This window comes from Rosa chinensis, chromosome 2, assembly GCF_002994745.2.
Source record: "Rosa chinensis cultivar Old Blush chromosome 2, RchiOBHm-V2, whole genome shotgun sequence".
NCBI lineage: Eukaryota > Viridiplantae > Streptophyta > Magnoliopsida > Rosales > Rosaceae > Rosa > Rosa chinensis.
The window spans coordinates 9,164,800-9,225,747 of record NC_037089.1 but is presented as its reverse complement, the minus strand read 5'-3'; the positions used below and the strand labels follow the sequence as shown (position 1 = coordinate 9,225,747).

At 37.8% G+C, this 60,948-nt stretch overlaps 5 protein-coding genes, 1 long non-coding RNA gene and 1 pseudogene across 10 annotated transcripts; 5 read left to right on the top strand and 2 right to left on the bottom strand.

Moving 5' to 3' along the window:
* Nucleotides 1–526: 526 nt before the first annotated feature.
* Nucleotides 527–3,482, top strand: LOC112189365 (pectinesterase/pectinesterase inhibitor PPE8B). Its single transcript, XM_024328685.2, has 3 exons — nucleotides 527–975; nucleotides 1,445–1,966; nucleotides 2,541–3,482. Exons 1-3 carry the CDS (start codon nucleotides 666–668, stop codon nucleotides 3,242–3,244), a joined length of 1,536 nt encoding a protein of 511 aa, XP_024184453.1. The 5' UTR covers nucleotides 527–665; the 3' UTR covers nucleotides 3,245–3,482.
* Nucleotides 3,483–3,724: 242 nt separating this feature from the next.
* LOC112183637 lies at nucleotides 3,725–13,588 on the top strand (annotated as a pseudogene).
* A 925-nt stretch (nucleotides 13,589–14,513) lies between these two features.
* Nucleotides 14,514–22,185, bottom strand: LOC121051164. Its single transcript, XM_040513234.1, has 12 exons — nucleotides 22,086–22,185; nucleotides 17,742–18,203; nucleotides 17,439–17,651; nucleotides 17,248–17,340; nucleotides 17,048–17,161; nucleotides 16,376–16,930; nucleotides 15,969–16,250; nucleotides 15,601–15,887; nucleotides 15,317–15,490; nucleotides 15,095–15,202; nucleotides 14,909–14,978; nucleotides 14,514–14,606 (listed from the first exon to the last, which is right to left on the bottom strand). Exons 2-12 carry the CDS (start codon nucleotides 18,198–18,200, stop codon nucleotides 14,514–14,516), a joined length of 2,448 nt encoding a protein of 815 aa, XP_040369168.1. The 5' UTR covers nucleotides 18,201–18,203; nucleotides 22,086–22,185.
* Nucleotides 22,186–25,012: 2,827 nt separating this feature from the next.
* Nucleotides 25,013–27,412, top strand: LOC112187745 (probable pectinesterase/pectinesterase inhibitor 12). Of its 2 annotated transcripts, XM_024326657.2 has the most exons (3): nucleotides 25,013–25,201; nucleotides 25,235–26,109; nucleotides 26,443–27,412. In XM_024326657.2, the coding sequence occupies exons 1-3, from the start codon at nucleotides 25,119–25,121 to the stop codon at nucleotides 27,138–27,140; spliced, it is 1,656 nt and encodes a 551-aa protein (XP_024182425.1). In that variant the 5' UTR covers nucleotides 25,013–25,118; the 3' UTR covers nucleotides 27,141–27,412. The 2 variants fall into 2 exon arrangements, with proteins under 2 accessions (XP_024182425.1, XP_024182424.1); XM_024326656.2 differs by having other exon boundaries at nucleotides 25,013–26,109.
* Nucleotides 27,413–28,006: 594 nt separating this feature from the next.
* On the top strand, nucleotides 28,007–30,103 carry LOC112187744 (putative pectinesterase/pectinesterase inhibitor 45). The gene is made up of 3 exons (XM_024326655.2): nucleotides 28,007–28,938; nucleotides 29,031–29,191; nucleotides 29,329–30,103. The coding sequence occupies exons 1-3, from the start codon at nucleotides 28,007–28,009 to the stop codon at nucleotides 30,027–30,029; spliced, it is 1,794 nt and encodes a 597-aa protein (XP_024182423.1). The 3' UTR covers nucleotides 30,030–30,103.
* Nucleotides 30,104–40,559: 10,456 nt separating this feature from the next.
* Nucleotides 40,560–47,210, bottom strand: LOC112189346. Of its 4 annotated transcripts, XR_002931839.2 has the most exons (9): nucleotides 46,964–47,210; nucleotides 45,667–45,745; nucleotides 44,701–44,786; nucleotides 44,548–44,611; nucleotides 44,296–44,423; nucleotides 43,262–43,410; nucleotides 42,933–43,069; nucleotides 41,055–42,101; nucleotides 40,560–40,974 (listed from the first exon to the last, which is right to left on the bottom strand). It is a non-coding gene; the product is annotated as an uncharacterized LOC112189346 (long non-coding RNA). The 4 variants fall into 4 exon arrangements; XR_002931838.2 differs by lacking the exon at nucleotides 40,560–40,974 and having other exon boundaries at nucleotides 41,780–42,101; nucleotides 42,933–43,095; nucleotides 46,964–47,196; XR_005806682.1 differs by lacking the exon at nucleotides 40,560–40,974 and having other exon boundaries at nucleotides 41,780–42,101; nucleotides 42,933–43,063; nucleotides 46,964–47,196.
* Nucleotides 47,211–53,372: 6,162 nt separating this feature from the next.
* LOC112189404 (pectinesterase) lies at nucleotides 53,373–57,179 on the top strand. Its single transcript, XM_024328740.2, has 3 exons — nucleotides 53,373–53,729; nucleotides 54,953–55,558; nucleotides 56,110–57,179. Exons 1-3 carry the CDS (start codon nucleotides 53,420–53,422, stop codon nucleotides 56,799–56,801), a joined length of 1,608 nt encoding a protein of 535 aa, XP_024184508.1. The 5' UTR covers nucleotides 53,373–53,419; the 3' UTR covers nucleotides 56,802–57,179.
* The last annotated feature ends 3,769 nt before the right edge of the window (nucleotides 57,180–60,948 follow it).

The window sequence follows — 60,948 nt, the reverse complement described above, 5'->3', positions numbered from 1 at the left end:
AAACCATGCAAAATTATTATTCGTTTTCTTCCATTTTGGTCAATACCACTTATATATGTTGCTTAGAAATTGGCAAGTAATTAATCGAGACCTCTTTGGAATCTCTGAGTTAGAAATGACTCAAATTTGAGTCCGCAAATTTGAGATATACCATGTTAGCATGATTACTACTGGTCTTGGAAAAGCAATGCATGGCTTCCCAGTCTCACTGTCTAAGGCACACAGAAACTTGACATATGTGTCACTCTTGGGCCCCCAAGTAGTAAAAACCAATGGCAAATCCACTTAAAAGTATATCAAAATTTCAAAAAGAAGATAACCAGAGCTAGCTTAATCAGTACTCAATTCCAGATATAAGTACTATAGATATATGGTGATGTGATGATGATGATGATCACACTCATATTCAAAAAAAAAAAAAAACACCCTCTTTGCCTTTGCATGTGAAATTTGAACACTTTCCTCGAATCTGAGCTGCACAGCCGACACTTGGATTTATATATAAATAGACCAATCGATTCTTCCCGGCCAGGCCCGCATTTGGCAACCATGACTCCACCATCCTCTTAAATTCCCTCACCTGCCGACCTAACTCATCTCTTTTGCCTTAAATACCTTGTTTCTCCTCCCAAATCCTTATCACTTCCTCGGTCATATCTTTGTTCATGGCTTCCGATCCATTGTGGATGGGAAAGTTTCTACTAGTGTTAGTACTCTTGTCGTTCCCATTTATTCACTGTGAAAATATCACAAACACGATACAGTCCGAGTGTTTGAAGGTTTCCAACTCGGAGTTTGCGGGGTCGATTGTGAACACCATTGATGTTATGCAGCAGGTGGTGTCTATTCTTTCCAGCATTGCTAAGGGTTTCGGGGATTTCCGGCTTTCGAATGCCATCGACGATTGTCTGGATTTGATGGATAGCTCGGCTGATGAGTTGAGCTGGACTCTCTCTGCTACCCAGAATCAGAATAGTGAGTACTGGACTACTGGCAGATTTAGCAAATCTCTCACTTCATTAAAGAATAATTACTTGATTTGCAGTGTTATAATTTAGTTTGTTATATGACACTTTACTCTGGGTGTCGAGAGTAATATTGCTTGTTTTGGCAACGTTGAATTCTGGTTCATGAGGTCACAGAGTGGACTAAAATTAAACTGCGGCAGCTATATTTTCTTTGTTTTTTTTCTTTTTGTTTTTGTTTTTTTGTTTCGAGGTTGATGTTTAGCTTGATGGGTGCGACAATTCTTGATTTCCAAATGTTATTTTCGAATTCCTGGATCTGGAATCACTTGTTACGTGCAAATAAATCAATGTAATGAATTCACTTCAATTTTCAGATCCCAACACACACAATTCCCTATAAGCTAGAGTGAGTCCATTTTCAGTTGCACAAGAAGTTAACTGCTGTAATTGACAATCACATTTTGAATCATTTGCAGGCAAACATAACAGCACTGGGAATTTGAGTTCTGACCTGAGAACATGGCTGAGTGCTACACTGTTTAACCAGGACACATGCAGTGATGGATTTGATGGCACCAACGGCATTGTCAAAGACTTGGTGTCCGGTAGCCTTAACCAAATAACTTCCTTGGTCCTAGAACTACTCGGCCAAGTGCACCCAGTTTCGGATCAGCACGAGTCAAATGGCCAAACCCCAGCATGGTTTAGATCCGAGGACCGCAAACTGCTACAAGCAAATGGAATGCCTGTAGACGTTGTGGTAGCTCAGGATGGAACCGGGAACTTCACAAATATCACCTCCGCGATTTTATCAGTACCGGATTACAGCTTGAAGCGCTACGTGATTTACGTCAAGAGAGGGGTGTACAAGGAGTATGTGGAGATCAAGAAGAAGAAATGGAACATAATGATGATCGGAGATGGCATGGATGCTACTGTAATCAGTGGGAATCATAATTATGTGGATGGTTGGACCACATTTCGCTCTGCAACTTTTGGTAACACTCTTTGCATCATGTTCGTCATTAGACTCTTCTATTTTGTTTCCTTAATGAACAAACACGGGAAATTTGGAGATCTCTTCAAGTTTTGCTGTTCTTAGTCCTTTTGTATTTTTCACTGTGTGTTTGGGACCCAGACTAAATGGATATATTGTACTAGTGAGATATCAATAGTGACGTCCCAACCACTTTAGTTATGGTAACGTCATTAAAATGGCAGATGAGACTTTAATTTTAAGGTCTAAGGTCCCAATATATGTAAGTTGCAAGTCTAGTGTCACATGGAGAGACTCATTATTTAGTTGGGGTAGGGAGATCAAGCATACACAATTGTGTAGGGTTTAGGGTCTAGGGTTTAACATAAAAAACAAGACACTTAAGCTCGTGAGATTAATGTCACATGCAAAGTAAAAGGTCGACTTAAGGATATATGTATGGTCCCATTATGTGTTTAAGATGAGCAAAGTCTCGTGAGATTAATGTCATATGCAAAGTGAAAGCTCGACTTTGATATGTTCGATATTTGTATTCGACATCACTCATAATAAATATGTTTATGTGTATTTATCAGCTGTTAGTGGAAGAGGATTCATAGCGCGCGACATCACATTCGAGAACACAGCAGGACCCGAGAAACACATGGCAGTGGCACTACGATCCGACTCAGACCTCTCGGTCTTTTACCGGTGTGAGTTTCGGGGATACCAGGACACACTATACACACACTCTATGCGTCAATTCTATCGAGACTGCAAAATCAGCGGCACTGTTGATTTCATCTTCGGTGACGGCACTGTTGTGTTCCAGAACTGCCAAATCCTAGCCAGACAAGCCTTGCCAAACCAAAAGAACAGCATCACAGCCCACGGCCGAAAGTACATAGATGAGCCGACAGGCTATTCGATCCAATTCTGCAACATATCTGCACATCCAGACTTGTTAGCCACCCCGGTTAACTCTAGCACACCTACATACCTTGGTAGACCATGGAAACAATTTTCAAGAACTATAATCATGCAGTCCTTCATGAGCAATATCATAAAGCCAGAAGGGTGGCTAGAGTGGAATGGTAGCATGTTTTTGGATTCATTGTTCTATGGAGAGTACATGAATTACGGGCCTGGAGCGGGCCTCGGGAGCCGGGTTACCTGGCCGGGATATCAAAAGTTTAACGAGTCCGGGCAGGCCAAGAACTATACAGTGTCCGAGTTTATTGAAGGAAACTTGTGGTTGCCCTCTACTGGTGTCAAATATACTGCAGGCTTTGGGGTTTAACGAGGGTTTAAGCAGTTGATATGAAATTTCACTCTTGTACCTGATCAATTGTCCTTGAACCAATTTTTGTTTTTTTTGTTTTTTCCTTTAGAGCAGTAATAAGTAATTAAGTACCATATATAGGTTTTTGTTATGTTGGCATCATCATGTTTTGGGTGAATTGTTTGTCTACCGTGCAGCTTATGCCTAAACTATGCCGGTGGTGTTGTTTGAAATTAAAGTCCACAGTTTGCAAATATTTTTCATGTTTTTTTTTTTTGGGTCAAATTAATAGTTCATTCATTAATAGAAACATACAGATACAGTACTACAAATATAGATGTGCATAAGAAAGCAAAAGTCCTAGGTCCAAAAGCCCAATAGACAAAAACTTAATTAACCTACATCTAACACATAAAAAACCTACGCCCAAAAGCCCAACAACAACCAAAACAAACCCTAGATCTAGAACCATGTAGAACTGCAGAGAGAGGAGCCGCCATGGCTGCTGATTGCCGAACTGCAGAGAGGATAACGTCGACCAAGGCTTCACTTCCTGATGCCAGAGGTTTATCCACCATCATTCTCCATACCCGAATAGCCTGCACAAGAAGGAAAAATGTACCAAAGGACATAAAAACGGCAGTCGTGGTGGTGGAGACCACCAAGCAACACAACGCCACTGGTCTGGCGACATCCACAATCATCGGTGGAGTGCCGATTCGGCAGCTATTCTTGAATGTAGAGTTAGGTGTGTAGACCCAGGTCGAGAACCGCTGTGATTGTAGGATTGTGAAAGAAGAAAACGATGGGATAGAAGATGAAAAACGAAGTTGTAAGAGGATGGGAGAAAGGATAGTAGATCTGGTCGTTTGGATAGGAATTAGGATGGAAGAAACAGAATAATAAAGAAACTGAGGCATGAAGCCTTAGATCTGAGACAAGCTCAAGTAAAACACACCACAAAGGGTGGAGACACACCACAGAGGGTGGAGGAGACGCTGTCGACTCTCAAAACTGCAGACGCTGTTGATGGGGAGAGAAAAGTGGTCAAATATTTTTCATGTTAAAATGAAAGAAAACAAAACATATTCAAACATAAAAAATAAAAAAAATAAATAACAATATGATGGAATGTATCTTACAATGTCACCATATTCTAGCCATAGTGTTCGTAACGCTACTAGCTAGCGGCATGTCACTTTGCATGTGACACTAGTGTGTTATGTGAAACTAGCTAGCCATGGACTGCAAAAAGATGTACTAGCCGGCCTCTATAGTGTTATTGAATAATATCTAATAATCGATAACGAAAAAAGATTAAACTTAACACCATATTGTCACATTAGATTAAGACCTATAATTATTAGATTAAGAGCATCTTTAGCAATGCTAGCCATTTTTGAGTCAAATTTTATCTAAAGTGGCTAAAATCATTTGGCTGGCCACTTTAGAAATACGTATGTATCAGTGCTCTCTATTTTAGCTAATTTTGAATTTACATTATTTTTTAAAGGAATATTAAATAGTTTAAATGTATTTATAAATTACATAAAATAACTCAAAATGAATGTTTTAAATTATAAAGAGCCTCCTCTCGCTCTCTATATTTAGGAGCGAGATAGTTAGAAGTTATAATAGAGAGTCACTTAGGAGTCTGGTGCAGCTGCTAAAATAGATAAAAAAACTAAACATGCTCTCTAAATAGAGAATCGGCTAAAGATGCTCTAAGACCCTGCAATTATTATTTTCCGTCTAGTATTTTAGAAGAGAAATTAATGCATTCGATCATAGCATATCAACAATTAGTGCATGGATAACAACGTGCATGTGGGATGATAATGCCGACTGATTAATGCATGTAATAAGATGAATGGCTTTTAATTTGTAATAAATTCAAGCACTGAATGCAACAAATCCAAAAGCTCATATAATTAAACGCGTTTGTTTCTGGTGATTGATATGGACTGGTTTAGTTTCTTGCCATTGAAGCACTACTCCAAGCTTTCAAGTCCAAAAGAAGCTTGCAACCGGTACAAACGCACTTTCACTTAAAGCCATGGCCAGCTCCTTCTTTCCTGAAAGCCATGAGCCACTCTTTAGAAAAGGACCCTGATGCTTCCACCTTTTACCTTATACGTGGGTATTATTCCTTTGCTTTAATTCAGAAAATGACATCCTTTCGTCCCCAAATCCCAACATATGTGTATATTTGCTTCCTCCAGTTTGTGTTTTTATTAAATACGTGATTCCAGATCTATGTTGGTTTATATTCTCATCCAGATTAGTCATTGCCCAGAATATATCAAAGACATACTTACAATTAACATGCATGTATGTGATGAACTGAATTTTCTTTATTTAATTCCTATAATTAATAATAGATCAATTGTACGAATTATGGGTGTTATGCTTTGCTCGTATGTTATTTGGGAAGTGAATTTATTTTCGTACGCATAATTATTCGAATTTCACAGTTTTAGGGGGTATACGAAGTTTGACTTTTTATACGTTGGGTTTCTCCAAAAACTTCATTCACGAAAGTCGTAGAGCACGTCGATACGAGTTCGTGGATAGTGGAACGCAAAAATGGGAGTTCGTATGTGAAAGTTATGGTCTGCGGAAGTTTCAGATATTTTTGGAAATTACTATAAATAGATTTTTTGTTTTGGGAAAATCATAATTTGCTTTTTTGGAAAACTTCCAAAAATAGAAATCAGAAAGCTGTCTTCTCTCTCCTCAACGCCGACCAACCTGACCCGTATTCGGGTTTCTGACCTGGCCGACATTTTGTTTTTCCGGCAATCTCTAGCGTTGAGATCGACCAACCCAGATCATTTCGTCTCCTTTGTGCGGTCCTCCCTATGGTGGTCTCTAGCGGCGATTCTCACCCACGGCAGCGCAGCAAGGTGGCGGAGGCGAGGGCTGTCGGACCCGACTGGTTCTCCGGATTTCGACGACGACGGAGCTTCAAACCAACATTGTTGAGCTCGCAAAGGCCTCCTCCTTCGATCCTTGGTGGTGGTTTTGATCAAATCCTAGTGTAGAGTTGCAACTCGAGGTGAACAGTGTGTTTGAGCTTGCGGCGGCGATCTAGGCCGAGTTGGGCTTTGTTCCAGGTATTAAAGTTGCTCTACTTGATATTCTTGACATTTGGACGGTTTGATTGTTGTAGTTTTGAGTTTGGCCGGTGGCGATATGCCATTGCCTGTGGCGGTGCTTGGCGGCATTTTCGGCCATGTCAGGGGCAGTTTCTAGTATTATATATCATCTACTTGTCGATACGAATGTTTTGATATATAATACGTATTTTTTGGAGATCGTATGAATTTGTTAGGGTTTTTACCGTTTTCGATTGTCTCAGTTTTCGATCCGTGAGGATCCAGCCATTCGATCGACTTGTAGATTTGACATATCGATCATAGGAGTGTTCCAGAGACTTTGGGTGGTCTCGGATGAAGTTTTGCCTCGATTGGCGTTACTTATGGATTTTAGTTCAAATAGGGATTCGAACTTTAATCGTTTTGTAATTCGTGTATTGATTTGAGACCCGTACTTTCCTTAGGTGCTTGACAGAGTGCGTTCTATAAGTAACTAGTTGTGTGAAGACGCAGCAGGAATATCGAGGTGAGTAATCTCACAATTGTTCATTTATGAACAGAGTTACCTTATTTGTTTTGAGAGTTATTTATTTAACTGCAAACCATAGTTAGTATTAGTGGCACTCTTGAGCGAATGACTACGCGCGCGCGCGCGTGTGTATATATATTCATGTGAGTGTTATGTATGGTGAAACAATATGCATGATTGTGTTCATTTTATTGTTTGAAGGCGACTTTTCGGGAAACAATATAGTGGAAAAAGATGTTTTCTATTGTTTGAAAAGTGTTGAGTTTGATGCTACATTTTTTAGTCAAGCGTGACTTTTTGTAAATGTATTGGTCTTGTACCAAGAGTCACAGATGATGAGCAGGAATGGGGAAATATTCTATTAGATTTATGTAACATTTTTAGGTCGGGTGCGACTTATTTAAATGTTTGATTCGAAGACTAGATGGGTCTGAAAATCATATGTCACAGATGGTGACAAAAGCATGTAATCGGGAACCACACCTTTGGCGGGCGAGTGGTTACGATCAGTTAGAACTCTAGTCTGTCTACCATTATAGCTTATGGGGGTAACGGTCGAGGTTGCTGGAGACTCATAAGTGTGTAGTTTAAAAGAGAGTCTCGAGAGTAATTCTTTCTTTTATTGTCCATGTGGGACTTGAATGTTCATATTGATTTGTTGAGTTATTAATTAATATGTTTTTGTCACGGCGGTGACTTGTGTTGTTCATTATGAGAAAAGGACTGACAGTGTTGGAAGAAATCATGGTTGAGTTGTTTTCCTTAAGTTGATCGGTGTGAGTTGCTTGATTGATGTATTTGAGTTACTCATACAAGCTTTCATAAGTTTACGGGGTTTGTTGTGTGGCAACTCGATACACTATTCGATGGTGTAGGGGTTAATCCTGTAGGTCAGGATAATTGTGGCTGAAACCGAGGTAGCTTATTAGCAGCAGTACGGGTAAGAAGCAAATTTTGTTGGCTTTGCCATTATTATGACTTCTGCTTTGTAGTGGGCTATGAGAAGTATTTACGTTTATTTTTGTTGTGACAATTTAATTCGTAAGCTTCTGTAATATATGACTCTGCGGAGCGAGTATATATTGACATTGTGGGTTCAGGGCATCAGTATGTACTTGGTTTAAAAGAGTAAAATTTTTCAGGTATTTTGTATTGATATATGGCTGAAGTGCTGAACCATCATCAAGTATAATTATGAGATTATATTGATTTTTAATTTTGTTTAAAAATCGAGGCGTGACAATGCATGGCCCAATGACCTAATTGTTCTTCTACATATGTGGCAATTCATCAGTCTTAATTTATTTCCTAATTTTTTTTAGATTAAATTTATTTCCTAACTAACTTTACGTAGTTGTCAAAATTGTGATGACATTTATCTCTATCTAGTATATTGGAATGTAATGTATGCATGGCCTCTTCAGTTTTAGTCTGGGCAATGATATAGGGCCTCAATGAGGCCTAAGATTTGTGGCCTCAATCCTAGGTGTCAAGCCATGTCACCTATACACCTCACTAATTTGTCAAATTATGTCATGTCATTCTTGAATAAAAAGACTATCTTATCATTTCAAAATCTAATGGCTCTAAATTATTTTAGCTTTCTTCTAGAAAAGATACATTATTTTATTTTTTCTTTTTCTTTTTTTATTATATATATATATATAATTCGTCTAAAAAAATTTTATATTTATATATTTTTGTGAATATATATATATTTATCTATAATTCGTCAAAATATATATATATATATATATATATATATGTTGTTGAATATATAACGGCTCTAAATTATTTTGACTTTCTTCTCAAAAAAATATTGTTTGGCTTTTTTTCCTTTCTTTCTTTTTCATTATTTTGGATTTTTTTTTTCATTATACATATTCAAAAAAAATATGGGTGTGTGTGTGTGTGTGTATATATATATATATAATTCGTCCAAAAAATTTATATATTTTGGATGGAGAATTAATGTGGTGTGTGTGTATATATATATATATATATTAATATCGTAATTATAATCCATGAAATCTGGTAAATTGAAGTAATATTTAAAGCTTTTAATAAATAAATTTAATAAAATTAATGGAAGATTAGTTACCTTACATTAACAAGTTAATTTGAAAAGTCAAAAATTAAATTGGATTCACAAAAATGGAAAGAAAATGTATTTAAATCGTAATTTTAACTCATAAAATTTGGTGATTGAAAACCTAGATATCTAAATTGATTGGGAAGTTGATATCTGAAAAGAAATTGCTTAATATGGAATACAATATATTGCACATGAGGAAATTAATTTTTGAAAGTATACTTGTTTTGTTGATCCCAAATTTTTCAATAGAAAATAATGATTTTTAAATGTGAATGATAACTTCTATTTTAGTGTAAATATGTCATTAGAAAAAAGTTCCCAGTGGAACTCTACTTGTTCATTATTAGCTACTTGTACTTTTTTGTTCATATAAGACATGTTAGTACTTAGCTGACTTTCAATTTCAACGTGAATGATATATGGCTTCAATTTTAGTGTGAATATGTTATTAGGGAAAGATTCCCCATTGAACTTTACTATTGGCTACTTAGTACTTACTTGTTCGTGCAAGACACACTAGCTTATTTTAAGTTTCAATGGATGATGGCTTCTATTTTAGTGTGAATATGCCATTCGGGAAAGGTCTTCAGTAAACTTTACTGGCTCATTATTAGCTACTTAGTACTTATTATTCGTGTAAGACATGCTAGCTAACTTTAAATTTCAGTATGGATGATGACTTCTATTTTAGTGTAATTATGTCATTAGGAAAAAGTCCCCAGTGAACTTTACTAGCTCATTATTGGCTACTTAGTACTTATTTGTTACTGTAAGACAATGTGGATGATGACTTCTATTTTAGTGTAATTATGCCATTAGAAAAAGATCCTCAGTAAACCTGACAAGTTCATCATTGGCTACTTAATACTTACTTGTTCGTGCAAGACATGTTAGCTCTTTCAGTTTCAGTAGATGATGGCTTCTATTTAAGTGTGAATATGCCATTAGGTAAAGGTCTCTAGTGAACTCTACTAGCTCATCATTGGCTACTTAATACTTACTTGTTCGTGCAAGACATGTTAGTTCTTTCAGTTTCAGTAGATGATGGCTTCTATTTAAGTGTGAATATGCCATTAGGTAAAGGTCTCTAGTGAACTCTACTAGCTCATCATTGGCTACTTAATACTTACTTGTTCGTGCAAGACATGTTAGTTCTTTCAGTTTCAGTAGATGATGGCTTCTATTTAAGTGTGAATATGCCATTAGGTAAAGGTCTCCAGTGAACTCTACTGGCTCGTCATTGGATACTTAGTACTTATTTGTTACTGTAAGACATGTTAGCTGACTTTAAATTTTAGTGTGGATGATGATTTCTATTTCAGTGTAAATATGTCATTAGGGAAAAGTCCCCAGTAAACTTTACTGGCTCATTATTAGCTACTTATCACTTATTTGTTCGTGTAAGACATGTTAGCTGACTTTAATGTTAATGTGGACGATGACTTCTATTTTACACCTTCCTTAATTGCACTTTTTCTTTGATTATTGCTGTGTTATACACTTATTGTTCATTGAATTTCTACATAGTATTAATAACATTATGATTGTTTTTTCATGTAAAAATAAACGAACAGTTGTATTAATGAAGTCTCACTTGACCTTTAAGGAACACTTCCTAATGTTGAGTTTGGATGCGACAATATTAAATTATCGAGAAATTTTGAAATGATGGAATCTAGAATTTTATCAATTCAATTTATTAATGATATTTTCTTACCTCTTCAATTACCAGATTTCAATACATTTTCTTTCCATTTTTGTGGATCCAATTTAATTTTTGACTTTTCTAATTAACTTGTTAGTGTAAGGTAAACTAATCTTCCATTAATTTTATTAAATTCATTTATTAAAAGAGTTGAATATTACTTCAATTTACCAAATTTGATGGGTTATAATTAAGATATTAATATATTTTCTTTCCATTTGTGTGGAATCAATTTTAAATTTGATTTTTTTTTTTAATCAATTTTTTTTTTTAAAATTTTGTGGGTTAGAAATATGACATTAATATATATATATATATATATATATACCATATTAATTCTACATCGAATATACATATATAAATTTCTGTACGAATTATATATATATATATATATATATATATAGACACACACACACAAACACATATTTGTATATAATTTTTTTTGTGACGAATTATAAATATATATATATATATATTCACAAACATATATATATATATATAATTATATATAACGAAAAAAATAAAAATAAAAAAACCAAAATAATATATTTTATTTTTAGATGAAAACCAAAATAATTTAGAGCCATTAGATTTTGGAAGGATAAGTTAGTCTTTTTACTCAAGAATTACATGGCATGATTTGACAAATTGGTGATGTGTGTAGGTGACATGACATGACACCTAAGATTGAGGCCACAAATCTTAGGCCTCATTGAGGCCACAAATCTTTTTCCTTTTAGTCTTCACTGATTGGTGCGGTGGTGCCATTGTTCTATAGAAGCTTATTGAATTGATTCTACCTAATCCCAAAGACATCCCCTTCAATTTAACTGAGTATATTCAATTTCAAAAGTACTATATATTGATGAACAGTGATGATAAATTAATATTTCATATATGTATGTAAGATGACACGCAGCGTCGCAGCCAACAAAACGAACCAGTCTTTGCTTTCAAGTTCCGCATGCAATTTGAATACTAAATGTCAGTTACTGAGACTGAAATCAGAGCTCACAATAGTGACGCCGGTCGAGACTTAAGTGTGTGGATAATATATAGACCATTGTCATCTCTTATTGTGGCAATCATACATTCCCTCACATTCCATCTAACTAAAACCAATTCAGATCTTTCAAAAATGTTAATCTTGGCTAATGGGAAGCTTCTTCTGCCGGTGTGGAAATAGGGGATACCAAGTTGAGAATATATATATCCCACATGGGAAAAATGGGACCTTGCCTATGAGTTTATAAGGGTTTGGGCCACTCCATCCATTGCCAATTAGTTTTGGATGTGAACCCCAGATTACTTTATCATGGTATCAGAGAGGGTAACCCACGTGTGCATGCCTAACGGCCACACGGGCTCCACGTCACCCAAAAATTGTCCACGTGTATGGCTTGAAAATTCGCTACACGTGCGGGGGCGTGTTGAGAATATATATATCCCACATGGGAAAAATGGGACCTTGCCTATGGGTTTATAAGGGTTTGGGCCACTCCATCCATTGCCAATTGGTTTTGGATGTGAACCCCAGATTACTTTATCAGACTCCCTCTACACACACTCCAACCGCCAATTCTACCGTGACTGCAAGATCAGTGGCACAGTCGATTTCATATTTGGTGACGCCACAGCTGCGTTCCAAAACTGCCAATTCCTAGCCAGACCTCGCCAAAGCAAATAAACACCACGACGGCCCATAGCCGCAAGTACTCAAACTCGTCCACCAGCTTCTCATTCCAATTCTGCAACATATCAGCTGACTCGGACCTGTTGGCTGCGGCCGCTGTTAACTCTAGCACACCTACGTACCTTGGTAGACCACTGAGCTATATTCAAGAACCATTATCATGCAGTCTTTCTTGAGCAATGTTGTACAGCCTGAAGGGTGGCTAAAGTGGAAAGGTTCCCCCTTCTTTAGGGATACATTGTTCTACGGGGAGTACACGAACTCCGGGCCAGGAGCGAGCAGCCTGAGCAGGGTAAAGTGGCCGGGGTATCAAGTGTTTAAGAAGTCGGGTCAGGTGAAGAACTTCTTTTTTTTTTTTTTTTTTGGGTACAAGGTCAGGTGAAGAACTTTACAGTAGGGGTGTAGGGCAGTTTATTATAGGAAACTTACGGTTGCCCTCTACTGGTGTCAAATATACGGATGGATTTGGGGATTAGCAATAGCCAATAGGGTTGAAGCACATCATCTGCATTTCACAATTGTACGTATCTGATCATTGATTCTTCTAGCTAGAAGCCATTATTCTTTTCCTAAACACATTTAGACTGCGCAGGAAGAGGATCCAATAAGTACCTTTATATATATATGTTGGCATCTGGTTCTTCACTTGTCTGCTATATGAGTATATATATTATGCATTGAAATCTATTAAAAATAGATTAGACAACTTAACTATCCATGCAATGTGTAAACTATCTTCTAAAAAATAATTTTAAAGTAAGAAGTACCATTACTAATAAGTTTTATCAAAAAGTTGTACCCTTTCAGCAAAAGCAGAATGAGTTCGATTAAAAAAGATCTCTTGCAAAGGACGAAGACCTAAATCAAAGATTTAACTGCACTGAAGACGTCTTATTCTGAATTTGGTTCGACCGCCGATGCTAAAGCTGCAACATACATTTTTGTTATGTTTGGCATATAAAGATCTTTGCTTTTGAGTCGCTTGCATTTTGTGTGCCTTACTGATCACGTAGTTTCAATGTATATATGCAGTTTGCAAACTGCTTTCATCTTCGCATTAAATCTTGGAAACAATCACTACGTCAATAATGGCATCAGACGACAGTTTTGGACTGTCATCTGATCAGTCTGGGCGCTGTTGTTAAAGCCTGTGCCGTCTGATGGGGTGGTCAGACAACAGCACAGAACTGTCGTGTGAAGAAAGATAGTACAAGAGCAGATGTCTACATACCTGTTGTCTGAATACCAGAAAAGACAATTGTAGATTACTAATGCTGTTGTGGGATGTAAATTAAGTCAGCAGAAGATGAAGATCGGTAACTTGTGAGAACAAGTCAGACAACATTGCTTTTAGAACATGTGTTGTCTCTATGACTCTTCAACATCTAGGGGTAGGTTTTATCTGTTGAGTGGATTAGATTGACACAACCTATTTTTGGTAAAGTTGTTGTCTGTTAATGTATTACAATTCATCATTTTCGAATATAACTATTGTCTGGTTAGTAGTGGAACAATAGCTTATTAGCCCTTTTACTCCTTAAAGTGTGTTTCCAACAATGCTATTTATGAAAAGATGTAGTGGTTAATGAAGTCAGACAATAACTTGGTTACAACTTTGTTCTATTCTTTATTGTCTTCCTTTACTTCAGACAACAGAATATGTAACTTTGTAGTTGTGTTTCTTAAAGTTGGACAACTGAACTTAGTTGAGTGATATTGTAGTTAGGTTTTACACACAACAGTTTTTTCATTTCAATTTTATTACGTCCAGTCATTAGACAATAGTTTTTTTTTTTTTTTTCTTAGAATTGAATTGTCTGAGATAGCCTCATAAGACATGCATTATGGACATTCCATCTAACAAGAAAAACCAATTGATCAAAACATCCACAAACACATCCAACATTGGATTCCAAAAGCTAGCTTTCCATTGATTCTAAAACATACAAATTCCTTCAGCTGTATTCATATCCCAATAGTAACACAGCACCTTGCCTATATATACCTTAAGGCTAAAAACATAAAGGCCATGATCATGAACTTGTCCATATATGTGTCCAATGTGCGCACATTAACCATATTTGCCTAAAGGCCAAAAAACATGATCTACCTAGGGTACTGCAGTCAAAATACCAAAACATTATCCCTCCATTTACCAACCATATAGCTATGCATGATACTTCAAGACAAACTTTGCCCACTCTGACCTCACATCATCAAGATCCTTTTGGGTGTAAACCAATTCCGATCGCCGCTGCCACTGAAACAAATAGAATAGCAGAATCTCAACATCACAACCATTCATGCAGCAAGAAGAAAATGGAGTTACAATGCAGGCCAGGCTAAAATTTCAGGCTTCAGCTTTGATGCAAATTCTAGATTCTTATCCGCAACTATTTCCTTCATGTACCGCATGATGAATATGCCACAATCCTTGTCACCTTGCTACACCGGAATTCCCTAAAAACATAACGTTACAACAACTTAGTTTGTGCTAACCATCATATGTATATATACCAAGTACAAATTCTGAATCTACAATTGAATACTAGCTAGACATACCCCCATGTTATGCCACACTATAGATTTCTGGCCACATCTATCCATCTGAGCATTGTAAATTTTGATTCCACTTCAACAATAAAACAAAAGACAACAACAAGCTTTAATCAATCGATGGCAAACAAATTAACAACCACATATATCATCATTCCATCATTTTATCAAAATCAGACACTCTAAACTTACTTCTCCACAACTGTCTGCCATTCTCCACCAACTAGTCGACGCCTTAGTGGATCCATGAAGTAGATTGTTTCTTCCTCTGGGTTGACAACAGTCAACATCCAATGCTTACTTAAAAATTTAAACCAAAAAATTATGTCAAATCCAGTTTTTGTATTATATATAGACATACTACATTTAAAAGACCATTCAAGTAAGTAGATAAGTTAAAGATAACTCACTCACCCTGCATTATACGGCAACATAAAAATCTGGCATTTCTTTGCATTTTTGAACCTATTTGCCAGTTGACGCGATCTTTCTGTTGCACTTCCACACGCAAGTGCTCCAATTTGTGCAGGGTCTACAAAGCCAACCATGTCTGCCATCTTTGATTTCTTCAAGACTTCATGCAAGTAGCTGTAGAAGCACACATCGTTAATATATATTTGCAATTGAGTAGAGTACAATACAATTATAAACTAATAATATGTTATGAATGGCTAATTATTATTTTTTTATCAACTTACAGAATATACATGGAGATCACTCTACCAGATAGTTCAGACATGGTACACAATGCATAAATGTCTCCCTTAAACAAATAATGCTTCCTGTTGATGCCAAAAACTTTATCTTCCATCTGAAAGGACATTGTCCTCCCATTTGCCAAATTGTCTCTAGCCCACAACCACAAGCATTTCAACGGTGCAGGGTAATCTTTTGGCAGTTTCTTCAAGTCGAGATCCTCATCTTCATCCTCCTCTACTGGCCTTTTCCTTTTCTTCAGACCCTTAACAGACTTAGGCCGTTGTTTCTACATGAAAGTAGTTTCAATTATTACTAAATACCATATACTTTAACATGCATGCTTCAATTCCAAATCTAGTTACTTCACCTTCTCTGTATGGGGAGGGGGTTGAACTATGAGGTCTCTTGGCCAAGCAATGTAAGTTCCAACAGCATCCTTAACAGTAACTATCTCATCAGCGATTGGGAATGGAAGCTTAGCTTCGGGATCAAGTGGACGCAAAATCGACACTCGCACATTCCCTTCTCCCAAAGGAGCACCATGAATTGTCTGGTTGGCGCACGCAGCGTCGACTTCAACAATGGTTGCAATGGCAACAATATTGTTGATGTCACCTACAGCCAATTTGCACTCTAAGTCCTTGAGTTCCTATTTTATGAAAAAACACATTTTCCAATACAAATCAAGAAATCAACAGATCAGATTTACGGCAAAAATCATATGCATGAAAAATAAGTGATTTACATCTTCATACTCTAATAGTGCTTATATACCTGTTGTGTGACTTCCACCAACTGAATAGCCTTTTCTTCAACCTCTATAGCCACTGGTTCTTCCACCGGCAGCTTCACAATATTTTCTTCTTGTACTTCCTCCTGAACTTCAACCTCTAACTCCAAACGCTTCTTTGCGCTGACAACAAGGTCTTCAGCCTTTTGAAGAGGACACTTCTCCCGCAAATTGGAGCAGCTACCTTGTCCAGAACCAAGGTCCTTGGTAACATGGCCCGCCGGAGGCGACTCAATGGGAAGGGCTCTCCCATCTAATTTTGCTTCCAATCTCATTATCGTGTCAGCCCAATGTGCTCTTTCTCGTGCCACAATTTTCTCTGCCTCCTCTTCTATAAGTTTCTTGCAGCCTTCCTTAATCCTCTCTTCAACAGTCTTCCTTTTGTTCCTAGGCAGTTTGAAATACGTAGTAGGCTTGACATAACCTCCCACACCACGTACTCTGCCATGGTGCTCAGCATTTCCTAGAGCCTTTGTCAATACATCATCGGTGCCACATGTTGTCACCTCACCGTCACTCACTTGCTTCCTCAACTTGTCCTAAATCAAAAAATAATTTTCAATATAAATCTGTGACGTTTTGACCTTTGTATATTTAGTAATATAGTTGTAAAAGATGGCTTCAATAAACTAAAACAAGTATACCAGTTTACTTACTATTGCTGCAACCTTTTGCTCTAGCTCACCATCTTTGAAGTTTCCATGTTTATCCTGTCGTGCCTTTATCCACATTGTTGCACTGTCCAGCTCTGAATCTTCTAGAGACTCAGACTAGAATATCGCATCAATATAAGTAACCAAAATAACCATAAAACAATTTAGCATGTAAGACAAATAGAGCATCAATCTCTGCTCACCAGTTCAACCTCCAGATTTGCATATCCCTTGCGCGACATGCGATGAGGGTACTTGTTCTTAGCCCTCTTTTTCTTCTGAACCTCGTGCAATATCTATAAACCGCAGAAATAAGAACATTCATCAATGTCTTTGGTTCCAACATGAGTAGTAATAATTTAACCAAGTGCCAGAAAATATTAAAATACACGACCTGAAACTCTTCAGACAAGCGATCAGCAACAAATATGTCCCAATGAGCCTTCTCAATGAAGTTGTAGTCAGCTGGGGGATACTCTAACAGTTCAGGTTCATCCTTATGTGGGATGATGTACTGTGTACTCAGCTTGCTCTTGAATTCTCTCCACTTCTGTGAAGCTGAAGCTAGGACCATTCTCCTTGCCTCCGGGGGTATCTCAAATGCCATCTAAAGAAATGATATTATTCAAATTAAAACCATATATGAACATGAAGTTGTATTTACATTAATAAACAAAAGAAAGGAGAATTTGAATACCTCAACACACTGCCAAATTTTATTTTTACGATCTTTTGGCACTTGCTTCCAACTAGGTCTCCAAATAGGTGCCTTGGTACGTGCTAGTACCCCGATATATGACTGCATCTCCTTGGCTGCAGCACCATAAGCCGCCCCCTTCTGGTTAAACAAGACTTTCTGCTTAATTCCAAGAATTTTTCGTCGCACAATCCTATGCATTGTTACACAGCCGCGCTTCAGCAACTTTAAGCCGGTTGGAAAGGGGCTGGTGGCCTTCGAGGATTTGCCCTTCTTCTTGGTCAATGTCTTGTTCACCTTCAGTGACGTTATTGCTTTCTTTGGGGATGTATTATTTTCAGAAGCATTTGATAGACCAGATTTTGCTGCTACTGGTGCAGACCTCGCTCTTGTAGCTCTCAATGCCTTAAGAATATTTTCTTTTGCTCTTGAGGTAGCCAATGTCTTTGAAGGAGCCATAACCTACAACCAAAAAGACATAGGTTAGCTAAACATAAATAAGGCAGATTGAAGCATGGTAAAGCAAAATAAAACAAAGATTCAGAATTGTTATCTAAGGCAAAATTGCAAGTGATTAAACATATAATGCAATAATATACTTTAAGCAAAGGTAAACATCAAGTAATAACATAGATTCACATTGCAAATGAATGAAGAATCACAAAGGTTTAAATATGAATTGAAATAAGTACAACGATCAAAATAATGGTAAACAACCCTAAACTATGACTTCACACTCATCATTCCATCCATATTCCTTCGTCCCCATCACGCATATAATTGCTGGTTTGTTCACCAGTGCCTTCAGTAGTATCAATAGGTGGCATGGTTACATCAAAGTGCTCCTGCTGAAGTTCAATGACTCCCACCTCTTCATCATCACGACCATGGTAATCCCTATCCGGATATCTTAAAACCACTGACCAATTGGCGTTAAGAGGGTCAGATATGTAGCAGACTTGCTTCACATCTGTCCCTAACACAAAAGGATCGTTGAAATGACCTAACTTATTCAAGTTTACTAACGTAAATCCCAAGTCATCTATCTTAATGCCCTTATCGATATCAACCCAATCACAATGAAAGATAGGTACCCTAAAGCTATGATAGTCTAATTCCCATATATCTCTAATGACTCCATAAAAATTTGTGTCATCATATTTAGGGTTCTTATCCTTTGCACTAGAGACTAGCATGGCATTGGCAAACAATGAAACCCCACTGCATTGCACTGCGCGGACATCATCGCGATCCTTGGTGGTGAAGTTAACCCCATTTATCGTGTATGCACAGAATGAAGGTACTTCTGGATTAGGACCATCAGCAATCCACCTTAACTTTTCTGATACATTGTTATCGTCATGAACAAGTTCAGATGCAACCTGCATTTCCAAATTTGTAATTATGAAAATAGGTACAAATATATATACCAAATCAAGGAGCTGAAATAAACAATCATATACCTTGTCTTGTATCCATTTCACAAATGTTTTATTCTGCTTCTCCTTTAGCCATTTCTCATTTTTTTGGAAGTTTGGAAAAACACGTTTCAACATTTCCAAATGTTCGCTACAAAAAAAGAGGGAAAATGTCTTAAGTTCAGTAAACAAAATTACAATATTTATACATAAGCAAAATAGACAAAAACATGGAAGTTCACTTACTCAAAATACGGCCTTGCTTCATCCGTATTCTGCAACACACACAGATGTGCTAGCTGGAACTCCTTCTGACCAGGATTAATCATTGTGGCGCCTGATAAAGGTCTGCATGAATCCTCAAAGGTGCCGCTTGTTGGTAGTCCAACAGTAGCTCCTTCTAGATCACGTTCTGCCAAAAACTCCACTGCTTCTTCAGCGATGTATGCCTCAGCAATGCAACCTTCTGGAAATGTACGGTTTCTAACATAACCCTTCAAAGTCTTCATGTACCTTTCAAATGGATACATCCATCTAAAGAAAACGGGCCTGCAGAGCTCAACTTCTCTAACAAGATGGACCGAAAGATGAATCATAATATCGAAGAAGGAAAGTGGGAAGAATTTTTCAAGCTCACAAACTGTTTCAATAAGGTCAGCTTGCATTTTTTTTAGCTTCTCAACATCGATGACTTTACTGCAAATCCCCTTGAAGAAAAGACAGAATCTGATGATGGCATACCTAACAGGTTTATTTAATACAGAGCGAATTGCAATGGGGAGTAAGTCATGGAGCACTATATGGCAATCATGCGATTTCATGCCAATAAGCCGAAGATCATCCATAGACACTAAACTCTTCACTTGTGAACACAATCGGTCAGCTAGCTTCATTCCAAAAAAAGAAGTGCAAACTATTTTTTTTCTTCTAACATCAGATTCCAGCTTGCCAAGGGTAACTTCTGCTTTTTTTTGCCTGTTTCAGGTTTCAAACCAGTCCTTATACCCATTACCACCATATCTAATCGAGCAGCCACCCCATCTTTTGTTTTTCCAGGAATGTTCAGCAATGTACCAATTATTGCTTCGCACACATTCTTCTCGATGTGCATGACATCAAGATTATGTCGAACTGGAAGAAACTTCCAGTACTCAAGTTGGAAAAAAACTGATTTCTTCTTCCAGCAAGGTCTGTTCTAATCTTCAACACCCTTATATGGAGGATGAGTGTGGTTTTTACCAAAAGGTCTGGTTAAACCTTCTACTCTTTTCAACACCTCCTCTCCACTTAATGGAACAGGAGCGGGGTCAACTTCTTCAGTGTTATCAAAAGTTGTTGCCTGTCTTCGATAAGGATGGTGATGTGGTAAGAATCTTCGATGCCGCTGATACGACATCTTCTTACCATGACCCAGCCTATGAGGTTTGGTATGCTCAAGACAAATAGGACACGCATTGTATCCTTTCACAATGTTGCCTGACAGGTTCCCATAAGCAGGGAAGTCATTGATCGTCCAGAAGAGTACTGCTCTCAGTTTAAAGTACTCTTTCCTATAACAGTCATATACCTCTTCAACCCCATCCCACAAAATCTTTAAATCATCTATCAATGGCTGGAGGTAGACATCAATGTCATTTCCAGGTTGTTTAGGTCCCGAGATTAACAAAGTGAGCATCATATACTTCCTCTTCATGCAAAGCCATGGAGGAAGATTGTAGCTCACTAATATGACAGGCCAGCAAGAGTATCTACTAGAAAGAGAACTGTGGGGATTGAAACCGTCAGAGGATAGCGCTAGCCTTAGATTCCTAGGCTCTGACCTAAAAGCAGGCCACTTATCATCCACTAACTTCCAACTAGGGGAATCAGCCGGATGCCTCATTTTATCATCCTTCACTCGCTCATCAGCATGCCAAGTCAAAGCTTTAGCTGTTTGTGTCGACTGAAACATCTTCCGAAACCTAGGTATAGGTGGAAAATACCACAACATCTTACCTGGAACCCCTACTTTCTCTACATTATTCTTTCCCTTCTTCCACCTAGATATACCACAAATAGGGCAGCTTGCCGCATCCATATGATTATCCCTATATAATATGCAGTCATTAGGGCATGCATGTATCTTTTGGTAATCCATCCCTAACGCACACAACGTCTTTTTGGCCTCATAAAAAGAACCTGGTACTTCATTACCTTCTGGAAGCAAGATTCCAATCAGTATTAACATGTCTAAATAGCAAGCATCACTCAACCCATGCTTTGCTTTCAGATTATAAGTTTTAACAAGTCCATTCAACTTGGTAAAACGGGTACAACCAGGGTAAAGAGGTTTATCGCCATCTTCGACAAACCTTAAAAACTCATTAGAGTCTTCTGAAAACTCTTCATCATCAGACCCCCCTATACCTATGTCATTCTGTTCCTTCTCTACAGTTTCAGAATGCCATTCACTTTCTGATTTTTCCCCATGCCATATCCATTTTGTATAAGTTTTATCAATCCCAAACTCCACTAAATGATCTTTGACTACACTAGCCTTCTAATGTTTGCTGTGCGCACAGTTCATACAAGGACAACATAATCTATTAACATCACAACCATTCTCTAATGCAAACATAAGCATTTCTTCAACACCTAGCTCAAAGGTTCGCGATCTTCTATCAGCATGCATCCATGATTTATCCATCTTACAATCAAAAACAAAACAACTTAGAAAGAATTCCTAGAAAGTAATCATCATACTTTTCCTACATTTTCATCACATCACATGTAATTGTATACAATATGCAGGTAATAGAATCACATTACAGTACACTTAGGCAGCAAAGCAATCATCGCAAGTATACAGTTCAACAAACATCAACTAAAATTGTAAACCTATATGCATTCACTAGTACAGAATAAGACAAAGCTTAGAAATACTCACTTGAACTGTTTATCTCAGCTAGTTTTGTCACAGCAATACTCTTGTACTCCTCCCCCGGCCTTGCTCAGTGCATTTGCCGAGATTTCTTTTCAATCACGTAATTTCCCTATCATATTACTTACAAGTGTTAAATTTTCACAACCATTGTCATCGAAATTATCAACAAACAAGAGCATATAGACTTGTATAAATTTAACATGGGAGCATGAACAAGTATATTAAGTAAATGGGGAGCATCCACAAGTCTACTAGAAAGAAGGGGAAATAATAGTATTGGGATGACAGACGGCAGAGAAAAAATCCACAAGGCTAGCATCACAGTTTCACCAATGTAACCATGTTCAACATCTCAAAAAATGTCTTCAGATTCTTGAATTATATCTCATAAGGTCAAACCAATATTGACACAATGATCAATGTTTGTCTTGTTTAATGATTAATAATCACGAAGTTAGATGATCAACTAGACATTATAGTTTTGTAAAATGGCAATAAGCAAGTGAAGAAGTATATCAGATAAAATGATAAGTTAAGAGATAGAACAATATACATGACTGAGAAGCTCTTAATATGTAGCAGACTCACTCCAGTTATAGATGGAAAGGAAGCTTAACAACTGTAAGTTTTGGAAAAAGTAAACAAGCTTAACAATTGCCAGATGGCCAGATATAATACCAATAAGGAATATGATATATGCAGAAGATTTTGAATAAACAAGTAAAAGAAAGAAAGAATGCATCTTTGAAAAATAACGTGCAAAGGAAATCTATGCAAATTGAGAAACACAAGTTCATTTGATTGGCGAATATAAGGAACTAGAGTTCACAAAAATATCAGCAAACACCCAATTCGAAATTAACAGCAAACTGGGTACCCAATTTCCCTTGTATATGAAATCCCCAATCCCCAAATCCAAGTAATCCAGAAAATCAAATACCCAAAAATCGATTTCAATACGAAACCTAATCCCCAATTCCAATTGAACCCCGAAACCCTAACACACCTTATAAACCCAATCGTACCTAGCTTAAAAGAGGGAGCGGTCTATCTTCAAGAACCTCCATAGCAATAGTATGCAAGTTGAAAGCTCCAGTGAGATGGATTGAGGGAGTTGGCTTGAAAGCTTCGACAGTGAGAGAGCGTGAGACAGTGAGAGTTGAGGATTGAATGAGAGAGATGGCTGAGTGAGAGGTGTGAGGGGTCAGAGCGTCGGTGAGTGTGATTTTGAGAGAAAGAGAAAGCTGAGAGTGATTTTGAGAGAGAGAGAGAGAGAGAGAGCGCGCAAGAGCTGATGAGGGGGCGTGGGTTTTCTCGAATGGGAAAATTGAAATTTGGCTAAGTATTGTTGAAGTCAACTAGGGCAGAATAAATGATGAAGCCCTTGCACTTAGACAACATAAAATTAAAGTTTATTGTCTGAAACATATTCATACAACATAAACAATAAAACTGTTGTCTGAACTTAAAACAATCAGTCAACATATAATTACATCTTATTGTTTTAAATGAAGTCACACAACAGACACACCAAAACAGTTTTCTAAACTAAAAAAATCAGACAACATCAAATTTAGAGAATTGTGTGAATGCAAATCACACAATATCAATGTATTAACTGTTGTCTGAGTAATTTTAATCAGACAACATCAATCTTCAACCATTGTCTGAACTCAAGTGGCACAACATCAGAGCAATAACTCTTGTCTGAAAGTAGTCAGTTGGACAATAGCAATGTTTAATTCTGTTGTGCCTTGACGAAACGGGGACAACATCACACTTACCCAACAAGAAGTATTGTCTGATGCTATCAAACACAATAGAATTAATCTTGCTGTCGTCCCATATAATCAGACGACGACAGTTAAAAATTTCGCAGTTGTCTGAATCATGTTGTCTGATGCCACTATTGACGTAGTGAATGTATAACTAGTGCGACTAGGATAGCCCTTAATATCTTTTGAATACTTTTTTTTTTTTGAGTGGAAGACGTCAATAGAACCAACACACACACCCATGCAGTGTATCCCAGCATAGCCAGACTAATCACTGCACCGCAGACGCACGAACCATTGGGTGTTTTAACTAACCCAGGTCCCTCAAATCTGCTGGCCACGGGATGGAGCTGGGATTCGAACTCTAGACCTGGGGGTTCCAGACTAGGCAGCTCGACCAACACACCACACCACGTGGTTATCTTGTGAATACTTGGTTGGAAATAAACCAGAACAACAAAAACAAAATAATTCCCTTTTATACAGGGCAAGGCGCACTATTGGTTTTGGATTATGAAATTTGAATAAATCAATTCTGTCTTTAAACTTATATATATTTCTTGGCATATTTGTTAATTTCCAGAACAAATTAGCATATAATTATTGGCGGTGCTGGTAAAGTCAGGCGTTGATCCAACGCGACAGGTATATCTGCAGATAAAGAAGGCTATAAAATTGTAGTAAGGAATCTGGACATGTGAGATATTGGCAAATATATTAGGACAAAATTAATAATACTGATGCACATATTGTCCTTGTCCCCCGTGATTTTTCACCAGACAAAACACAAGTTGCAATGCGCAAATATCATGTTATCGAAACTTTCTATATGCGAAATTCGCAATGCACTCGTACATGTGTCATGAACCGACACATATAGTTAACAATAGGCACGGATCCAATAATGCCGATACTCCCCCCACTTAGCCACCCGGTGCAGAACGGGTATGGGGTTTTAATACAAAATGCCTCAGCAATAGTGTGTGTGGTACCATTCCTTATAACCTAATGATGACTATTCACCTTTCTGATGTGGTATTCCAAATGGCTCTAACCTAAGTCACACTTTTCCAACAAATCTTTCATTTTTTTCAAAACCTCATAAGAATCTGTGCTAATCATTAATAAACCCTAAGCAAAACCATGCAACTTACGTTCCCAAAGAAATTATTTAAGTCTCTCACCTAGTTACAAACTTTTATGCTTCTCTGCTTTCTTACATGTTAGTCAGTTTTGTCTGTCACCGAGTCTCCTATGAATTATGGCTTCCTCCATCCCAAAAGTGCTTTTGCAGTTTTTGCTTCTTTGTATAATCTTCTTCTCAACAAGTAAGGCTCTCTGCAATTCTTCTTCTTCTTCTTCTTCTTCTTCTTCTTCTTCTTCTTCTTCTTCTTCTTCTTCATCAACAACTAATACTCTCAATCCCCATTTGTCTTCCATTAAATCCTTCTGCAAGTCCACTCCCTACCCCGATGTCTGTTTCGACTCACTGAAGCTCTCAATCTCCATCAACATCTCCCCCAACATCCTCACTTACCTCCTCCAATCCCTCCAAATCGCGCTATCCGAAGCCACAAAGCTCTCCGATCTTTTCTACAAGGCAGGACTTTACTCCAACATTGTTGAGAAACAAAAGGGAGCAATCCAGGACTGCAAAGACCTCCACCAGATCACACTCTCTTCCATAAAACGATCAGTTTCTGGAGTCAAGTCTTCGAACAACAAGAAACTAAGGGATGCAAGAGCCTATCTCAGTGCTGCCCTCACAAACAAGAACACATGCTTGGAAGGCTTGGAGTCTGCTTCTGGTCCTATGAAGCCAACCCTGGTCAGCTCCTTAACTAGTACATACAAGTATGTTAGCAACTCTCTTTCTGCTCTCAAGAGTCAAGTGCCTAATCCAAAAGGCCGTAAAAACCGGCGTCTGTTGGGAGTTCCGACATGGATTTCTTGGAGAGATCGCCGGATTCTGGAGAGCTCGGGTGACGAATATGACCCGAGTGAAATGCTGACAGTATCTGCAGATGGTAGTGGGAACTTCACCACCATCAGTGGTGCTGTTAATTTTGCTCCAAATAATAGTTACGACAGGACTATCATCTATGTCAAAGAAGGGGTTTATGATGAAAATGTGGAAATCCCAAGCTGGAAGACAAACATTGTTCTTCTTGGAGATGGAAGTGGCATCACTGTCATCACTGGTAACAGAAGCAATGCTGATGGTTGGACCACTTTCAGATCTGCAACAGTAGGCAAGTAAAATCTTAATTAATACAGTTTTTGGTTTGTTGCATGTTCACCGGCCACTAAGCTTGTTCGCATTTCGGAGATAGGGTCATCAAATTTGTTAACGAACTGATGTGGCAAGCTATTTTTCATTCTTTTTTTTTTTCTTTTTCCGTTCATTAGTAAGATATCATACATGAATTTTTTTTTTTTCTTGCGGGTGAGATGATCGAAAAACAAAGTAGATAAACGTTTTGAAGGGTCTTAATGCAAGTTAGAAAGTTTGTTTGTGGGTTTCTAAGAAAGTTCAAGCTGAATTAATCACACTTGGCTTTTTCCTCAACTTCCTAAACCTTCAGCTGTATCTGGGGAAGGCTTTCTGGCAAGAGACATAAGTATTGAAAACAGAGCAGGACCAGAGAAGCACCAAGCAGTTGCATTGAGAGTAAATGCAGACCTTGCTGCATTGTACAAGTGCGCCTTCAGCGGTTACCAAGACACAATGTATGTGCACTCTTTCAGACAGTTTTATAGAGAGTGTGATATCTCAGGGACCATAGACTACATATTTGGTAACGCCGCTGTGGTAATCCAAGATTGCAACATTATATCCAAGATGCCAATGCCGGGACAGTTCACCGTTATCACAGCACAAGCCAGGGACTCCGAAGAGGAGGATACCGGAATCTCAATACAGAATTGTTCAATTGTGGCTGCTGATGACTTGTACGCCAACAAGGACAGTGTCAAAAGTTACTTAGGCCGGCCGTGGAGGGTATACTCTAGGACAGTTTTCCTAGAGTCCTACATTGATGACTTCATTGACCCCAGTGGGTGGACAAATTGGTCTGGGGACCTAGGCTTGGACACTTTGTACTATGGAGAGTTTGAAAATTATGGACCTGGTTCAGGGACGGAGAGTAGAGTAAACTGGACAGGGTATCATATTATGGATTACTATGATGCATCAAATTTCACAGTATCAGAGTTCATTGCAGGTGATGAATGGCTGCAGTCCACTTCATTTCCTTATGATGATGGGATTGATGGCATCTGATCTCTGAAGTGTGTTATATGAATGTTCTTGTCAAAGAAATGAAGAATTCCCTGCAAGATAAGAAAAGAGTATCAATGTTTCGTACATTTCTAATAGGTATATGTAAGGTCGAAGTTGTATGAATGTGGTGATATATTAATTGATATTGTTCTGAATTATGGGCAGTATAAAAAAGCTACAATTTGGGCATGAAGCTCTAGCTGTATCAGCAATAGAAAGAGGAACATTTTAAAAGACAAATGCTAGAAATACAATTTACGACAATTTTTCCATTTCTAATTACATAACGTGTCACTAATAGCACATCATAACAAGTAGGCGCCAACCGCCGCACAATGTGATAATCTAACATGGTCAAAATATGGTTCTTCTAACATTATATGTAATGTGGAGCTGTAATTGTTAAATATACATGATACAAGTGTAGTCATGAGTTGGTTATAGCTTTAATAAGAACCTCACGGAGAACAGAGCCTAGAATTAAAATGACAGAAGTAAACTATGTTCATATATAGTTTTGAGTGCGGTAGAAAAGTAATTTTGGGAAGATGAATTGTGGAGGAAAGAAATCGCGGGAGTTGCGGTTGGAAAGGAAAGGACGCTAGCTGCCCTCTTCAATTAACTTTAGTGAAAAATAGAACACCTAAAAACTCTCCTGACCAGACCTCCTATGTCAATTGCCAAAATAATAATGAGACTCAAATTTCAAACAGAAGAACAGAGAGACAGGGAGAGGAAATTTTGGTTAAAGCTGTAGCATCTTCCTCTTTGCATCTCTTTCCGCATCGTATTTATTCCCACTGTGTTGTGTGTGGCTGGCCTGAATTGTTAAGGCAGAGGTTTCTCTGCCTTAGCCACTCTCAGCAATGGCATTCCAGGATTTTGACCAGATAACTGAGCGCCGAAAGACCGAGAATGCCCGTAAGCTCAAGAGGAGGATTATCATCGCAGTTGTTGCAGTCATCCTCCTCGTTGGAATTATCGTTGCAGCCATAGTGATTGTGAACAAAATGAAGACGGACAAGGCAACCAAAAAAGCTAGCAAACCTGCTCCAGCACCACCAAAGCCCACGGAAGATCCACCCACCCAAGATCCAACCAAGAATGAGACATCAACTTCTAGCAAGATTGTACAGCAGATGTGCGGGTCAACTGATTACAAGGACAGGTGCAAGGAAGTCTTCAAAAATACAAAGGACCCCATATCTAAACCCAAAGAAGTCATCAAGACCGCCATCTCTGGAGCCTCGGATGAGGCCAAGAGTGCCTTTACCAAAGCCAGCGAGCTCACTTTTGACAAAGAGGAAGACAAGGAAGCCTTTGAGGATTGCAAGGCACTATTTGACAATGCCAAGGAAGAATTAGAAGAATCCGTGGATCAAGTTGGCAACAGTACCACTTCCGGGAAAATGAGAACCGGTGTCTTGAACAGTTGGTTGAGTGCGGTCATATCATACCAGCAAACATGCATTGATGGGTTTCCTGATGGAGATGTGAAGTCTAAAATGTCGGAGACCTTGGAGGCCACCAAGGAGCTCACTAGCAATTCCCTTGCCATGATTTCACTACTTTCCGAATTAAAGGTACCTGGCAGTGGAGGATCATCAGGTTCATCACGTCGTCTTCTGGCACAGGACAAGGATGGCTTTCCTTCCTGGCTGACCCATGAGGAGCGACGGGTGTTGAAGAAAAACGATGAAAAGCCCACACCCAATGTCACCGTGGCAAAAGATGGCAGTGGGAACTACAAATCCATTAGTGAAGCATTGTCGGCCATGCCTGAAAAATACGAAGGAAGGTTTGTGTTGTGCTGTTTAATTACTTTATGCATGGAGTGCTGTCATAGAGTGCATTATGATTTTAAACAGTTTTACGCTTATGACAATACAGGTATATCATCTATGTTAAAGAAGGAGTCTATGATGAGACTGTGAATGTGACAAAGAAGATGCCAAATCTTACCATATATGGTGATGGATCACAAAAGAGCATCATCACTGGGAATAAGAACAATGCAGACGGAGTTAAGCTGTTCAACACTGCAACTTTTGGTATGGCTCAACAAATATCATCACAATGCATGCTCAACTTAATGCCAATAGAACATGGGGTGTAAGGCCTACCTCATCACCATGTTAAGCTGTTTCTATTATTATCTTGCTCATTCCTTTTCAACATTGTATTGCAGTGGCCTTAGGAGAAGGTTTCATTGCAAAGTCCATGGGATTCAGAAACACAGCTGGTCGTGAAAAGCAACAGGCAGTGGCAGCCAGAGTCCTAGGAGACCGTGCTATTTTCCTCAACTGCCGATTTGAAGGGTACCAAAACACATTATTTGTACAGGCTCATCGGCAATTCTATAAAAGCTGTGTTGTTTCCGGCACCGTTGATTTTATCTTCGGTGATGCTGCTGCTACCTTCCAGAACTGCATAATTTATATCCGGAAACCTAAGGAAAACCAACAGAACATAGTTACAGCCCAAGGAAGAACCGACAAACATGAAACCACGGGAATAGTGTTGCACAATTGCAAAATCTTACCGGACAAAGAATTTGAGTCTGAGAAATCCCAATTCAAGAGTTACCTTGGGAGGCCGTGGAAGGAGTACTCAAGAACCATAGTGATGGAGTCTACAATAGAGGATGTGATTGACCAAGATGGATGGACTGAAATGGATGGAGACTTTGGAAAAAAGACTCTATTTTATGGTGAGTATAACAACAACGGACCCAGGTCCAATACTGATAACAGAGTGAAATGGCCTGGCTACAAGGTCCTTAATAAGGATGAGGCTATGGCTTTTACTGTAGGTCCTTTCTTGAAAGGGAATGCTTGGCTCAAGAATCTCAATGGTGTTCCTGTTCGATTTGGCTTATTTGGTAACTAGCTAAGGGCTTCATTTTCATATACCAAAATGATCAGAATTTCAAGAAAGATTAGTGGAAACATTTGTGTCTCTAATGGAAGTGATGTTGTCAATTTCTTATTTCAAACTGATGATCATCCAGGCAGAGAAATTGACATCCTGTTGTATCTTGCAACACACTAATATACATTAGCCTTAACATAAAAATGAAATTACGTACAACAGATGTTCATCTTGTAGAAAACGAAGAAATGCTAGCTAGGTTGTACTTGTACTCAAACATTCAATGCTAGGTTTCGGAGTTTTCAAAACTGTGTCACAAAGAGGTGGAGACGTTGTCCTTTGTAAGTTGAAGGGTGTATTTTGGTGCTGCAGAATAGAAAAAGGATTCTCATTTTCTACTTCTTTTTGGTAAAGCTCAATTTCAATCCAAATCCAACAGTTTTCTCACTTCTCTTCTCTTGTATGCTTCAAGTTCAACAACAAAAACACAAGATATAGATAACCCTTGGATTGACAATACAAGTTCATAACTTCATATTAATAATCAAACACAAACAGATAAGGATCATATCCTCAAACGGAAATTTGAATGTGGTAATTAAACTATGAATCTAATAACCAATAACCCATTTTGAACTGGTAGGCAGGCATTCATTATTAAAACCACAAAACAACTTTGAACATGCAAAATATTTATGAAATTTGAAGAGAATTGAATCAATGGAATACCTTTCTCATTCTCTTATCAAATGGGTATGAAGTTCAGTAACTTTAACCTTTCAGAACAGTGAAAAGACAAAGACTTTCTCTTTGTCTAAGAGATTCATGCTTGATAAACTTAAAGCAACAACCTTTGAGTTCTTTGCAGTCATAGATATAGTAAGAGGAGGAGGCTTACAAGTTGAGCTGTTGAAGCATCATGATTCACAGGAACTCAATATTGCTCTCTGTACAATTGACTTGGTACCTCTACAGTTGAAATGCTTGCACCAAATGAAGAACACTGAACCCAGAAAGACTCCTTTGCCTGCATCAGTTCTTGGGGCAGGACTTTTTTTGGGCTTGTGTGATATTTTTTCACAATGGGCTTTTCTGTGTCTTTTGGCCCAGTCCTTTTAGGGATTGATTGATTTTTCAGCCTTTTTTTTTTTTTTTGACAATGACATTGGCGGACGTAGAATTATATTTATGTGGGGACAAATTCTTTTTGAAAGAAATAGAATGAGCCTTAACTTACTATTAATATTTTCACAACTTTACGGTAAGGGAAAAAAAAAAAAATTCCTTAAGAAAGAAAGAAGGAAAACAAAAATGCATTTATGAGCAAAACATAATAAGTATCGATCAATATAACTCTAATTATATAAAAGAAAGAAAAAAGGAATTACTGGGAAAAAAAAACAAGAAGAAGAGAATGGCAATCAACAATAAAGCACATGTATTAACAATACATCTATAGAAACTAGAAAGAATTTTTTATTCATTTCTTTTATGTTTGTGGGCTAGCAACACAATTTTTACACAATTTTTTACTAATACTACATGTAAAAGATCTTGTATTGCTCTAGGGACTTATATTGCTTTTCAATGGGGGCAGTCTTGCTGGAAAAACTATGAAGCAAATCAAACAAAACTAAGAAAATGACTGGAGGCAGTAGCCCTCACTGGGCCTTAGTTACGTTCTCCCCTGATTCCATCATACAAAAGAACATTTAATAAGGAGGGAGGTGGGTTTAAAACCGAGTGACTAGGGCACTTCCTGCTGTAGGTATGAGCTGCGATAAGGTCAGCTACTCTATTTGCCTTTATGCTGATCCAAAGCCAACTGTAGTGCCAAGATGAAGACATAGCTAGGGCTTGGGTAACAATGGCAAAAGTTTGCCAATCCAAAGGAGACTCATTTTTCAACCTTATTCTTTGAAAGGTAGAATCAAACAATAGAAATTGGGAGTATAGATGATTTTTGGAATTGTGTTAAAAAAAAAAAAAAAAAATCTTTTGAATTTAATTTTTGTATCCATATGCTTGGTGCTTGATAATTACTATTTTGTGTGATATTTTCACTATATATATATATATATATTCATACTCATATATGTGTGTTTCAAAAATAAGAAATATGGAAGTATGTTTAAGAAAAAGTGAAAAACGTCAATACTGTTTAAGGAAAAATATGATTCGAGAATTGTGTGTATTCTATTATTCATAATATGAGCCCTTTATATAGGGATTTACAAAATACATAATCTTGTCATACAAGGAAATAGAATCCGAATAATTAGGAAATCTAGAACCTTCACTCCTATTACAACTCTATAACTAAACCCTAGTTTGAAGAGGCACACTCAATGTCGATATCCTTCAATACTCCTCATTGTGCCGCTCAAACTTGGTAATGACTCTTTGATCGTTGCCTCGTTAAAAACCTTACCAGGTAACAAAAACCCTCTGTGGGACAAAAATAACTCTGGTCGAAGGACAAAAAGAGCACAACACGTCCTTCACTCTTCGAGATCGATCATGTAAACATCATTCATCTTCCTGATGTCGACATCTCCCCCTGATTGCTACAATCATGGGAGTTCGGATAATTTTCTCAATCCGAGGCTCTTCCCATGTTTCTCCAAGGTGGATTTAGGTAACAACTTAGTGAATAAGTCCGCTACATTATCCTCTGATCGGATTTGATTCACTTCAATCTTTAGAAGTGATTAATGTTGTGCTGATTGTAAAAGAATTTAGGCGATAGATGCTTGGTGTTATTGTCAATAATGAAACCTAATTTCATTTGCTCAATTCATAAATGCATGTAGGTTCATCTATGGTAGACTTCAAACCACAAGCTCCTCGAATGTGTCTAATTACAGACCTTAGCCATATGCATTCACGCACGGCTTTATGTAGAACAATAATCTCTGTATGATTTGAGGAAGTAGAAACAAGGGTCTACTTTGTAGATTTCCAAGATATCGCGGTGCTTCCCATGGTAAAGACATAACTGGTCTGGGAATGAAATTGGTGAGGATCAGAGAGATACCCTACATCAGCAAAATCCATCAAAACATCATCATCGTTTTGATGTAAGGGAGGAGGATGGGTGGTTGACGGTTTTTGCCGATCACAGCGTCTTGGACGGTGCCACTTGAGCTAATGAGATCCGTTCTCATTCTTCCATCATTGTTTTCTCTCTGCAAGGATAGAGCAAGCCCTTATCTATCGTACATTTTAAGTAACGAAAGATTATCTTTATACCAGTCCAATGGCGTTGCGTTGGCGCGGGGCTATATCTAGACAACAAGTTCGTAACAAACGAGATGTCCGGTCTTGTATTATGTTAAGTACAATAATGCGCCTATTGCACTTATGTAAGACACTTCTGCCAATTAACACGTCTTCGTCATCACCCTTGGGACGAAACGTATCCCTCTTAGGGCCAAGACTACGGATGACCATAGGAGTGCATCTTTGACTTTATCAAAATGCAAAGCATTTATTGACACAGTATACAAGTTCTAAATTTAGACAAAACCGTGTTCTCCCAAGGTCATTCATCTTAAACTCGGATTTCAGGTGTTCAACGGTTTCCCTCAAGGGTTCCAATTATGTTTATCAACATAAACCGTGACAATTGCAAATCCAGAAATTGTCATGATAACGCAGGGGCATAGTTCATCATATCCCTTCCCAATCAAGTAGTCATTTTAGTTAGCGTTTCAACCTCGTTGCAAACACTCTCTATGGTCTAGAGCCACTTGACTTGGGTAAATGAAGTTTGCAAGAACCTTCATTATATTCCGTATCTAGATCCCCATAGAGATACATAGTGACCACATTCGTAAGCTGCATATTCAATTATTCGAAAACTACCAAACTGACAAGGTAGTGGAGTGCAATGACATCCATTACGAGAGAATATGTCTTCTCGTAGCCAATTCCAAGGCGTTTTATGAGAAGCCTTGGGCCATAAGGCGAGATTACCATATCTTTTTCTCATCATGCTATCTAACGAAGACCTATTAATGTCAACAGGTTTTATGTTAGGAAGTGTTGGCATCTTAGGCCCGAAATCCTTCCTCTTCGTTAGTGAATCAAATTCAACTTGGATTGCATCTTTCCATTTAGGCCAATTTTCTCTACGTTGGCATTCTTCAACGGAGTAAGGTTCGATGTCATTGGTCTTAATAATTCCACGTCCTCATGTACACTAGTGTAGTTCGTAGAGATCTCTATATTCTCAGGAATTGGTTCTAACATTGAGGCGTCCCCCAACGATGTCTCTTGGACATAACCACAATCCAAAATATTCTCATGAGACGGATTTTGAGTATCAATGATCAATGGATCAAGTTGTACCAAACTCGTTCTCTTCCTAGGGCGAGAATCCATCGAACCTATGGGTCTCCTACGCTCTCTAGCGGAACCCATGGCCTATGACGCCATTATGCCACCTTTGTGGCATCACCATACCATCATCCATGGTAGTGGTGCCGTACCCATCTCCTCTGGGTGGCACCATGTCCTCTTGTGGGGACATCAATCCTTGTAGACATGTTTGCAGCAGGTATATGTGATCTCGTCACTTTTAGGGGATCAAGATGAGACATAGTAGGGACAGACCACGACAATTCCTATCGTTCTTGCTGAACATTGACGTTCTAATCTCCCCCTTACGACTGGAAGACTGTCTCATCAAAGTGACAATTCGCAAATCCAGCGAAAAAGAGATCGCCTGTCAAAGGTTTTACATAGCGGACTTATAGTTGGAGACTTATGTCCAACACAAATATATATATATATATATATATGCATTCGTTGAAATGACTCATGTTGATGCGCTGTGGCGGCGCAATTGGCACATAAACCGCACACTTAAATATGCATAAGTACGAGATATTAGACTCGAACCCAGTCACTAACTGTAACGCAAAAGTTGAGTGGCTGCTATGAGTCGTAGACGAATTAGCATAGCTGCATGCGATATTGCATAACCAAAGCGAAAATATTGGTGCGCATTACCAAAGTCCGAGCTACCATCGTAGTCTTTTGATGGTGGCTTTTCCATGAGACCAATTGGGTGTGTACATGGGAATATGATACTTGATATCAATACCCAATGATATGCAATAGTCATCGAAAATTTTCGATGTAAACTCTCTAGCATTATCAAGTCAAATTGACTGAATGGGATGATCTGGGTAGTGAGATCGTAGCCATATGTTCTGGGCTAGGAGTTCATCATAAGAAGCATTACGAGTGGATGATAGCGCAACACGTGACCAGCGTGTCCGCACATTAACCAACACCATAAAACATCTAAGTAGTCCGCAAGTTAGTTGAATCGATCCACAAAATCCCCTTGGATTCTATGTAAGAATGGAATTATTTCTTTAGTGTACTTTGCATAGGATGGTCTTGATCCTAAAAAAAAAAAAAAAAAAGGCTTTACAAAACGAAAAGTTGGCCTTATAATCAACCAATGAAGGTTTTGGTTGAGCCACAATGTCGCAATTTACTTTGAGAAGTAGAGAGAAGAGCAAAGTCTCCATACATGGTGTCAAAGCCATGATTATGCCGTAGGGGGATCACGGCGCCGACGTTGGCCGGCCAGTGGTGTATAGCAGCGGAGCCCCAAGGCGCGGCGGTGGTGCAATGCTCTCTTTGAATTGAATTTTGATTCTCACTTCTCCTCGTTATGAAGAAGAGATGTCTGTGTGAAGTCTTTAGTATCACAGATCATCATATCATGACCTGAGTGTCCCAAACGGTCGTGTCAAAGCCTATATGTGTCAGAATCTCATAAGTCATCTCTCATGACATGGTTGGATTCAATGACTCGAATAGTAGTTGCATACAACCCACTAGAGCGACACATAAGTTTCTCTAATACTCGTTTATGTCCGTGGTCATTAGAGGTGATGCAAAAGAACTCTTATCCATTCTCACAATGTGTTTTCACATGAAAACCATTGGCTTTTATATCTTTCAAATAAAGTTCGAATTAAGATATGTCCAAGACATTAAGTAAAAGAATCGATACTTTATGAATAGCCAATGATTACATCAAAGTTTCTTAACGAAAGTCTAATCCAAAATAAAAATCAAACTTAGACAAATCGTAGTTACTCAATCCATTTGGTAAGTCCAATCAAATAAGGCTAAATACTGATTACTACCCTATAGTTTGGGTCCAAAATCAATTCAGTCATTAAATTTCTAACTTCAACAAAAACATCCTTGCACTTTCAATTTTGATCTAATAGGTCCAATCTGTTAGTTTTCCATTAATTGAGTCCGTTAACTTGTTGACGTGGCTCATATAAGACCTATGTGTTATGATGTGGTGTTGAGGTGGTATGCATAGCCAGTCTACGAGTGGGTCTCACTATTAGAAATCTATCAAATAAAAAGTTTTTAAACAAATAACTCAACTATAACTGGAACCCACAACCGAAAATTAACGAATTGGACCTATTAGATTAAAATGAAAGTACATGGGTGTTTTTTTATGAAAATAGAAGTCCAGGGACTGAATTAATTTTGGACCCAAACTACAGGGTAGTAACTAGTATTTAGCCCAATCAAATATGACTAGGGAAGTAGAGAGAGATATCGGTGGAGCGAGGCTCTCTTAAGTACCACTAATCTCAATCACTTTCCTAGACATCATACTTCATTGGATGCGCCACTTGAGAAAGAGTTAATACAAAATTGTCATTTATTGATTAAGGCATAATTGTCATTACATAATTCTTGGAAAAATAAAAGACTACTTGAAATAAAAATCTGCAGCATTTTGTCTTCATCGCCAGATTTAAAGTCTTTTTGAACTCGATGTCTTGATCACCATTGATCAAGTACTCCATAAAACATAATGTATAGGATGCTCTCTTGTTTGAGGAGTATTGACGCAATATAAATGGTCCCTAGGACCATTGGCGTTGGAATAGTATTACCATGGCCAAAAGTGGCGCCATGGTGTCCAACCCCCAACCCTCAACGTCGTGACTCCTTTGGTCATGTATCTGCCAACTTTGGCGATTGCCTTCATGAGCATGTTGATCATATCATCCATGGCGACTTCTTCTAGCCATTGAACGGTGCTCATGGTAGCCATCTTGAGGCCTACCATGTTTTCCATTCACAAAGTTCATGGCTGTGCCTTTCAACACATGCCATAGCTCCAATTAGCTAATGGAAATTTGTGATCCGTCTTGCATTTACATGAGTCCAGAATAAATAAGAGGATCTCATAGCATAGACAGGGAAGGTATTGAGGGTTTTCTTAATCAATTGTTCTTCTGTGATAGTTTTTCACAGGCATGCATCAATGTCTGATGCGGAGAGCTTCCGAACAGTATTCCATAATTTTGTCAAAGTTAGAGAAGCAGAGATAATTCCATCATGCTTCTAAGTTCGGAAAATTGTGAATGTTGTTAAAACATTCACGAAGCACTATCCTCATTCATGTACTCAAACTGGAGTGCCATCTCCATGTGGTGCTTCATCAGGGTAAGTGCCCTGAAATTATCTATCTCAGTTTGTGAGTCTTGAGCGGTTCCTTTAGAACAAGGCTCTTGGATTATAGGCAATAAATATCCCGTGCCTGTAGAATCCTATGGAGTAAAATCGAGCTCGTTCAAGTTTGACATCCTGAAAAAGGGTGAAACAAGAACAAATTAGTTTCGGATTCAATGCTTCCACGAAAAATAATATAAATAAGATTTCCGAGCTATGCTACCAAGAAATCGAATTCCAAGAATATTTAGATTAGACAGAAACAATGGTGTTTAATATGGTCACAATTTGATGCTTGCGAACGCTCTTAGTCCGAATATTATGAACGCTCTTAGTTCATTGATTACGAACGCTCTTAGTTCGAATATTATAAACACTCTTAGTTCATTGACTACGAACGCTCTTAGTTCTTTTAGCTTGAATCCCCACAATTTTGCTTAAATAATCGAATCCATGTTCGTATAATGCAAATTCTGCAGCAAATAAAGAAATTTAAAAGACAAGAAAGCAGGAAGTTTAATCACAAAACTTACTTGATGATTCGCGGCTTGAGAACACGCGCGTGTTGATGCAGGCATGTTGGAACAGCAGCAACAACGATCGGAGCAGCAAGCGGCAGTAGCAAGGAGGGGCGATAGCAGCAACAGGGATAGTGTGTGGCAGCAACGTGCGCGTGAAGCAGGCAGGCGCTAGGGTTGCTGCGGGGCAGACTGTGAGCGCAGAGGACAGGTTGCAGGTCTGCGGGTTGCAGGAGAGCAGACGCTAGCAGGTGGTGCGCAGGGGCTGCGGGGGCAACAGGCACGAGGGTGATCAGATGGGGAGCAACGAGCGCAGGGTGCGTAGGAGTTGCTGGGGCAGTGAGCGCAAGGGCACGTAGCAGCTGCGGGGGCAGCGAGCACGGGGCTGCAGGGCTGGGTGGTTAGCTCGGCTAGGGCTTGCGGCAGTTTTGGTGAGGAGGGTTTTTAGGGTTTTGTTTTTCTTTTCTTTTTCTTTTAGGCTAGGGTTAGGGCTCGTGCTAATAACATGTTTAAGGAAAAATATGATTCGAGAATTGTGTGTATTCTATTATTGATAATAGGAGCCCTTTATATAGGGATTTACAAAGTACATAATCTTGTCATGCAAGGAAATAGAATCCGAATAATTAGAAAATCTAGAACCTTTTCTCCTATTACAACTCTAGAACTAAACTCTAGTTTGAAGAGGCACACTCAATGTCGATATCCTTCAACAAATACATGTTTTATTCATGTATTATATTCAGGGGTGGAACTACTGTAAGGTATGCAGGGGTCCGGAACACCGCCCCCCCCCCCCCCCCCCCCCCAACAAAAAAAAAATTGTGTGACGCTTTCACTTATTTTATATATATTCCATATATGTGTGTTCCAAATATGAGAAATACAGAAGTATGTTTAAGAACAACGTCAATACATGTTTTATTTATGTATTATATTCACGAGCGGAACTGCTCTAAGATTGCGTAATGTTTTTATCTCCTTAATTGAAGCAATTGGACCTTTCAAATTCAAATGATTTGTTTGATTTTTTTTGTTTTGAAAGAAGGACAACAAACTATATTAAGTGAAATTAAGGAGTACATGGAACGATGCATAAAACATCGAAAGAAAGCAATAAAACATAACGAGATGCACAAACGCATCTATGATAAGTAAAAATAACGCATAACTAGATGCACAATCGCATCGAGAATGAGAGATAACCAGGTAACCATGTGACTTGATGCCATAAGGCATCACTGCACTTCATATGTCACTAAAGCAGTGAAAATAGAAGAGTAACTGTAACTATAGCCGATGATATGACCACCTAGGAGAGGTGATTCGCTCACCAAGAGATCGAAAGCAACCGAGAGTGTCAAAAACTCAGATTCTGGCAGACGAACTCAAGAAACAGAACCAATACCAGCACAATATGAGCAGCTATTTCGGATCCAAGATCCGAATTAGGGTACGACCTGGGTCCCAAATGGGGATCCAAATCCGACCTGAAGTCAAAATTGAAACTGATGCAGCAAAAAGAGCCCAAGCCCAAGAAGAGCTACTCTGCGCACCCAGGCAACTGGGCACCTAAGAGGAGTAAGCCCGTTTGGAAATACTTAGGCCATCCAGGCAACTGGGCACCCACCCATCACCGATCTGAGCAGCAGCACCGTTGTCCCTTCTTGAAACAACTCGTCACTCCGCTAGAGAGCAATTTGGGAAGAGAAGTCGAGCGATTGACCTGGAAAAGCACATCTCTGAGTCGATCAGCAGACGATGCCAGAATTGTAACTCCTCCAACCTTCGTCGGAGAAGATTCAGTCGCCGTGGCGTCGTCTCGCTCCATAAGGGGGGTCACCCTCGCCCTTGACCACCTCCGTGATGCAGCCGCCTAACACCTGCTTTAGTCGCCCATGTTTGGGTCGTAAACGACCCACTTCAAATATGGATCTGACCTGAAACTCCTCCCGGAAAAGCATAATAGGAAAAGATCTCCCACCGAAAGCCTATTGGATTGGCAAAACCAAGGCCGCAGTACAAGACTGCACCTGCGGCGATCGCTCCGAGAAACTCAGAGGGTGAAGATAGATGACCACAGCCGTACTCGATTGATACGACATCGAAGATGATGCCGAAATAGCCTGCCATTGAGAATGGAGGAAGGTGCATAGTCGCGAGGCCTGGGGGTAGCGCTCTCTCTGCTAGAGTTTATTTTTCATAGGATATAATCTTGTATATGATAGCTCTACTAGGGTTCATTTTGCATAGGATATAATCTTGTATATGATTTGTTTGATTATGTCAACAATTAGAGAAAATAATAAGGATTAAATACTTGTTACTCCTCAAACATTACCCTGAAAAACAGTTTAGTCCCTCGCCTTTTAAATTAAACTGGATAGTCCTTATTCTCTCTAATTCTCACACAACAGGTCCACACAAGGTCTGAAATGACTATAATACCCCTCACTTCCTCTTTTTTATTATTTCTCTCTTTTCTTTTTCTCTTTTTATCTTTTTATTTTAATCATTTTTTAATTTTTTTTTTTTTTGCCTCTCTCTCTCCCTCCCTGCTCTAGTTCCCCAACCTCAATTCCAGCTCCGATCCCATTTCCAACCAAGACCGAGTTCCACCCCCAAACCGCCACTTAAACCCCCAATCTCTCACCTCATCTGCCTCTTCTGCTCCACCGAATCCCAACAACAAATCCCAACCCCCAAACCGGATCCACTTCTAACGCTCCATTTGACCTGCAAAATGGATGATGTCGGTTTCCTTCTCGGCCCAAACTGTGATGTCGGTCATAACGACCTCGACCCGGAGAACTCAGAGTACAACTTGGAGCTCGAACTCGATGATGCCCACCAACCCAATTTTGAGTTTCTCCCATTTTGCTTTGCTCTGAGCTCACTTTTCGCTGAGAAATCTACGATGATGGAGGTTGCTGTGATGGCGAGTCGTATGAGCTCACAGCTCGACCTGCAACCCAGGATTCAAGATCGGAAAGAAGAAGAAGGAACTTACTCGAAGTAGGGTGAGGAGCGCGATTCTGGCAAAATCCTCGGCGGCGAGGCATTTGTGATGAGATGGGGAATTGGAGCAACTCCGGTGACGACAATGGTGCAATTGCTGCTTTAGGTGAGACCGACAGAATCCTCCTCCTCCTCCATATCCTCCTTCTTTGGAGGATGACTCTAAAGTTGAAGAAACACCAGTGTCTTCTTTGGGGCTTCCCTGCCTCATTTTGCTCTTGCCTTGCGTTGCGTGCAGAGAGAGAGAGAGAATAAACAAATAAAAGAGAGAAAAATTAGAAAAAGAGAGAGGACCAAAAAAAAGTGAGAGGTATAATAGTCATTTTAGACCTATTGTGTGAGAATTCGAGAGAATAAGGATTAAATTGTTTAATTTAAAAGGTGAGGGACTGAACTGTTTTCTAGAGCAAAGTACAGGAAGTAACAAGTATTTAATCCAAATAATAACAAACTAACTAAATTTTTTTTTGATAGGAAGTAGTAATGTGTGTTTATAACAATTAACAAATGATTTTGAAGAAAACAATACATAATGTTTTGAATTTTTTAAACTAAATTTTCAAATTTATTAGTGTGATTGTTTGTAAACTAAAGTATGTCTCCCATATATTCTGTAGTTTTATTAATCATCTTTTATTTTTAAACACTCTGAAGTTTAAATTCTAACTAGACAACATTCCCGCGCGATGCTGCGGGTTTGTTTTTTCTTCTCTCTAATTTGTTCGTAATAGTCACAATTGTAAGATAAAAACTGTTAATTGAAACTGTTTTGATTTTACATATGACACAAAAGTGGTGTTTTATAGTAGAAAAATAAAACTACTACTGTTCTCTCTCTGCAAGTGAGGATGACTTATAATTAAAAAGAATACATCAATATCTACCAACAGAAGAAGCCGAGCTATGGAGCACAGAGGAGGGTATATTTATCCTTGCAGATTTCTTGCCTCTGATAGTGTCAGAGGATTCCTATTTCCGCCTAAAAGAGTGATATATCCGCTGGGGTCCATACATAGTTGTCAATTATCGTCACTGTTGCCTGCACAAAGCAATTAGCATCATTTGCTCTGCCATTCTGATCAATAACATGAATGAGATATTATATCAAAATAGTACAAATGAATAGTAGATTCAGTAATGTAGGATAGTACATCATGGACACAACCAGAAGATATGCAAAGCTGTTGAAATCTATGAGGTTAGATACATAATAGTAGAGATAAATAATGGATTGGTAACAAATGGTACAGAAATTATGCTGGTACGGAAATTATGCAGGTTATTGAGAGTTATATGCAGCATATCGTTTGAACTATCAGAGGTAAGCATTGAGAGATACACTGTACTTTTGTTCAAATCAAATTCAAACAGGGGAGGAGATTAGGGAATGAAAGAATTCAAGCCAATAAAAAAAAAATGTGAGAACCAACTTTTCAAGATTTTTGCTTGCTTATTTTATCTATCTGCCTTCGATTAGGATTTCCCTTTGGGTAAAGAAACTACCTTATATATCTAGCCATCTAAATCAAGTGGCTTTGAATCATCCCGCCTTTCTACTCGCTAATGCTTTCTCTTCCTAAATTGGGAGACAATTATTTACAAAACCAAAGAATGTGCTCCCAATTCACAACCCAAATCATAAAAAGGAAAAGAAATTCCAGCCTCAATATCATTCACCAATTTCTTTTAGGCAATTAAGGGACTTTGAATCGTCCTTCTGTTTTTCACCAGTTTCTTATTTTATTTTTTATTTCTTCTTGTTGCGTTCTTTGAATTTTAAGGGAAAAAGCACACTTCCAGTAGAAGATGAAAAATTTGGGGGAAACAAATAAGAATTTGCAAGAGAAGTGAACTTAGTTATCAGCCTTACATTAGTTGCTTGCATTTGAAGAAGTTGCTTCTAATTATGGAACGTCAGTTCGACTGCTTCTTCCTCATGAAGCTCGATCAGCATATGCCTTCAACTTCACTTTTGATGAGGAAAGAGACAAACTGCAACTTCTGTTACTGAACAATTGATGAATACACAATCACTGAAAAGTTAATGAGATAAGTCATTTAGCAAGTAGCAACAACGTAACAGAGCCAAAACAAAACAAAAAGTTTGAACCAAAAACCAATTTCAATGATGATCTCATTCACACAGAAGCAACGATGAACATTAAATTGAGCATCTACACTAATTGACCGAGATCATACCTTGCTAGTATGTAATATTCTGGATGGTGTGAATTTGATTTCAACAGCACTAACTTGCTTGCATGAGTTGTAATGATGGGATCCCCATTGAAGGCTGCAATGTCTATTTCTTCTTTTTTTTTGAAAGAAATTGGTATATGCCTGCAGCACTACATATAAGCAAGAGATTTAGATATAGGAAGAGTGCAACGTGCGGTACAAATAAATCAAAATAAATCAATCTACAACTCATGGACAAAAATATTATTGATTGTACACTCTCTGAGGCCAATGGCCCAATATTGGCCTAAATGATTTGTGGATTTAAAATTCACAGTCACAGGTTATTCTAACACTAATATTGGCCAGTGGCATGTACATATGGTTATGACAGAATCATTTTGCTTAAAACAAAGAAACACACCCGACCGTTCTATCTCTTGATTATGGCTGAGTTGATAGTCTGGAACAGTCTTGAGTATCAAGTTTGAGCAATAATGGAGGTTAACTTGCTACATACTTGATACTTTTCAAGAATGTCATTAGTTTGTTCTGTTATTACTTTTTGAGAATGTACCAAACACTCAAATAATTGGCTTTGACTTTGAAGGATCCCTATGACTATAGAGGTGATCAAGTTTCTTCTGTTTCTATGTTGTTTCTTCTATTTTCAGTTTCTATTACTATCTGCACAATAAAATTGAGCTATCTGCAAGTGAAATCACCTATAGTTCTCATATATCAAAATGATCACATAAACGCTCATACATAGCATCACCGATCAAAAGTCCCACTATTGAAATAAGTTAATCATCTAATTAGTTCAATCAACAAAATTACTAATATAACATTACGAAATCTTAGTTAATCCTATGAAATTTCAGCGATGATTAAGGATATTTTTTGATGAGATATGACCGAATGGATCAAATGTTTTTAATGAATATCATTATCACAACAAAACCCAAATATAATTCTGCCATTTAAAGAAAGAAAGGATCAAGGATACACCCAGCCAAGAAAAAAATAGGATGAAAATGAAGAAAAGCCTGAACCTGCACCAAAAACTTGGTATGGTTGCGATCGACGGCTATTGAAGATGAAACCAGCAAACTCTGAACTTTCTCTTCCAGTTCCTTTGTCAAGCAGATCCAGAATAGATTGTCTGTTTCTCATTCGCTCCCTGTCGGTGTGAACGAAACAAACACAGTGTCACTTTGTCTATCCAACTCTTTAATAGCTCATAGGAGACGTACAGGTGTCAGGGGCAAAGTTGGTAAACCCCAAATAGAAATAAGGTGGTGTACTTTGAAAATTCAGAGTTGTGATTGAATTTTGCTTCCTCTTGCCATGGAAATTCTGCTTCAATCCCTGCATTGAATTCATAATTTCTAAGCTGCGATGTGAAATTAGAAAATCAGGGCAGAGAAGACCAGAAAACACAAAAGGCTGAAAGACACCTGCTCAAAGCTAGAAACCTAATCACATTTCAAGATCCTAGCCGTCCAAAATTTGGGATGAAGTCCTCATAGAACGCCAAGGGTCCCTGCAAAGCAACAAATCTGCAAATATCAATATTTTTATAGTGAGCCTTTGCACTTAACAAAGAGGTATATTAAATGGTGACAAAATCAAAATTCTTCTAAACCCTACTCCTGTCCAAACATAGATACAATGGCATATATACTATTGAAATGGAAACTAAATCACCTGTATGTTATATTTGGATCAACAACTTAAATGTAAAAGGTTTCAAATTAACATCTCACCTATAAGGATACATAAATATTCACAAATTCTTGAACCAAAATATGTTATAAATATGGGAGCATTTACAGTTAGAGGAGAAATGTTCATTACCAATTCTTACAGCTGTTTGCTGTTATTTATACAGAGAGAGACATTGAGAGTGAAGTCTTTGTTTTGTCCTTCATATGCAAATATAATGAAATGTATTTGTTATATATTAGGTAATAAAATGTTTACGGTATATGAGAATGATTCATATGTCGACAATATAAAATTTTTCTGTAGCATTGAGAACTTCATATCATAGATTCTGGAGTACATCCTTATAGACTATATTTTTTGTATATTTGTTTGGTATTTCACTATTATTGTTTATTAAAGTTTTTATTCCTTCTCTTGATGTAACTCTAGATAATGCAACGTATAGTTGTCCATGCAAAATCTAATAGCTAAGATAACTGAAATCAAGTGGCAGAGAATAAGAAACAAAGCTGATCTTCTTTCTTTTAGTATACCATAAGCATTTCAACAGTAAAATTCCTTTTCACAGCACTTTTACGATACTTTATACATCAATATTTATAATAATTTAATTCAAATTTGAATATTAACTTTATAACTATTTGGTGAAGAGCTAAATAATTGTATGCAAAAATAAATAAGATAGAAAATTCCACCTAACACCGCATTCGAGTAAGTTTCCATATCTATTGATATTCGTTTTGCCAACAAAGATCTTCAGAACCCAGCAGCAACCTGAGGAAAAAAAGTAGCAGCACATTAGAGATTGTACATTCGACATGCATAATTGCATATTATGAAATGATAATATCAAAGACCATCCAAGACACCAGAACTTCATAGCCTATCTATACATCTAACCAAGAGCTGGAAAATATATCAGCATGTTCATATTGATTTAAAAAAAATCAATCCACCAATTGAGTATTAAAAAAAACATAAAAAAAATAACTGAAATCAAGGTTCAGATGAAACCAGCAACCAAAAGGTTTGATTGAAGTATATCGGCAGCAAGAAGAAAAAACCACATTCACATAAAGAGAGAGAAACCTATGAAAAGGTACATACCTGAGAAGCTAAGTCACTTCAAAGCCTAGAAAGAAAGAAGAGCAGCACAAAACATAAAGCTGAGGAGGAGTAATGGTACACAATTCTTCATTGTTATACCAATTTGGTTATGTTTCAGCCAAGGCTTCGAAACTAAACAACTAAATCAATGCTCCGACGTTATACCAAAGGATGAAAACCAGATCATTTTTCAGCTTTTATGAAATCCAGAGGCAGAGGTTATAAACAACATCATAACAGAAAGTGCAGCATAACATGCAACTCAATCATGACAAAAGTTCAATAAATCAAAAAGTAATATCCCCAATACTTTCTGATTTTGTACCACCAAATGCTGCAAGCAGTTTTGGTTATTCTTATTGCTACGTATAATCACAAAAACATAGATTGAATAACTCAAAGCTGCTTGACTTTCTAATGCCACTATTCTGGTCCATCCATGAGTGTAACAGGGCTTTAGCTCTATTTGATTTCCAAAAATGAGAAATGATTAAACCAAATATAGCATAGATAAATCTGAATCTACCTGGCTGGGGGCTGAGATTAATATAGTCAATTGAAGATAAGCATGATCATCAATATTTTAATAGCATAAAACTAATGGTGTTGAAAGCCATCAATGCACACACGACTGGTTATTAATGAAATTGGGGAGCACCAGTTCTTTGCTCTCATTGTTATTCATGATTCACGCTTTGTGAAATTCTTTAGTGTAAACTGGTTAATACCAAGAATGAAGTCAAATACAAATTCTCAAAAGTTAGATAACGCTATAAAATCGAGCCCCTCTGAACCATAAGCATCTCATACAAATCAAATATTACCCAAAAGAGCTCAACAATCATTGAAGCCAAACTTAAACTCAGAAACAAAGTACTGACTAACCTATGTAGCTTCTCCAGAGGTAACCCAAACTTAATACTGTGTTCGTCCTCCTTCAATTCCGAAAAGCCCCAGAATTATCTACCCTTTCTGCACAGATCAAGCAAACAACCGGAAACCAACACCTCTCTCTATCTCTCTATCTCTCTCTGCGAAGCAAATAACCTCTCTGTCTCTATCAATCTCTAAGCTGTTTCTGCACACCCTCTTATCTGTTTCTGCGCATCAAATAAACGAAGACGCGAGAAGCCCAGTATTCGGTGGCGGCACAGCAGATCAACAGGTGGGCTTGGTCATTTCGGAAAACATAGAAGGGCAAAATAGACAATCCACTGTTCATAAGGAAAACTAGTATAATATAATTACACCCCTGATAGTTACTAATAAAATTTCCAATATAGGAATATACGTCGTCGGTGAGTGACTTGTCAGTTAATGTAGTGTGCATCAGTCACATTCACTTGCATGTGCTAATGTCAACAGCTGGTTAATTAGGCTCCACGAAAGCCTAGTCCATCTAAAGGTTATGCCCACTATCTCTTTTTTGATTATGACTAATTACCTGTATATTAGACGAGGACCATAACTATATGGCAATTGCAATAATGACCTAATTGCTATCTTTTCAAAGTGTAATTCAAAGTGTACGACACTCACTCGTACAGGTACCACCATACGTTGCCTTTAAAACCTTCATTCTTTTTTCAACTAGAGGGAAAATGAACTTTATTTTGTCATACAATTTTATAACAAACTCCTTTCACTGTTTATGTCATTTTCATTTCCATTAAACATTCCAAACCGAAATTAACATTAAAACTGACAACTTTTTATATCAGAATGCATAACATGTTTGTAAAGTACACAAGCTGTGAACGGAAATAAATTGAGACCATAGATTGAATATGCTCTTGTTCCTAATGTATTACATCTAAATTGACTTGAATTCTAATAAAAAAAAGAGTAATACTCTTTGCTCTTAGATCGTGTCGGTTAGGAAAATGATTATTGTCCTCAGTTAAGGTTTAAGATTTGAGGCATCTAACGTGGCATTTCCATATCAATTAATATGCTTTTCCTGTCAATATATTTTCATGTCATATTTTGAGAAATTAATTTAAAATTTGTAGCTTTTAATTTTAAAATTTTTTCTTCTAAATATATATATGTAAAACTAACCCATCAGTTCTTCTGACACCTAGCATATCTACCATGGTATTTTCTATTTTTGCCAATCGCTAGTCAATTGATCACCAAAATATTTATCTGATCAAAACTACAATGTTTGGTTATATTGTTAAAATTTTATATTCATCGCTGAATGGTTATAAACAATTATGTAAGTCCAAATCAATTCATTATTGTTCTTGCAGTATATAAGGTAAAGTAAAAGCAGAAGTCCACATAAATTGAAACATTGAGACTTTGAGAGGAAGAAGAGATCTTTGCATTTTTATTTTCCATGAGCCCAACCAAAGGTGATTCTCAGTAAATAGAGAAGCAGATGAGCAATAGCCATGGCGTTGTTCGAGCAGTATACGAGGATGATGGATGAGACAGAGTCTATAGAGAAAATTACGAAATGTATGAATTGTGAAATAATGTGAAGAAATTAGCATGGAGTAATATTTATCAGGTTATTAATTTTTGAAGTGATAAATAATGATGATATGTACACGATTTGGCATGTCATATAAGATTGAGGTCTAAAACTAACCTTATTTGAAACCCTCTATCATTGTCGGTAATAATTTCATCACACAAATTATAACTCTAGCTAAGGCATATTAATTAAAATACTTGTAGATCGATCGAGTTGTACAATGTTAATTCATTATTGACAATTACCATTGATGTGTATAACATGCGTAAAAGTCTCCAAGTGTCAAACTAACAGAACCTTAATTATAAAACCTTGATTGGGTATATATAGAGTTCATATCATATTATGTGATTAAATACATCAGTCTTATTATTTATTAAGGATGTATGACCTCCAAGATATTTGAAGCTATCCATTCTCTGGAGACGGCCAAAGTACATAGTACACTTCTTATCAAAGCTCGAGCTAGTTAGGTGAAATGAGTGGTAGCAGGATACTTAATCAAATAATTAAACTTTCAGAAATGAGTAAACAAAAATAGAAAATACGTCTAAAAGTGTCTCATGTCTCAACCGAACTAATAATTGTTCAAATTACCACGCAACTGATATAAAAACGCTTCAATTTCATATTAGCATGCTTCCATATATTTTTCATTGAACAAGGCTTTCCCGATTCTAATGACAAATTTCTTGGTTCCTATATATGAGTTAACTGCATTTAAGTGCTAGTACCTCGTAAGATTTTAGGCGATACTACTCCTCATGATCGATTGATCTCTTTCTAATTATAAATGATAATTCAAGCTTAGCTCCATAGTGATCTCAATCATGGGCCACTGATCGAAAGTCTGAAACAACAAGATCAACAAATTATAATGCTGCATTAGCCACAGATCGATCGAGATATACATTAGTGGATCGATATTGATATGTCGGATGGAATGCAGTTTCTTTCTGTCCTCCATGGTCCAATCTAATATGGAAATCGATCGCTTTCCATTACCACAGCTCATAATCAGAAATGTGGTTTACTGAAAAAAGCCGGAAATTGGGAAAGTACTTACTTCTACTTCCTACGTACAACCCGAGAATGAACTCAATAATGAACTTTAATTTTAGTGCGCTAACTGAACTCAATAATGCACTATTAGTGATTTAGTGCGCTAGTCCTCAATCAAGATTTTACAATTCTCACTTCTCAGATATTTTCAAATTAGAAAGTGGAGGGGAATCAAGATTATTGATAGTACTTGGTTGACGTAGCAATTATGCAGATAAGGTTTATATGGTGTTGATTAATCCCGTTGATTAAAGGAATAAAGGCCCATGTTGACTTGACCTTTAATGTCCGGCCATATATGAACATCAGTGTCACTTTTCAAAGACGTACAAGATTCAAGATATAATATAGGTTAACTTTCAAATTTCAATCCCAGAATCTCCAAATTCCATATACAAAATGATAAAAGCTATCAAAGCAAGCTCTCCTCCTTTGTCATGCTTCATCATTTTTGCATCTATATTGATTAGGACTAGTTGATGGTGAGTTCTATCAAACGTTCAGAAGAAACACCGCGATATCTTGCAGGTCTACTATACAAACCATTGTCATTATTGTTAATGTCTAAGATTCAGCGGTAGCTAAATCTTGTTAACGGTAGTCCAAGATCGGACCGCTACTGAAGGAGTTGTAGCGCTAGCGTCACCTGTCAAGTAAAATACAAAGGGTGTCAGAGGGAGACCGTCGTCTCCCCTACTCCAATGCCTAAGTCAGTCAATGTATTTATGTTGACAGAATAACGTGAAGTAAGTAATAAATGCGTAGTTAATGAGGAGAGAAGAGTGGACCTTTTATAGGTGAGGGAGAGACTGATCTCTTCCTTGTTTTCGATGTGGGATTGATGTGTTTCAGTTCCCAGCTTCTGATGCTTCAGCGAGGTAATCTTGGAGCGCGAGTGGTAGCGCGTCAGCAGTGATCTCGGGCTGAGTTGGAGCTCAAGCGACAGCCTGTTTGACGGTGTTTCCGTAGGTCATACCCTTGACAGTTGTTGATGCCACTGGCAGCAGTATGAACGTGGCTCATTATAGCTAATTATGCATAGGCAAATGCTTATGTAAGTACAGTTACTTCTTCGAATCATGCAGAGATTGTTGCACTTCACTATACTGTTTGTAAATGTATATAATTAAGATCCATAGTTACGCATATTCGAAGTACATGTGGTTTGAAGTCTACTATAGATGAACCTACGAGCATTTGTGAGGATAATTGAACAAATGAAGCGAGTTTCATCAAGGGCACAACACCAAGCATATATGGCCAAAGTGTTTCTATAATTATCAATAACATACTCTTCTCAAGATCAAAGTGAATCAAGTTAGATATGAGAACAATGTGACAGACTTATTTACTAAGTCATTGACCAAATCCACATTCGAGAAGCATGTGAAGAGCATTGGTTTACGGAGATTATCTGAACTACCATGATCAAGGGGAGACGCCGACATCAGGGGGGATTTGATGTCTGCATGCTTGATCTCAAAATGTGAAAGATGTGTTGTACTCTTTTCACCCTTCGACTGAGGTTATTTTGTTTCGCTGGATTTTTGTTACTCGGCAATGTTATTAATGAGGCAACTTGAGAAGCACCAATGTTTGGACGGCACAAAGGGGAATGTTGAAGGAAACCCAATTTGTGTGTACCTGGGCCAAACGTGATTACTTCTTCTAGTTATAATAGGGTAGAATACTCTAGATCTCCTAATTCATATTTAGTTAGGATACCTTGTACTCTAAAGAATTGTACGTGTAATCCTCTATAAAAGTTATTCTTTAAACACTTCACAACTTTTTCCTTTAGACTTCGGATATAGCAAACAATCTCTTTATAAATGTTATGCTTTAACCCTTACTATGATTTGATGAAACTTCAAATCTATAAAGTTAACTTTAAGTCCTAACAAGTTTATTAAAAATGTTGAGTGTGACGGGTTCCAAAAAAAAAAAAAAAGAGAGAAGAACTTGTATATGATTGAATCCCAATAAATGAATTCTTATGAAATTTAGAACATAATTAATTAGAGGTAAGAACATTTTTAGCAGACTCTCTATTTCGGCTCTTTAGCTATTTTAGAAAGCATATTTAATTTTTTTATCTCTTTTAGTAGCTGCACCAAACTCCTAAGTGACTCTCCATTATAACTTTTAGTTATCTCGCTCCTAAATAGAGAGAGCGAGATAAGGCTTTCTATAATTTATGTTAATTTAAAACATTCATTTTGAGTTATTGTATGTAATATATAAATACATTTAATCTATTTAATCTTCATTCAAAAAAATCTATATCTCTCTCTCTTCGAGAAACCCTAAAGCCGGTGGTGGTTCTCTCCAACTGGAAATCACTCTTGTTCTGCAGCGGCTTGACGTTTAGTTTGGCCCCGGCCTCTCCGACATTTCCAGGCTGCTGCCGAACGGGTACTAAAGCTATGGCTAAGGAAGCTATTGGTTAGGGTTCTCCTTAAGGTTTTGCAGGTCGGCTTTCGGCATATGGTCTTGGTGTACATCTCTGAGGAGCATTGTCGTGTTGAATAGAAATGGAGGGCCTCATCACCGGCAGCTTAGATCGGCGGTGTCACGGTTCTGATGCCACGGCGGCATAGATAGTGGGACACTGGTCGATGTGGTGCTGCTCCGTGGCAGCTGGTGTCGAGGCGATGTGGATTGCGACCGCAGGTCGGGGCGAAGCTCTATCGGAGCTGTGATGTGCGGCGGTGATCGATGATGTAGATGAAGACTAGGCCTGGGCCAAGCCAGGCTTAGGGAACATTAGGTGGAACCCTCCCTGGGGCTGTCTGTTGGGCCTAAAATTTGGGCTAGGTTTTTGACCTTTAGGTCGATCCTATATTTTAGTTTAGTCTATTTACAATAATTTCCTTTGTTAGGAAGCTATGCACTTTGAGTGCACAATTGTGACTCTAGCGCCTCTGGAGTAGTATCAAAGGAGGATCTCTGCTATGTCTACGTACATAACATGTCTAATGAATGGGTCTATTTCTATGTACTATTATGGATACTGCCACTATCTTCTTGTCTGTCTGTAGATGGCAGCAGAAGGGTATGTAACTGCCTATTCTGACTTTAGATGAATATATTGGCACCCGCCCTATGGGTTTGGGTTTGGGTTTGGGTTTGGTTCCAAAAAAAAAAAATCTTCATTCGTAAAATAATATAAATTCAAAGGCTCAAAGATAACTAAGATAGAGAGAACTGATGCAGACATAATTTAAAAGTGGTTAGCCAACATAACCTTTTAGTTACTTTAACTAAAATTTGACTCAAATATAGCTAGTATTTCTAAAGATGTTTTAAATGTTCTTATCTCTCTTTTTGACCAAAATAATAATAACGAGAGGTAAAATGCATTCACATGATAATTTAGTATCACTACATTTATTACTGTACGTGCAGTCTGGAAGACTTTTTTTTTTTTGATAAAGTGTTAAGACTTATTAACTTACGTATTATTATATATAAATAATATATTAATGAGCTGTTTATTATTCCGCCATTAGTCAAGATTGTGGTTCCGCCATTAGTCTCAAGATTAATGAAGTTTCTGTACTATATATCCAGCTGGACTATCTAACGTCCGTGCCCACAAAAATAATTTAGAGGGAATGACATAGACAACGGAGCCCCATTTATCTGTTATGGGTGCCACCACAACAGCATTGGAAAAGTACCTCTGCTTTTAGGGTTTCCACTGTACACATTGCCCGCACTATAAATCTCAGGCCCATTCTCAGCTGGCTGTAACGTACCAGTTTGTTTGATACCTCTAAAGTTTGAGAAATATGTTTCAGTTTGTGGTTTTAGGGTTTCTTTGGGTACTGGGAGGGGCCTCAGTGTCTGGGGCTGCCTTGGAGAAGTACCAAGTGCATGTTAAAAAAGAATGCAGCTTTACTAGATATCCCAGCATTTGTGTTCAAACCTTGATGGGGTTGGGTGGTTCTGGGCAACAGGATCCTCAACAGGTTGATATAATGTTGGCTCTTGTCAACAAGACCATTTATGAGACCCGGTTGGCCACCTCCGAGTTTTCCCAATTCAGCTCCAAAGTATCTGAAGTCCGTGAAGCTCAACCCGCTCACCATTCTGTCAAAGGTCAATTTATACTGTTATACTCACGATTTTCAACTGTATTAACTTGATTTACATTTTTTTACTTATTCATTTACAAAATTTCATCGTTTAATTTAATATCAAAGCTTTTATGTAAGAAAATCTTGGGTCGAAACCTCTCACATGCATGCCCTAAGTCCCACTTATATTTATTGTTGCAAAGTGGTGTTGCTCTAGCCTGGTTCCACCCGGTGTCATACTTGAGGGGACCCCGATGGTGCAACTGCCTCGAACCGATTGACAATTTTCGACTCCAAAAATAGTGTTCCAATCAAAATATATGCAGCCCAACAGAGAGGAGCATATGCATTTAGGGTCTTTAATTACTTTGAAACCCCTACTACCACATTATGTATATATGTAGCTCTTTTTTTTTCTTTTCTTTTTTTTTCTCCACACACACACATATATACGGAGCCGTTCAGAAGCGGACGTCCGCAAAACAGAGAAAAAGTGCAGACGTTCGTCCTCACAGCTACATCAGGCGCAACGGGCAGCGCTGCTCTTGCCGGATGGACCCAGGCCTCGATGTCGAGCCTCTTCTTGCTGCTGGACTCGTCGATGAAGAGTTCGAAGTCGACCTTGATGGTGCTTCAATGGTTTCAGGCGAGCTGGTCGCGCATGCCTAAGAATCCGATCACCTTTGCCTTCGCCTTGATGGCAACGCCGTCCTGGATGTCCAGAGTCTTCTTCCGACAATAGAAATGCCGTCATTGATGCCTGAGGATGGACGTCCGTACCTTTGCATTTATGCGAACGTCCGCTTCTGATATGGCCTATATATAAATATATATATATATATATATATATATTATCTATCTATCTATCTATCTATCTATTTATTTATACATAAATTTTTTGGTCAGCAACTGACCAGGTGAACACCACTGTCTATCTATATTATTATAAAGTTAAGGCAACATTTTTAGTGTCAAAATTTTCATGAAAATATGAAAAATAAAAAAACTCTATATTAAAGAAGTCGGTACAAAAAAGCTTCCACTTTTTTTCTCTCTTTGTTAATAGCACAAGCTTCGCATGCAAATTGATAGTTTATTAATGTGCACCTTTAAATATCTTCTATATTGAAATATACTCTAATATTTAAGGATTAATTGGTTGTCGGTGGCTAATTTCACCATGCATTACCTACTGCATGTTTAATTGTTATTTTATTTTATTGATTTCTTGTGGTACGTATGCAGACTACTGTGAAGAGTTAATGACCATGTCCTTGAAGCGCTTAGACCAATCCCTGATAGCTCTCAAGAAGTCTCCCTTGAAAAAAAAGCAAGACATTCAGGCATGGCTAAGTGCCGCCTTGACTTTCCAAGAAACGTGCAAGGACTACGCCGCCGACCACGGCCTCAGCCTCACTAGCTCCGAGAATCTCAGGGTCGACCTTTCCAAGCGCATAGATTATGCCTCTCAGTTGGGAAGTAATCTATTAGCTCTCGTCAACCGTGTTACAAGTATCGGTACGCCGAAGAACACAATTCGCGATAAACAAGCAGAGGTTTTTCCCAAATGGGTTTCGCCGAAGAACCGGAAACTACTTCAGGCAACCACAGTCAAAGCGAACGCAGTGGTTGCACAAGATGGATCAGGGAACTATAAGACTGTGTCGGAGGCTATTCAGGCAGCTTCAGGGGGTCGGTTTGTGATTTATGTGAAGGCGGGAGTTTATAAGGAAAAGATTAAGACTAACAAAGATGGTATTACGTTGATTGGAGATGGAAAGTATTCGACTATTATTACTGGGGATTCTAGCGTCGCTAAAGGTGCTTCGATGCCTGGCTCAGCTACATTCAGTGAGTACTGATCTTTCTTTCTTTTGTTAGCTACGTATATCTCTTTCTGTTTGTATATGTAATAGTATATATATCTTGTATAATTACCATGCGTGGGTTACAGTTCACTAAAAACCCTCTCAACGTTTGATATTTTAATTTTGAAAAATACTAACAGAAATTGGTGCTCTTCCTCCTCAAACCATAAAAAAGAAGTTGCTTTCAAGTTTCAACACAAACATCAATACTCATCTCAGTGTTTATATTGGACCCCATTTACATATGAAATAAGTTTGCTCTTTTTAGTTGTTGTTGTTGTTGCACGTATAATTTTTTTTTTTTTTGATAAGTAATTGTATTTTACGCGTTGAGTTTAGTTAAATGGTCATATAAGGAGAAAATCAGTACTAGAAAAATAGTAAGAGGATAATCGATTTAATTCTACCATACTATCTACCTCCCCTAGTTCATATTAACATTACGGCCTCGTACTATTTCTATTAGAAATATGGTGATACACAAAACTCTCAAGAACATAACATGATTTTCTCCCTATTTGATTGCACGAGCAGCCGTAACAGGAGATGGGTTCATAGCTCGAGATATTGGTTTCCAAAACACAGCAGGCCCTGATGGAGAACAAGCCTTAGCTCTGTACATCTCTTCTGATCACTCAGTTCTCTACAAGTGTAGCATTGTTGGCTACCAAGACACACTCTACGCACTCGCCCTCCGCCAATTCTACAGAGAATGTGACATTCATGGCAGCCTCGACTTCATCTTCGGAAACGCCGCCGCCGTCTTCCAGAGTTGCAATCTTATCTTGCGCAGGCACAAGGGCTATGTTGCTATCCTGGCAAGCGGGAGGTCCGACCCGGGGCAAAAGACGGGCTTCTCTGTCCAGAACTGTAGGATTCTGCCCGGGTCAGACTTATCTCCTGTTAAACATTCCTACAGTTCGTATCTTGGGAGGCCATGGAAGGCCTACGCTAGAGCCGTGGTGATGCAGTCCAACATAGACGACGTTATCGCTCCCAGAGGCTGGGTCGAGTGGCCTGAGGCTGGAGGTTCCAGCCTCAAGTCACTCTACTTTGCGGAGTTCGCAAACATGGGGCCTGGGGCTGGAGTGGCCCAGAGGGTGCAGTGGCCAGGGTTTCATGTTATTGGAGCTGATATTGCTGTTGAGTACACTGTAGGTAACTTTATTGGTGGAACTTCATGGCTGCCTTCGACTGGTGTGGCTTTTGTTTCTGGCCTCCATTGATCCAATAATTAGGTTGAAAAGACTTGTTACCTACAGTGATGATCGAAGGTCACACCACATATGCAAACCTTTTATAAGATTGCGACCAAAATCTACAAAATAACACTACTAAAAAAAATTGCATTTACTTCACAAGTTTACCACAACATCATTTTCCGTCGCAAAGAACTGATTTTAGCGACGAAAGATATTCTGTAGTAAAGTTGTGAAATTTATGGTCCATCATCACCAGCAAAAGGTAAATAAAACAATTGAACCTGTACGTAGCTTTAGCTTCATGTTGCTGTAATTTGCGTACTGTTTATAGTAGCTGGTTTGTGAAATACACTATATTTGGTTTATATTTAAATAGAATAGTTGGTGTGAGTTATGAACCAATACATTTAGTTATTAACTGACAATTAAAAAAGTTTGTGATCACACTTTTGGGTATGAAATGCTTACAATATTTATTTTTTGTCGTACATGATAATATCACTAAATCTTTCGATTATAGTACAATTTATGTTTTGTTATAATGGACAAGAGATCTACAAAACTCTATAGAGAAATTTTGTTCTTACATTACTAAATGCTTAATGGGATACACCTTAACATTTTTTTTCTGTTTATTTTCACTCTAAATATTCCTACTTTACCCTAATTCGCTTTGCACCTTCTCCTGCACAACCCCCTTTCATCCCCATCTCTCTCTCTCTATCTCTCAATTGCATGAAATCTATGCTCTAGTTAATCTTCAACATGAAGCAAACTGATTTTTCGATGGTTATATATGGCACTGTGTGAATTGTTCATACTCAGTTTTATGTTATTGATGATGATTCCTAAAAAATTAAAAAAAAGTGATTTCAATTGGAAATGGTGTCATCGCCACTTTGATCACCCAAGCATGATTAAGATAAAATGTATTTACAATTTCTGGTGCACATCAGCTTCCCGTCAACCCAGATCAGTGAAGTTTGTGTGTGTGTGTGTGTTTTTTTTTTTTTTTTTCCAAATGCTGTGAAAATGGTTTTATGGGAATATCATTTTTTCAAAAAAGAAGAGAGGAATTTAGTTTCTTTCTGTTATCCATGGTCTAATCTGGTATGGAAATCGATCGCTTTCCATTACCACACTTCACAATCAGTAACATGCTTTATTGCTTTACTGAAAAAAGCTGGAAACTGGGAAGTTCTTACTTCTACTTCCTACGTAGTACAACCGAATTCACTCTGTAATGCACTTTCAGTGCGCTGATGACCCAAATCAATAATGCACTTTTAGTGCGCCAATCCTTAACAAAGATTCTACGATTCCTCATATATACTTTCAAATGAACAATTCTTAGATTCACCCTTAGGGTGAACGAGCATATTCACCTCCATTGTCGATTAACATACTTTCACTTAATAAATTTATAATTCAACGGTACATATCTTAAATAAGTCTTTAAAGATCATCTCTGTAAAAAATCAATCGAATCAGAAATCGTTTAATTATCTAATTGAATCAAATAAATGGATAGTTCTAACAACACTAACTACTATTATGATGAACCGTCCATGTATTTCATATAAATGAATGACTAAAAGGTCTTCAATTTGATTGTTTTTTTACAGAGCTAATCTTTGTATTACGTTATACAACATGAATGATCATATTAGAAAATTATAAAGAAGTTATTATGCCTTAATCGCAAGAGAGGGTGAATATGCTCATTCACTTAAGGGATAAACCTAAGAATTGTACCTTTCAAATTAGAAAGTACAGGAGAATCAAGATTATGATAGTACGTACTTGGTTGGCATAGCAATTATGCAGATAAGGTTTATATGGTACGTGTTGATTAAAGGAGTAAAGGCCTATGAATATTGAATATCCATGATTGTCCCGGCCATATATGAACATGAGTGCCACTTTTACAAGACGTACGACATTCAATATATAAATATAAATATATATATATATATATATATATATATATATATATATAACTTTGAATCCCGAAATCTCCTTTTTCAGAAAAAAATTCCGAATCTCCAAATTCCATATGTAAAATGACAAACAGCTCTCGTCCTTTATCACGCTTCATCACTTTTGCATCAAATCGATCAGGACTAGTTGATGACTCGTTCAAAACTCTTAACTCCAAAACGCTTCATCATTTCAATCGTTATATATTTTCAACTACATTTTTTAATGTAGAATCTTTATCAAACCTTAATGCTGAATTATTTTTTCATTAGAAAGAGTATTTCATTCGTAAACTAGTGGACAATATATCCAAAAAGGTACAGTGCCCTCATTAAAAAGAGTACCAGACCCTTTAATGCTGAACTTTGATGATACGAGGAAGATATTTAACTAAGTAATAAAAAAATAGAAAAACATTAAACCAGAATCAACCTCTGAAAAATAGCTAATTTTAGCAAAAGAGTAGAACATTAACTTAAAGCGAACCTAAGAAACACCTTAGTGATAGAATTCACATACCTCATTACGTATAGTAGGTATCATACTGAGTAAATTCCTTCTATGGTAACTGAGGTATTGCCAATTGAACATTCTAGTACATAGTCTTCAAAAGAGGACAATTTGATACATAAGCTTAGGCTACGTTTGACATTTTGGTACTTCTGTTAATTTTTTTTTTTTTTTTTTTTTTTTTCAGTTAAACGTAAGGATAAAATTGACATTTAGAATATATGTATAAAAATAAATATAAAAAAAACATAAGTTTTATGGGTTGATGACTATCAGTCCTGGGTCTTCATCATTTTTCATGTCATTTTTTTTGTTTGAATCAACCCAAAACGGGTGCCAATATATGTAATATCCCGTACCTTAAAGTCTTTACTAGTTACTTTTTACCGTGGTTGACCGAGGAGTGACTTTTTCTTTAGTCCGGTAAATTAGAAAATTTATTTGAGATTGTCGTAGAATACGAAAAATTTAGTTCGTGGACACAAAGTTTGTTTAAATCGGATTTTTTTTACGGGAAAGTTGTGACTTAAAATACGAGTTACTATTTTTAGCTTGGGTTTTATTTAAGTAGGTTTCCTTTTAGGGAAGAGGGAGAAAGAGAAAGTGACAGATTGAGGAAAAAACGGGACAAGCCCGAGCTCTCCCCCTCCCTTTTCTTTTTCTTTCGCCGCCGGCCCTCTTCCACCAAAAATTGACGTCGTCCGGCCATCTCCGTGCGCACCGCTCACCATGGCATGATCCTCCCTCCCTCCTTTACCTAAATATCTTGTGTTGGCCAGTGGAGGAAGATTTGAGGGTGTTTGGAGACGTGAACAGTAGCGTGAACAGTGCTGCCGAGTTCTTGATATTTTTGGGTTTAAATTTCGACTTTTTCTGCTTGTTTTTGGTAGCTGTTGCAGGTATGGAGATGGTTGTGTGGGTTATGGAGTTGATTTTGGAATAGATAGGTTGTTTGGTATTGGTTTTAAACTTTGAGTTTTGTGTTAAGCTTGATATTGTTGGATATTGAGTTTTTGTTGGATTTTGTTGTTGAGCATGGTTGTTGGAATTGTCATGTTGGTAGTGTTGGGTGAAAACTCTAGGTAAAGGGCTATTATGAATTATTTGTTAGGAAGTAGAGAGAATTTGAGAATGTTGGAGTTGGAATTGTGAATTGGAAATAAGGGAAGCTAGGAAAGAGTATGGAAATTTTTGGAAAGGAATTATATTATTTTATTGGTGGTATTTTGTGATGAAGGAAGTGAGATTAAATTGATTAAGTTATCGAACGGCCCTTGTGAAGATTTAGATTGAGTGAAGTCTTTGAATGATTGAGAAATCGAATTAAAAATCGGTTGAGTAGTATGAGTTAGAGGACTTTGAGATTGTAAGGAATTATAGAATTTAATTCCGAATTGAAGAGTGGGGGTTGTGTAACAATTTGTGAATAACGGATGCTTATTCCGAGGGGAATGAGTTGTTTTGAGAGTATTTCATTATATGGTTAATTATATCCTATTCTATTGTGACAGGACGTACTGAGCCCCCGAGCGAGGAGGACACAGGCAGGCAGCAGGGTTAGCTGCGGGACTCACTTGTGAGTGGACCTTTATTTTATTTAAATAATGCATGCAGCATGGTATTAAATTTTGAAATGGATTGTATTCGAGTAAATGTGATTTTATGGAAAGAAAAGGATTAA

Excerpts from the sequence above, each read along its gene's own strand:
- LOC112189365 (XM_024328685.2), top strand. The coding sequence starts at position 666 with ATGGCTTCCGATCCATTGTGGATGGGAAAGTTTCTACTAGTGTTAGTA. Across the intron at positions 976-1,444 it reads TGCTACCCAGAATCAGAATA|GCAAACATAACAGCACTGGG; the intron begins GTGAGTACTGGA and ends AATCATTTGCAG. Across the intron at positions 1,967-2,540 it reads ATTTCGCTCTGCAACTTTTG|CTGTTAGTGGAAGAGGATTC; the intron begins GTAACACTCTTT and ends TGTATTTATCAG.
- LOC121051164 (XM_040513234.1), bottom strand. The coding sequence starts at position 18,200 with ATGGCTCCTTCAAAGACATTGGCTACCTCAAGAGCAAAAGAAAATATT. Across the intron at positions 17,652-17,741 it reads AAATTTGGCAGTGTGTTGAG|ATGGCATTTGAGATACCCCC; the intron begins GTATTCAAATTC and ends TCATTTCTTTAG. Across the intron at positions 16,251-16,375 it reads TGGTGGAAGTCACACAACAG|GAACTCAAGGACTTAGAGTG; the intron begins GTATATAAGCAC and ends TTCATAAAATAG.
- LOC112187745 (XM_024326656.2), top strand. The coding sequence starts at position 25,119 with ATGGCTTCCTCCATCCCAAAAGTGCTTTTGCAGTTTTTGCTTCTTTGT. Across the intron at positions 26,110-26,442 it reads TTTCAGATCTGCAACAGTAG|CTGTATCTGGGGAAGGCTTT; the intron begins GCAAGTAAAATC and ends CTAAACCTTCAG.
- LOC112187744 (XM_024326655.2), top strand. The coding sequence starts at position 28,007 with ATGGCATTCCAGGATTTTGACCAGATAACTGAGCGCCGAAAGACCGAG. Across the intron at positions 28,939-29,030 it reads CCTGAAAAATACGAAGGAAG|GTATATCATCTATGTTAAAG; the intron begins GTTTGTGTTGTG and ends ATGACAATACAG. Across the intron at positions 29,192-29,328 it reads GTTCAACACTGCAACTTTTG|TGGCCTTAGGAGAAGGTTTC; the intron begins GTATGGCTCAAC and ends ATTGTATTGCAG.
- LOC112189404 (XM_024328740.2), top strand. The coding sequence starts at position 53,420 with ATGTTTCAGTTTGTGGTTTTAGGGTTTCTTTGGGTACTGGGAGGGGCC. Across the intron at positions 53,730-54,952 it reads CGCTCACCATTCTGTCAAAG|ACTACTGTGAAGAGTTAATG; the intron begins GTCAATTTATAC and ends GTACGTATGCAG. Across the intron at positions 55,559-56,109 it reads GCCTGGCTCAGCTACATTCA|CCGTAACAGGAGATGGGTTC; the intron begins GTGAGTACTGAT and ends TTGCACGAGCAG.